We start from the raw sequence: 72,089 nt of genomic DNA, 5'->3' as shown, positions 1-72,089 counted from the left end.
ACAGAGCCCGGTCAAATCTGGGATCCATCAGATGTTATCCTGAGCCAATTACCTAACTTTCTCCAGGGCTCCAATGTCATTTTTTTACATAGACTCAAAATACCCATAACCTCATAGGATTTTTAAAAAGCTTAAGTAACATATAAAACACTTAGCATGGCATTCGATACTTAAGTAATAGGTATTAGAGGTAATAGATAATATATCCTTCATCAATCCTCTCACAAATATTTATCAAGGACCTAATATGGTTTGGATGCTGTGTTAGGTGTACTAAAGTAACCAAGATGCCTATAGCTGCTCATGATCTACTGTTAAGCTAGAAGATCTCTTGCCACTCTCTAATTCTATGCCTGAGCAGGCATTGCTAATTGATTGTTTTTTTTTTTATTATTGTAAACAAATGGGATACATGTTGTTTCTCTGTACATGGAGTAAAGGCATACCATTTGTGTAATCATAAATTTACATAGGGCAATGTTGTTTGATTAATTCTGTTATTTTTTTCCCTCCTCCCCACCCCTCCCACCCCTCTTTTCCCTCTATACAGTCCTTCCTTCCTCCATTCTTGCCCCCCTTCCTTAACCCCAACCCGAAACCTACCCCTAACCCTAATGCTGACCCCTCCCATCCCCCATTATATGTCATCATCCGCTTATCAGCGAGATGCTAATTGATTGTTGTATCATTTCATACCGAGCTCATTCTGCAACTTTAACCTGTTTCTCCACACAACAGTTCAGGCAGCAGTACATTGCTGATGGAGTGAGCTTATGTCACTAAATTCTTCACTTGCCCTAGTTTAATGAGAGAGGCCCCCAAAAGGACAGTTACTTTTGGTGTATGGTCAGTGTCACAGCAGAGAAAAACAGAGGTTCCCAGGAACTGTATGCTTCATTCCCTGGAGAGGACTTGATGTGTAAAAGCTTCCAGAAGGAACTGAATCTGGCAGGACAAGTAGGTGTTCACTGGATTAAAAGGATGAATGGCAGTCGGGGAGAAGGACAGTCCAGGTGGGAAAACAGCACATGTATGCGAGACCTGGAGTCAAGAGGAAGCAGGCAATGTTTGGGGAACTGTAAGAAGGACACAGTATAGAGAGGGGTGCTGGCGAGCACTGAGTAAGGGAAGGCCAGACTTGGGGTCCTTCCTGGCTGTGCTGAATTCAGGAGACCATCACCATGCCCCTGGGAGCAGGCAGAAAGTGTCCCTGCTGTGCAGCACCTGGGCAGAAAGCTGAACGGCTGTGGATTAACCTGAAGAAAAGAGGCCAATAGGCAAGAAACGTTCCTCCTCTGTGTGAAAACGCCTGAATCCAGTGAAAAGATTTGAGGGATAATGGAGGCATTTCTCTATTTCAGATGGTAGTAATCCAGGTCCCTCAGGATCAAGCACAGAACCTGATTAGTGCTGGGCCAAAGCAGCCCAGAGCACCCCGTTCCCATCACGAACTGACTGCAGGGTACACTCTAATGGGATTGTTTGTTTAAAAAAAAAAAATGTCATCCCGGCTTTAAAAGAATGTCCTCCCATGGAGTCTAGGTTCTGCTGCTATTGTGAGGGGTTGGGGCCCCAGAACGATATTTAAGGCCACACTCTTGGGGGTGATTGGCTTTGAATTTTGGCTGCAGAACTTTCTCGTTAATAAGCTTCAAAGTGGAGGGCAAATAAAGAAAATGAAAGTGGATCAGGGGGAGTATCCCACCAGCAGGAGCAGGGTGAGATGCACAAGGAGCCTCGGAGAGCCAGTCTGTGTTCAAATTGGTCCACACCTGCAACCGGAGCCAAGTCCCGTCCCCTCTTTGGTCTCAGTTTCCTCATCTGAAGAATGTAAAAGTGGGAATCATGTTGTCCAAATCTCCTTCTAGTAGTAATACTCCCTGTTCCAGATGGTAGAGACTGGGAAGATAGGATTCATAGAAAATTCCATCAATAAAGTCCCCAGACTGTGCCTGTTCTCATCCGTCAGAGGGTTGTACATGGCCACCATGCTGGTCCAAATGTGCTGCTGTCATCGGAGACAAACTCTTTGGTACAAAAAGGTGAGGCAGGTTCACACTAGAAATGAGCTACATTCCTACAGTTTGTTTTTAGTTCTTGTGTAAAACTCAGAAGGCACTTTCCAGGGAATATTTAATTTGAATATAACTTTCTTGGTCAACTCACAAATACTCTGTTCAGCTCTGATGGAATCAAAATAATATTTGTTTTGTAGGACTGAACTTATAGTAGTATTATTTTTATGGGGTAGCATGAAGTTGAACTCTTTCATAAGTCAACCCAGAATAGCTAGTTTTGATGGGGCTCCTGTGGAGTAGTCCAATTTCTTTGGATTGGTCGAGAATAGTATTGTTATTTGACAGGCTCACTTGGAATGAAGCTATTTTATAGGCGAGCTCAGGAAATCATCCCTCAAATGACATTTTTCACTTTCCTCAGGGTCAGAGGATACTGAGAGCACATTTTCTCCTACAGTTGAATGTGCCCTGGGGGGGAGGTTAGAATTCTCCTGATTGCCCGAAGAAAAGGGAGCCCCCTGCTGGAGGGGAGGGCTGCCTGCCCTGGCAGCCACAGCTATGTCAGCCTTTTTAATTCCAGATCTGTGTTACAGGTATAGTAGAATCAAAGATCTCAGTTTTTTTTTATTTTATGAAAGAATTTCTTTGTATTAAATAACCATTATCTGTCTAGTAGATTTTAATCATTTTAATTGTTATTGAATAAATCAGATTTAATTAACCAGTTCAAAAAAGGAACCCCTCTACTCTCAGATTCATTATGAAAGACTATTTTTCATAAAATAGAAAATCTGGGCTTTTTGTACGTTGGAAAGTGGTAGCAAGAGGAAGTTGACAGAAAGGCCTCTGGTAGGAGAGGAAGGACCAAACCAAATTTATAACTGATCCTCGAGAATGGAAGATGAAGCCATGCATGGTGGAGCACACCTGTAACCCCAGCAACTCGGGAGGCTGAGGCAGGAGGATCAGCAAAAGCCAGCCTCAGCAAAAGTAAGGCATTAAGCAACTCAGTGAGACCCTATCTCTAAATAAAATATAAAATAGGGGTTGGGGATGTGACTCAGTGGTCGAGTGCCCCTGAGTTCAATCCCTAGTACCCCCCCCTCAAATAAAAAAGAATGGAAGATGATACATTATAAAACATACTCACTTGAGGATCTGCAGTGGGCCAACACTATTTATATCTATTATCTCACTTCATCTTCAAAACTGTAATGTAAATATCTCTAATCTCCACTAAACGGGGAGGTGGAAGTTTAGTCAATTAGTGGTGGAGCCACAATTTGAACTCAGTTGTCCAGTTCCTTTATTCTTTCTAATTCCTTAGGGTTAAAAATAGTCATTGTCCTATGGGATGACCCTAGAAGGGCAAGGGTAGAGAGGAATTAAACAGTTAAGCTGTGGATGGAGAGCAGCAACCAGTCCCTGTAAAGTGTGATGCATTCTGAAGAGATGTAGGGGTCTGGAAATACACGTGGGTCTGAGTTTCATTAAAATGCAGGGCACAGCAGAGAGTTCATTTAGTTGAATTTCTCGTTTCCATGAGAGAGTGATGATGACGATAATGTTGGTGCTGTGTGTCTTTGGTATTTTATTTAAATTTTATAGCCACACACCAGCTGGGAAGAAAGGGAGTGTTTATAAAAGCCTCATCCCTGCCTTCCTTAGGTGCTGGGCCAACATACCAGGTTAACATTTCATTTTGTCTGTAGTGGTGGGATTTCCTCTCCTGTGACCTCGTTTTGGAAAATCCATTTGCCCCTGTCCATAATCCCTTGTTTCCTCTACAAGTGCCTTGACCATGCTTATCCCTGAGGTGCGGCTAGTGGCAACATGCTTGGGAGGCATCACTTCTAGTTTGTGAAGGAGCTGGCCTGCAGTTTCTCTCTACTTTTGCATCTGAAAGTCTGGGAGCAAGGGAGGTATGCGGGCGCCAGCTGCAGCACCCGCCGAGCAGATGAGTCTTTCTTGGAAATAGCCCCGGATGATCAATTGCTCATGGGATGCAGAGAGATGCACCTGGGAAATTATCCAATCACTGTGACCACTCTTTGACTTCTGAACACACTGATGCTTGCTTTTCCTACAGTACCATGTCACCAAGGAAGGAGTCACACTCTGAATGAGTTGTGGGCATCACCCAGAGGAGTCTGAGAGTGGGGGCAGGGCAGGGGACACCTGCAGGGAGGACAAGGGAAGTGTCCAGGCACATCTTGCTGGGCAGAGATGGCTCCTGCCTCCTGCTTCACTGCAGTTATAAAAATGTTACCATGAATTATTGTGGAGAACTTAGAAAATACAGAAAGGTGCAAAGGCAAGAAATTCACTGCTAGTCTTTCTAGCAAAAGGAATAGGATTTTAAAAATGTATTTTCTTCTATAAATCCGAAATCTCTCTTTCTCACAGTCTTCCTATTCACCACAGTTAATTCTCTCTTGTTTATGTTCTCCCTCTCTCCCTCCCTTCCTCTCTCCCTCCCTTCCTCTCTCCCTCCCTCTATCTCCAGGATATATGTCTATCTTCCCTGGGATCATATTACATGAACAGGATTATATATAAAATTTTGTAGTTTGGCTTTTCCCCTTAACATTATAACATTCACATTCCCTAGGATATTACATTTTCATCAGAAGTAACATTTTTAATATGCCAGTTATAATATTTAAATATTTTAGAAGAACTATAATTTATCCAGTGAACAAGGCATATTTCTCCTATGACTATACTATATTTTAATTTAACTAATCTGTTACTTAGACTATTTTCAGTTTTTTTTCCAAATAATAAATAACATATTAATGAGCATATTTGAACATAAATCTCAGAATTTCTGATCATTTCCTTAGGGAAGATTCCTATAAGTGGGTTAAAAACTGTGAACTAAACCAAAAAGTCACTCGTGATGTTCATAGCTGACTTGTTTTGCAGGAAGTTTATACCAATGCATCTTTCCACTGGTGGTGACAAAGCTTGTTTATCAGACCCTGGTTTGACACAGATTTTTTTCCTGAGAAACTGAGCATAGAATTTAGACTATGTTAAAGGTAACGGCCATTGGTAATGGCCAGTGGTAATGGCCATTGCTGCCAGAAACACTCAGGAAGTTTCTTGCTCCTCCTGAGCACCTGTGGATCTCTCACACTTGCAGCCAAGTCAGAAGGGGCTCTTGCTGCCAACATGAGCATCCTGTGCTTGGATGGGGCAGTCTCAGGGTAGACTGGCAAACTTCAGGTGAGCCCCAAACTCTGTTCTTGGCTCTGGGCACAGCAGCAGCAAATCTAACTTAGTCCTGGCCCAAAAGAACTTTCAGCCTAATGAAAGGGGTCAGGTTCACTTTGAAGCTCTGAAGCCACCAGGGTCTGCAGAGGAAGTCAAAGGAAGGTTGCAAGGCCCTGCGCTGTCTGTGGAGACGTGAGTGCTCAGAGAAGGGAAATCCACATGGAAAGAGTCTCAGGGTGAGGAGGTCCCTGAAACCCAGGAGGCTCAGAGTGGCAGAGGGGCAGGCACACAGAAGGGGACTGGCAGGTGCTGTCTCCTAGGAGAAGCTACAGGCCTCCTGGTCAAGCTCGGGGTTCGGGAGTCCCACAGACTCGCATTCCGTTCCCAGCTGCGGTTCACTTACTGTCTAATCTTGGGCAAGTCAGGTAATGCTCCTGGACCTTGATTTCCCCCTTTGTAAAAATCAGGAGAAAAATAACTGGAAGAATAATCTGAGGAAAAATAACCAAAAGTAGAGAAATGGAGTGAGAACAACAGAAATTTATTGTCTCATAGTTCCAGAAGCTGGAAGTTCAAAATCAAGATTTTGGCAGGACCACGATTCCTCTGAAAGCTTTAGTGGTGCTCTGTCGTTCCTCTTCAGATCTCTGGTAGTCCCAGGTGTTCCACGGATGTGACAGTATCACGCCAGTCTCTGCCCCTTCCTCTCTCTATCTATCTGTGTCTTCATGTGGCGTTCTTCTCTGTCTTGCCATTAAGGGGCCACTCTACCCTAATATGTCCTCATCTTAACTGATTACATCTGAAATGTTCCTGCTTCCAAATAAGGTCACGTTCTGAGGTACACATATTTTTTTTCGGGGAGGAGAGGCACAATTCAACCCATAACAGGTTAGGAGGATTAAGTTAAAATAAAACTAATACCACAGTGCCGGCTTGAAGTAAATGTCAAAAATTCAAAGCTATCATTATTACTATAACCATGTGGCAAGGACTTTCTCTGTGTTATTATTATATTTTAGGTAGCTTTTCGTCCTCTATTTTTTAGAGAGGAAATTGAAATGCAAAGGGTTCATATGAATGACAGACCGCATAATGGCTTAAGTGCAGAGATTTTGAAGATGAAGAACTGAGATTGGAGTCTCCACATATTATGCTTGTGACCTTGTACCTGCAAGATGGGGATAACCAGACTTAATGCATGGAATTGTCCCATGTTCTCACAAGAATTAAATGAATGATTTGTGTAATGTTCCCAGCATAGTACCTGTCATGTACAGAATACTCAAAACTTGCAGTCATTTTCCAAGTGGCAGAATTTGTAGCAAACTTCAGACAAGTGTGACATCCAATGGCCTTCTCAGAAAGCCCACTATCCCTCCCAAATTGGTAGCTGTTCCCCTGGGCCACTTCTGACCCCCAGAATGTCCATGTGGAGAAATGAGTCAAGAATGAGCAGAGGCAGGGCCTGGGGTGAGGACAGAGTGGTGGAGAAGCTATCTCTCAGAGTGACACCCCGCTTTCTCATGTACTCTGAGTGCTGTAGTGGGGGAAAGGATAGTGGGGTTGAAAGGTTGACCTCCAGCTTCAGAGGATAGTGTACACTGCTTTTTCTGCCCAACACATGGGGAGAGTCCACAATTCCTAGAGCCCAGTTCTACTGGCCTTGCTAATAAAGCCATCTGGTCAACCACAGCTATTTCCCTGTGGTCAGAGCATTGGTTCCAGTCTCTGCACTCCTGTGTACTTTCGTTTCTGTCACTTCACTGCTACTGTTTCCCTCACCTCACCAGGTGTACTCTTGAAAGATCCTGGCAGCCTTCTTCTTTGCAAATTTGTCAGGAGTCAGAAAACTCAGGAGACAAGAAGGAAGAAGATCACTGAAGTTCAAACATCATTTTTCCGAATTGTGCTATGGTTGTTTCTGGCTACTCTGTTTTTTCTACCTGTTTTATGTTTTCTTACAGGACTCCTTTCCATTATTTTTTCCTTTTCGTATTGAATTTTTCCAATTAGGCAGCTCTGGCCAGCTGCATGAAAGCCCCAGGGGAGATCCTCGCTTTGATTCTCTGTCTTCTTAGAAGGAAACAAGAATGCAAAGCAAAGCAGCCCCTGTGCCCTGTCCCTCCCCTCTGCCTCTTCATTACCAGTGGTGGAGGAGGGTTTCCAGATGACCTGCAGACTCTTGGCTTGGCCCTGGCCAGGGGATCAGCCTAGGTCATTCCAGCAGCCCTTACAGTGACTCCTGGGAATTTGTTTCTGGGAAAAATTTCTGTCCCAATGAAGCTCAGGTGGTGAGGGGGAGACCTAGAGGAACCAGTAAATCAGTACCATGGGGGCTTCAGAAAGCTGTTGGCAGCCCTGATAATTCACTGGAGGTCTCCGGACCATCCTCAAAATAGGCTCTGGGTGAGTCATAGTGACTTCAGTAGCATCCCTGTGCTGTAAGTTCCCTGGAATCTTATAAGCCTAGATCAGGCTTCTGGTAGGAAACAGATGGCACACTGGAAAGGGTGCCCAAGAGGACCGTCAGAAGATTATTTGCAAAGGGATGGGCATGACTAAGAAAACCAGTAGGAACTAGCCAAAGCAAGAGCTGTTCCTGCTCCTAGACCTGAGAGTCAGGCGAAAGAGCTGTCTTGGGGGAGGGGCTGCCCCATGGCAGCTTTGGCCTTTGGGAGAGGAGGAAGGCAAGCCTGGCAGGGAGTAGGCTGGAGCTAAAGGCCAGCTTCCCCTCCCACTTCTTTTGTCATTGACCCAAAGGGCAAGGGAGCCAAGGTGACCCAGCCTTCTGAGCCACAGAGCAGGATGCAGTATGGACCACAGATCTGTGGAGGAAAAAGAAGAAAATCAGTCACCCCCAAATTCTCCTGTTTTAACAAATCATCATTTGCATCACCAGACTTAACAGCAGCTTTCTAGCATTTCATTCAAGTTTGTCTTCTAGGCCTTTCAGCAAATGGCCCTTAGCAACACAGCCTCTGCTCATCAGTGCCCTCTCAATACTGCACTAAGGGAGAGATGGGACTCCATGTGAACCACACACACCAGAGGCAGTTGGTTCCCTGATGCAGCCTGCTTAACCTTTCCAAGACCTACCTATAAAGTGGGGACAGGATTTGTCCTGTAGAGTGGTCCTGAGAATTCAATAGTTACTGTATGTAAAGTGCTCAGAACTTGCCTATGCTAGATGCAACATAAAAACCTAAGCCATTAATATGACGATGACTCTTAATCTATCACTGTTGATCCTGGAGGAATATAGGACAGGCTTGAAGCCTCCCTGTGTCTACCAAGCAGATTCGTTAACTGCCTTGGGTCCTGCTTTCCTCATCTGTGGTTATACCTCAGTCTCACATGTTGTCAGGAAGATGAAGAGGGTGACGTTGCACACCTTTGGCCACAACAGGTCCTTCAGGGATGTTGCTGCCGTCCTCTGTCAGTGCTGTTTCCCCAAGGCCCTTGTTTCCTGGCTGATTTAGGCAGCACCGTTCATAAATTCAGTGGTACCTGCTGGGAAAATGAAGTGTTGCCCAAAGTTTCAATGGTAAAACCATCATTCACTCAGCAGCCAGGCCTGGGGCTGTCAGCCCACCAAGGTGGGAATCCCAGAAGCTCAGTTGTGGGACTAGCTCACAGAGGAACCAAGAGTAACGGAGGCTTCCAGGTCTGGTCAAGAGCTGTCGTTCACCAGCTCCATACTTGGTGGTGTTGCCAGTCAAGATTCATTTTCCAGGAAACAGAGGACCTGGAAGAGGATAAGTAATATCTGTTGAATTTATTGAAAAGTCCCCCAGGCTCCCAGGAGTGGCCAGGATTGGATGGGAGCCCAGGTCTCAGAGGTGAGAGCTCTGCCTTGGACCTGTATGCTTCTATGGTCCTCATTCTCCCAGCCAGGAGCTACATGACTTAGTGGAACCAATTTGGGTCTACTTCCTGCCATCTTTGGCTTGCTTTGTTCCACATATCTGATAGAACCCCTAGCTGTTGCTAGAATTCTTGTACATAGGTCATAAGTGGAACCAGATTTTACAGGGCAAAGATGGCTCAGTAGAGTCATATTCATGAAATGGACATGCTCATACACAGCAGGTGGGGGTTTAAACTGGAAAAGATATGGGTAGAGTGGGAAAGACTGAGTAATATATGTTAAATTTATTTAAAAGTTCATGCCCAAGGATCTAGTATATTCATTAGTATATCCTTTCAACTTCTTTCAAAGAAACTCTAAGTAAAATCAGCTACGCAGCACTGAAGTTAACTTTCCTTTCTTGCAAATGTCTGTAATGATTTGGTGGCACACTGCTTCTTTTCCAGGTACAACCTGGAAGTAGCTCACTTTTCAGCACAACTGTGGTGACGGGGAGGGGGGGATGGAGTTGCACTTCTGACTGGCCCACTGTACAGTGAATGCCACTGTGCATGGCCCAGGTCCCCTCTTTGGAGCCAATATCTCCATCCCCTGATAGCTAATGATACATAGCTGGATCCTTTTGTGATCATTGCCCAGAGCCACAGGACATTGACCTAGTACTACACCCTATTCCCCAAGGGGTCATTTTGGCCAGCAATTGGTTTATGTATTCGTGAAATATTGTGATCTTCTGCCTCAATTTGGGACAACTCTGAAGGGTCATCTCAGTTCCAGAGGTTCATTTAGGGTCCACTGGAACCTACAGACCTACTCTTCCTCTGCCCAGTGTTGTCTACCCATTTTCTCACACATGCCCCTTCCTGGCACACTCCCCAATAAGTCTGCTCACATAGCTCCATGCCAGAGGGTTGCAGGGAACCCAAACTAAGAGCCCTATGCTGAGTCCTGACCTGAGTCCTGTACTTCAGAAGAGGCGGAGGATGTGGGAACGACAGTCCTGGTCACCTGCAGCAATCCTGCTTCTTGCAGCAGCTCAGAAGGGTGCCCCAGCACACACCCAGAGCTGGCCCTGCAGCATGGTTTGTGCTTGTGAGAACAAAGGCCAGCCAGGGGAACCTTGGTGTGGCTGCGCAGTTGGGCATCTTAGGAAATCTGAGAAAGTTCTAGATTCACTGCATTTTATGTTCTCCAAAAGTTTGTTGAATGTAGAAGTACATTTTTAAAGGTATGCACATTGTGATTACCATTTTATTAAAAAGTGCCAAGTCACACAGGTCTGTGTAGCCACAGAAAATATAGGATTTATAAATTCTTAGCAGAAGATACTGTGGAAGGTGCTCACTGCGTTTGCCTCTAAGGCGCTTGGCTTGTGTGAGTTTGGGGACTAAGAAGGGGTGGTTTAAGGGACTTTAAGCTTTATCTGTAATGTTTTGAAAAGAAATAATGTATTCATGAGTTATTTGTATAGTTAAAAATTATATTGAAAAAGAAAATAGAGAAACACATTCTCACAAGACTAAAATTCAAGTCTTTTTTTTTTTTTTTTTTTTTTTTCACTTATCTGGATTTATTATATCCTTTCTCCCTCTCTCTCTTTTTTGGTACCAGGGGTTGAATCCAGGGATGCTTAACCACTGAGTCACCTCCCCAGCCCTTTTTATATTTTGTTTTGCGACAGGATCTCACTAAGTTGTTTTAAATTACTGAGGCTAGCTTTGAACTCATAATCCTCCTGCCTTAGCCTCCCAATCCTCTGGGATTACAGGCATGTGCCAACACACCCAGCTACTTCCTAAAGACAAATTTAAAAAGTCAGGTTTGCTTTCCAAAGGAAACTTTTTATTCTCACTTCCAGAGGCCTTGAGACCTTGACCAAATCACTCTGCCTCCCTAACCCTCAGTTTCCCCATCTGTGAAAAGACAGTCACACCCCATCCTGTGTGTTGCAAGGTTTAAATGAGGTCAGCCCAGTGAAACTCTAGCCCACTGCTTGGCACTGGTGAGTGGGTGGTAGCCGACTTTGAGAAAGGCTCCTCTACAGCCTGGCAGTCCTTGATGGGGACTGAGCTGGACAAATGGACAGCTGTTATCACTCAGGGAGCACCACCGGCAGCTCAGACCACAGTCAGCTGGGCCCCCAGTCAGCAGCCACAGAGGAAGGGTGGTCTCTGCTGCCTGGACACAGCCGGCATCTGCAAGATGCTGGGGGAGGGGACTGAGGCTGATCGTGGACCATTCCAGGTGTTCTGGGTAGGAGTCTGTTTCTGGGATATGAGCAGCCGCGTGTGTAGCTACTGGGGGTGTTTTGTGTTAAGTCAAAAGATTTGGGTGGTTTTTCTGTCCTCTTCTTTCTCAGAATGAAGAGGACAAAGCTTCCCTTTTCAGTGAAACCCAGCAGACCAGAAAGGCTTTGAAAATCATGAAATGCAAATACAGGCTGCTTTTGAACCGAGTTGAAGGCGGAGCTGTTGAGTTAAATTAACGTGGCCCATAAATACAGAGGTTAAAAAAATGGGAAACCAAGTGTTCACAGGCTTTTGTCCAGAGGAGAAATAATCACAGGACAATGGACTATTTTGTTTGGATTACAGGCTGGCTGATATCACATTAGCTCAAACCTGGCAATATTTATGTTGAGAACTGCTGTTTGGGAGCCCTGTTGTCCCTGTTTATCACTCTGGGGAATCCCTTGAAGCAAAGCAAGCTGGGCAGGGGTTCCTCTGCCCCCTGCTGACTGGCCCGGTTCTGCCCAACACTGCCATAGCTAGCTGTGTTTGACCAGTTATGGATAGGAATGAACAGGGATGAAAGAAGGATGTAGCACAGAGAAAATGGAGACACACAGCCAAAAGTAGACAAAATTCAGCCTCAAAATAATTGTTCTTCAGGAAATGTCTATTAAAATCAGCCTGTCCTACTTTTCTTGAAAGCTATAAAAGCCAACAATATTTGATACATGACAGGAACCAAGAAGCACCTGCCCTTTACCAAGGCACTCGCATTAGCCCCAGTCTCCACCACACTCTTTTGCTCCATGTAGTAAGGTGTCATTTGCCATTAAGAGCATATCATCTTGCACAACTGTTTATCTCAGAGTGTGTACACACACACACACACACACACACACACACATACACATACATACTTTACTGCTATAAGTGCTGCTGGAGCCTCTAGGCTAGTTCTTCAGCAACTGATCTTAAGCAAACATTCCTCCCTCCCTGTACCTTGGGTCCCAGAGTCCCCATGTGGAAAAAGAGGGGGCATACCCACCCCCCATAATATGTCCCAAAGAACATTAGCTCTATGAGCCAGGAATAAAGTCCCATGATTTAATACAGCAGGAAGCACCGTGTTAGAAAAAAATGAAGTCCATCCCTGTATGTAGGACTTTCCAAATTGATGTACATCTGTTTCCCGAAAGAACTCTCCAGGAAAGCCAACTTTCACAATGCACTGGGGTTCTCTTAAATTTCGAAAAGCAAAGAATTATGCTCAAGTTCCTGCCCAGCACAAAGGCTCAGTGCCAGGATAACCCTCCGCGTGCCCAGCTGTCTTGCCCAGCACCAGCAGTCCCAGCTGCTGCCACTTCCAGTGTAGTTTCCTTCTTCCATTTACTCCCCCCATGCCTTTCCTCTCCAAACCCCCTTGGGTGTACCTCCCATCTCTTTGCATTCCAAACAAGAGTCCTTTGGAGGGTCCTTTGCCTCCAAACCAAATCACAAGGAGGTAAAAATACCTAATCTTAGGTTAGAGAGAAATGATTGTTTTGGGTAAGGAATCAAAGCACTTTCCAAGGTGAACCAGGTACTTAGCCCTCCATCAGTGTTGGCTAAGAACAAATTGCACACCCTGTGAGACCTGTCATGTTTATAACCCTTTTATGTCCAACTCTGTTGCTTTCTGTCTCTTGCAATGTTTGTTGTTTGCATTACACCAAAAACTCCTAGAGGGCAGGAAGCTGCATCGATTTTACTTGCATTATTTATTCTATCTTATGCATTCAAACAGCTAATGAAAAAGGATTTATGAAGTGGGGTTCCATGCCTACTTTTGAGTCATATAAGTAGTAAAATATCCACAACGTGGCAGAGCGAAAAGTTGGACATTGCAATCAGACAGAACTGGGTCTCTTTGGTCTATGAGTTCTTAGTCACATTACTTCTGTCTGAGTATCAGTTTTCTCATCTGTAACATGAAGCCCACACTAGGAAATTTGCAGCCTTCCTGAGGATCCCCAGCTGCAGGATAAGACTGCTTTGGTAAAGGCTGAAGTTTACCAGGACCTTTCCTTCAAACCCATCATCTCACTTCATTTTCATGGCATTTCCTTGAGCTAGGTAAGGCCAGGATTGTGACCATCTGCCTTTTTGCAAATAAGGAAACAGAAGTTTGGAGAGACTGGGGGCCTTGCCTGAGGCTTCTCAGCCAAGAATGAAGCCAGGATTTAAATTTTGAGCCTGGGATTCTAATACCCCAGGTGGCCTGCAGCATATCATTGGCTCTCCAGTGACAGTGCTTCACCAAATGTAAACACCTTTCAAGTAAAACTAATTTGCTGCTCTCATGACAAATTCAGCATTTATTGCTATAAGCAAGTATTTTCCTTAGAAAGATGTCCCCGGATCCTCAAAATGTTCAATGAGCTTTTCTAAAGGTAATCAGCTAGGTACATTTTAAAAAAGTTTTATCAGGCAGAAAACTATCAGGGTCAATCAGAGAAAGTGTGTAGGTGAGGGAAAGTTGGGCTTGGGAGTGAGACCTCATTCTTGAAGGCATAGGAGAGCTGGGATTCAAATAGGGGCCATAGGAGGAAAGGGAGAAGGAAAGTTCCACATTGACAAAGTGAAGGGGAGCCCCAGTCACTACAGCTGACAGGGCAGGCAGATCCAGGGTGAGGTGCCTGCAAGAATCACTGATAGAGGGTTTTCATTGTGAGGGGACAGCAGGGGGAAGAGATGGCAAGAGACAATATTCATGTGTTATGGTTTGAATGTGAGGTGTCCCCCAAAAACTCTCATGTTAGACAATGCAAGAAGGTTCAGAGGAGAAATGATTGAGATGTAAGAGTCTTAACCTAATCAGTGAATTAATCCCCAGTGGGATTAATTAAAGTAGTAGGGTGTGGCTGGAGGAGGTGGGAACTGGGACGAGGCTATGGGGTATATATTTTGTATCTGGAGAGTGAAGTCTCTCTCTGCTTCCTAATGATGCAAGCTGCTTTCCTCTGTCATGCTCTTCTGCCATGATGTTCTGCCTCACCTCAGCCCATTGATTGGAGCTGGCCTTCAATGGACTAAGACCTCTGAAACCATGAGCCCTCAAATAAACCTTTCCTCTATAATTGTGCTGGTCAGATCATTTAGTTACAGCAGCAGAAAAGCTACTAAAATATCATGCAATGGTCAGAGTAGGTCAGTTTGAAGTTCACTGAGGAGAACAGCAAGGGCCTAGCAGGTTAGAATGGAAGAAAAAAGAAGGGGTGATAATCACTAATTAATTCATTGATCAAATATTTTAATCCATTAATGAAAGTGTACTGAGCAGTTGCTATGCGTAAGACATGGTACTTGGTTTTGCAAATGCAAAGGTTAAGTACAAGGAGATATTGCCCTAACTCTTGATTACAAGGTGAGAGCCTTGATCTTGCCTTTCACCCTAATGCCTGTGCAGTGAGTGCATGCATACACCTGCCTGTGTGTATGCACATCTGCACACGTACTGTGCACACACACACGGGCTTCTCATTCCTGTCTCTGATTCTTGCTGGCTTCCACAGACATTACCAAGCATTTCTTCCCTGTACCAACGCAAGTCCCCTTCACTTGTCAGGTCAGAAATTCTGATGCAAATATAAAGTCTACTTTAGACATTCCCTGCAATGAAGTAATTAAGAAGGCTTTGCCAGGCATTTGTGGAATTGTTTTTCATTACCCAAGATAGGTGTGCATTTTTAGCATAGTTCCCTGCTAGGGTTGAGTGGTGGTGGTGGGGGGGGGGCATCTCCAGTGCTGCTGGTGATCTGGGCCAAGCCTGCAGAGGTGAGGAGCACATTTTTAACAGGTTACCCCAGCCAGTTGGATAGTGCTGTGTCTGGAGGGTGGTTGTGAGTTGAACCCCAGTTCATTTGGTGGCCCGGTCACTGTGTCGGGTGTAATTACCCAAGCTGAAAGGGAGGTCAGGGAGGATGAACTCTGATGGGAAATTAATAATGATAGTATAAAAACTCCATGAGGGGACTTTGCTGTGACTGTCTCTGGTGACATATTTGCAGTGAGGCCTTCCCTCTCCTTACCTCCCAACAGAATTCAAGTGCCTTTTTGGAGACTGCTTCTGCTAGGTGTTTAAAGAATATGCTACTGCCAGATAAGAGTATTAATAATAGTTAAACTGTCATCAACAGCCATGAATAGTTATTTAGCACTATGTGCCAGCTGCCTGGCCTGGTTCATTATGTATATTCTTTAAATAAACTGTTGTGTTGACCCCCACCACTTGGGAAAGTGAGTCTTACATGTCAGAAGCTTGTTATTTATCCAAAGATAAATATTCTCTAAATGACAGAATTGAAATTTAAGCCCGAGCTCCTGCCTGTGCTGGATTGTTGGTTTTTTTGTGGGTTTTTTTTTTTTTGGAGGGGGCCTGTTTTAAGTCTCACATGGAGAAAAGGCTATAGCTAGGGTGGCTCATGGTCTAGGACAAAGATTGGCAAACTGCTAGCTATTTTCCTTGAAGTTTTACTGGAACACAATCACACCCTTCATTTACATACTGTCTGAGGCTGCTTTTGTGCTACAACAGTAGAACTGAGTAGCTGTGACAGATTCAAAGGCCTGCCAAACCTTAAATACTTTCTAGCTGGCTCTGGGCAGATCCTGATGCAAGGAAACTCAGGGTCAAGCAAAATTAAGCAGGTGTCTCTGCCATATGACTTCTTAAAGGCTTTAACCTGCCAATGTGTTTTGTGGGGGTAACTCAGGGGCCCTTTCTCTGGAGGCATCTTCAAGGTGAGCTTTGGGGAACACTGTCAGAACCTTTGTTCAAGGAGAAAACCGGCTCAGAGAGGAAAAGTGACTAGTCCGAGGGCACACAGCTTGGTATGGCTGACTAGGACTTGATAAGGATTCCAGAAGCATCCCAAGCAGAACTAGGGCCAGTCTGCCCTTTGCCAGCTTTGGCCAGAGGAATAGCTGCAGCCCCAGCAGTTCCTCCCCCTGAGGGGGTAGTCAGCAAGGCTGGCCACAGCAGCCTTGTCTTTATTCTGTTGCCTGTTTACAATGGTGTTCAACAACCCTGTCTTTGTAGGGTCTGTTTGTTCTTCAAGCCCAAGAAGAGAAGGAAAAATCATCCTACTCATAATGGATGTCAGTTTTAATCAGCATCATCTGACATTATGAGAATTGAATTTCTACCTTTCGCTGCATACATTAAATAGGGGGCTTTATCTCTTCCTGCAGAATTGATTTGCCATAATTCTCTCCTTTGGCCCTTGTCATGTAAATCGTGGCTGTCCTCCCCCACTGACTGCAGGAGCCAAGATGAGAGGTGAGGCTGCAGCCTCCCAGAGCAGCTGCTGCTGGGTCACCCTTCCTCTCTGGATCCCTCGTCAGGCTGCTCACCAGGTGACCACACCATCTGCAGACAGAGCCTAGACGAGTGGGCTAGAGAGGGGATGGTGCAGGCAGAGCAGATGGCCTCTGTGGAACCTCAGCCATGGGGATCTGCAGCAGCTGCAGCCCTGAAAAGTGACTATAGGGGGCAGATCATAGGGTCATTTTCAATTCGTGGTCCACTACTGAATCAAATTTCCAGTATTCACAGGACTCCCTACAGGGCCATGGAGAATCTCTAGGTCCTGGCATCTGGACAGGGGTGGAGTTGGTTTCATGTTGATAGACAAGCCAAGGGTCTGGGGTCAGGCCTCTGAACTGTGTCTTGAAGACCAGGCCAAGAGCTGTACTGGAAGGAACAAGTTCTTGGGAGGGCTGCCCCTGACACACAGGCTATATCACAGTGAGACCCCAGGTGTGGATATCAGTGCTACTGCTCTGTAAAAACCCTTACACTTCACTTTTACTTTTTAACAGTTTCTTCCTAAATACCTGAACAATGATTAAGAGGTGAGATTTTAGAAGTAGAAAAACCTGGGTTCAAGTTCAGGTAAATTACTTAACCTGTTTAAAACTTCTACTTTTCCATCTGCAAATGGGGATAACAGTAAATAGCCACATCCAGGAAGTTCTTGGGAAGATCGAATGGGGTCATCCATGGAAAGCATCTAGGGCAGTACCCAGCAAATGGGAAATGGTCAATTGCTTTTGTAATCATCCATAGTGTGTCTCTTAGCATTACTGTGAGAGGTAGAATCTCAGGCAAATATGTAGGAGGTCTGGCTCAAGTGGGAAATTTTTAATGCTTTTCACAGAGAAATATAATAGCCACACACTCGTGATTTTAAATGTATTATCCGTTTACTGAAAGTCAGCTACACTTACATTTATGATAATCTAATTAAATTACATTGGTACAACAGCCCAGGAAGGTAGGTATTTTCTACCTGAAGCCCATCTATATGATCCCTGCCAAGAGAAAGACGTCATCTCCAGGATAATTCCAAGATGAATTTGAAGTTGGGCCCTCTGCTACTCCAAGTGCTGGGTTGAGTCTGTAGTAAGGAGAGTGTGCTGCCAGAGTCCCTGTTCACTCTGCAAGACACCCAACTGCCCCAGACCATAACAAGTGTTCCTTGGGACCCCAGGGTTACTGTTGCCTGTGGAATCATAAGAAGGCAGTTATCCACAGTCAAGCCAAGGCCACGGTGATGCTTGGGCATATGTGTGCATTCACTGGAAATGGAGGTGACGTGTTGCTGCTGATAAATGGGGAAGGTCAGGCCCTTGGAAGTTATTATGAGCCTCTGCCCACGTGGCACTGCCCTTCCCAGCAGCCTTTGCAAGACAGGGCTGTTGGTGTGGACTGAGCGAGGTCCTAAGAGGCTGGGAAGTCAGCTGAGCTGCTCAGGTGGGCAGTGATAAGCAGGCGAATAGGCGTAAGGTCCACTCAGGCAATGCCCGGCACAGCTTAGTGCTGCTTATCACGTGAGGTAAGTGGGTAATCTTTCTAAAGTAGGTGTGATAAACTGCCAGTGCCAGCCTGCTGGGGAGATAGGGGACTCCACAGGCACATGTGCACATGTTTGTGCACACGTATGTACATGCATGTGGTGGATTACTGGGGAGAACTGGGGGGCAGGACAGCAGCTAATATTGCCATCACACCTCTTTGCTCCTAGGCACCATTCCCAGGCCCCACATCCCTATCCTAGAACAAACACCAGCTTCCAGTAATTGAGCCAAACTCACCATTTTCCAGATGTGGTGCCAAGTCAGTTGGCCTGCTCTCTGATGGGCAGGATCCTCAGAACAGCCAGTCACGGGCAGGCGTGTACTTTGGGTATGTTTGGTTTTCAGAAAAAAAGATTGAGGCACACAAAGAAGTGGCAGAGCCAGAATGCAAACCAGGGCCTCTCAGTTCCAAAACTCACCTTTTCACTCAGCAGAGCTTTTGCAGGGTGTCCCTCCCCACAGGTATCACAGAGCATAGTGAGGTGGGCTTCACACACCTTGCTAAAGTACTACCCCTCTGCCTCTTCAATCTTGCTGTGCTGGTGTCTGTCTCCTCCATGTCCTGTATGACCTTGGATTTGTGATTAGTCTTAAAAACACACACACACACACGCAAATGCACAGTGTCTTTGTGCCTCCCCAGGCCCTCAGAGAATGAGTACATTAATTAAAGCCTGACTCTGTCTCTCCTACGCTGTGCTGCGTCCCGCCTGGAGAGGTTGGGAGGTACATCTGGGTCAGTTAGCCTGCAGCATCCTCAGATACCGCTCCAACCATTTCTTATACCCCTCTAATGACAGGGAGGTTACTGACTCCAAGGGAACTGTTTCCTCTATTGCAAAGCTCTGGCTGTTAAAAAGTCATCTTAAGAACCATCATCATCTCCTAGAAACCTAGACCCAGAGGAGCAGTACAGCCTCTGGTGTTCCCATGCCTAGAGGAAGGGACACTTTAGCTCTCGATCTGAGAGCCTGCTGTCTGGCCTCTAAGTCTGTTATCTTACACCTTGGGCAGATTTCTCCCTGTTCCCAGGCTGAATCCCTTCTGAGGAGAGCTCCAGTTTCTAGTCTTTCTTGCCCAGAGGAGCTCCCCATGAGCTTGACCAGTCACTGATCATCAACCCTCCACCACAGGTCCTCTCCAGCCTCACAGTCCATTGGGCAGGGAAATTGCTGCTGGATGGGCAACTGGTGCAAAGGAAGCTTCTCAGAGTTGAGTCTCTGGCAGTGGGCACAGGGCCACTTTCACCTGCCCACCCTCCTGCACTAGCTCCTGCCTCAGTGAGCACATGTCCAGTCAGAACTGGGGAGGACTTCAGGCTCGGTTTGCAGGACAGCAGTGCCCTGAGTCCAGAAGTGCAGTTTCTTGGGTTGCTTGAGTCCTCCCTGTGCACCAGAGGCTTAGCTGCAGACTCAGTTGCTCCAGTCCCACTTGGCCTTCCTCTACCACTTACCACCAGCTACTCCTCTGACCCTCTGGGAGCAAGCATGGTGCAAAGGGCCCGGGCCTGGGGATCTATAGACCCTGGTTCATGGCTTTCCTATAAACTTTCTTTGTGGCATAGGCAATTCACATCCCTGCTTGGGTGACATCTCATCCAGAGGCTATTTGTGAGTGTACAACGGGATATTAAGACCCGAAGATGCCCAGCGCTCTTTCCAGCCCTGATTCTTCATCCCCAGAACCTCCTGATGTAAGCTGTCATCTGGGTTTCAAGTCTAAGTGGGGGAAAAGAGAAGTAGGAAGGAAGGGTCATTTCCTCCCTACTCTCCCTTCTAGCCTGGGACCAGAACACCAGGAAGTTACCAGCTTACTTGCTTTGAGACAATTGAAAGGCCCTTTCATTCCCAAAATCTTCTCTGTCCCTGTTAATGCTGTCATGGGAGTCACTCCTTGGCAGGTAGGGGCTCTCTAGATATCACTGGTGAATTTTAAATATGGCACCTGGGAAGTGAATTCAATAGTCTCATTCCCACCTATTAATGGCCATTAGGTTGAATTTGCTTCCCTTGAAGGAGAGAATGGCACACAGGTAGCATGAATTTTTATATCAGAAATCCTATTAAGGGTTTACAAAAAAGGAAAAGAAAGAGAGCAGGCAGTACTGTGGGCAGACCAGGAAATGAGCCAGTTTTAGGGCACAGAGTGTGGTGTGTATGCTGTGGAGATGATCTGGCACAAACATGGCCCATTTCCCAACTGTGCCAATGATACACACTTGCCATGCAGGGTGCTAGCTGGCTCTGGGGCTGAAGGGAGGAGGCAGGGCAGAAGTGAAAACCACAGCCTCCCCACCACATTCCCCCAACCTGACACCAGCAGAGAATCTTGGCCCTGCCTCTCAGCTCCCCGCTCTGAGTGTGGTGAGATTTGCAGCCTTCAGAGGGGCCCACAGCAGAGGCATCCTCCCAGTGCAGCCCTGCCCAGCAATTGCAAAATAGTCTGGTTTTGATGTTCGCCCGATGCAACCCCAGGGGTGGAAGGATGAGCAGGCAAAGTGGGCAGAATCAGAACAACTGTGGGTGGGGGTGAACTGGCTGCCAAGGAGGGGTTAGATGAGCTAGTTTATACCCCCCAGATGTGTGCATCAAAGCCACTAGCTAAGGGCCTTCCTCGTCATTCTCTCAAGCCTTCAGGCCGTGACCTTTCTGTTCCTTCTGTCTTAAACACCCTCTTCACCTGTCGTCCTGCAAGACTCTGTATCTCTCTGGAGATTCCTATGAGCAAGTGAATGAATAGTCATAATCCTTTGTTCCTAGAACCATCCTCAGTCCATCAAAGTACCTTCTGGGATCCTTGAGTCAGTGCCTATAGCCCAAAGGTGCTCCTGGAGGCCCCACAGGATGGCCAGGGAAAATTGGAACCAATTAGGGGTTCTCTTCCTAGGCTTGAGAGCAGGATTGAGAATGAAGGACCCAACCTACTCTGAGGGCCTCTTGGCTTAAAGACCAAATATAGGCCAGACACTTTCCCTGGATAAGTGGCCTTACCTCTCTGGGCCTCCTTATCTGGAAAGTACCTGTAAGACATTGAGGTTGCTTCCAGCTGCTTTACACCCTGACCCTGGATCTGAAGCAGAGAGAGGGTGCAGTAGGCAAGACTGACTCAATTATTTCAAAATGCAAAACTTGTCACTTGCAGGCTCACCTGGAAGTGATGCTGAAGACTTTCCCATTTAAAATTTAAAATCTTCTGACACATTCTCAATGATCCCTGCCTGCCAGTATTCACCCTCTAGTGCAATTCCCTGCCCTCAGTGACTTGCTTCTAACACACAGAATATAGTAAACGCATTAGTCAGCTATTACTGTGACAAAACACCTGAGACAATTTACGTAAAGGGAGGAAAGGTTTTTTTGATTCATGCTTTTTGAGGTTTCAGTCCGTGGTCAGTTGGCCAGGTAGTCTTTGGGTCTGTGGCAAGGCAACAGATCATAGTGGGAATGCATGGTAGAGGAAGTCACTCACCTCATGTCAGTCAAGAAACAATGAGAGATTAGAAGGGGTCAATGTCCCAATATCCCTTTAAGATCATGCCACAATGACCTAATTTGCTCCCTAGGCACCACCTCTTAAAAGTTCCATTACCTCCTAATAGTGCCACAGGCTGGTGACCATGCTCTTAACAACATGGGCCTTTGGGGAACCCTAATTCATACTGCAGCAGCTGCAGAGATGTAGCTTCTATATTAGATAGCAAGAGACTGTGACCTCAGTCTTGCTGGTCTCTTTCTCTATCTCCTTCTTGACTTTGGAGAAGCAGGCTGCCATACACAGAGGTTCACGTGGCGAGAACAATGGGCAGTCTCTGCCCCACAGGCGTGAGAAGGAGAGCCCTTGACCCCACAGCCTGCAATGGGTTGACTGCCATGCCAGCGACCCCAGGAGTGAGTCTGGGAGCAGATTATTCCCCAGTTGAGCCTTGGACATACCCCTTTGGATCTTACTTCAGACTCACATGGCACAATATACAAATGGCAAGATCAAGGTTAGGGAAGGATACTGGGGTCACACAGTCTTGGTTTCTTGACCCAGTTCTGCTCTTTCCCAGCTGTGTGCCCTTATAAATCCTCAATCACCTCATTTCAGAAGTGGGGATCATAACACCTATCCCACAGCACTTTCATAAGAATTAGATTTGGAAAGGGGATGTCACTCAGTAGTAGAGAGCACTTGCCTCTACACCCTGGTTCAATCCCCAATACTGCAAAAAAAATAAAATTAAATTAAATTTGAAAATGCATAATAAATAGTTAATGCTCTATTAACCACCTCATATTAACTCTAATAAACAACATTCCATTCTTGCACCATTATTGACATATTATGTACTAATAGCTGCCGTTTACTAAGAGCTTACCATGTGCAAGTTATGGGGCCAAAGTCTTCAAGTGATATTTCAGGTGGCAGTCTGTAGGACTTCGTCTCTGTGGGGTAAAACTGGCAGTTTCCTCCCTTGGGGTCCCTTGGGTCTCTCAGACAGACCATTATTGGTATCTGCTCATAGGAGTCTCAGAGTCAATGCTGCCCCAGACCCAGCATCCAGCATTTCTTCTGCTGCCAAGTTCTGATTCTCCCTGGGCAGAGAAGGTAGTGTCCAGAAGTTTCTTCTCCTTAAGAGTAGAGGTGATGAGGTTGTCTCAGTTCTGTAGTCTCTGGAAGCATAAAGATCTAGGATCCCAGCATCCCTTCCCCAAGGTCCACATCTTAGTTGAAGCCCCACCTGCAAATCATCCAAACCTTGGGACTCAAGGTTGGTGTCTTAAACTCCTTTAGGGGTGGACAGGGAAAGGGGAGGTGTTGGGTCATCTGAAAATTGTGGAACCTTTCAACCTCTGCTGTCCCTTCTAATAATGCATAGCTTTGAAAAGAAAGGAATACTGTGTTATGATACAAAAATGGCAGAGATTCTAGCTTCAGACAAAGTAGTGCTTGACTCTCCATTCACAGGCTGATTTGAACAATTTCTATCACTTCCTGATATCTCAGATCTTCATCCATGAAATGGGGTACCCTAGGCACATCTTCTGAGGCAAAACAGAAACCTGCACATCAGGAGTTAAGTGAGAGGCATGAGGTTGGTGCGCAGAGCAGATTCTCAGCGCTCATTCTGACTCTCAGAGACGACATGAGAACTGTCTTCAGAGTGCTGGGGTAGACAAGATGCCCAATTGATGTTAACTAGTACAATGTTTCTCATGAGCTTAGTATTCTCTCCCCCAAACGATGCCTAACTTCCAAGACCAAGCTTTTTCCACTGGCCCATGAGAGGGACACTGCCCTGGAATACACAGAGAGGCTGGAATATACATTCTTTTTGATTCCACAGTCCCAGAATCTAATATTTAGCTGTGCACATACTCTCATTATTACGTTTTCAGCTTCTCTTATACCTAGATGTGGACATGTTCCTGAGTTTACTAAATTATATATCAGCAGATGTTTTAAAGAAAGGGTATTAAGATTTAGATATGAAGTGTCCCTCACAGGCTCAAGTGTGAGATGATGCAAGAATTTTAGAGGTGTAATCTGATCAGCAGATTAATCCACTGATCTGGATCATCTGGGTGGTAGCTGTAGGCAGGTAGGGTGTGGCTGGAGAAAGCTGGGCACTTGAGGTGTGCCTTTGGGGTCTACATTTTGTCCTCTGTTAGCAGAGCCCTCTCTCTCTGCTTCCTGGTTGCCATATATGCTGAGCTGCTTTCCTCGGCCACGCCCTTCTGCCATGATGTCCTGCCTCAGCTCAGGCCCACAGCAATGGAGTCAGCCACTAGGGAGTGAGACCTCTGAAACTGTGAACCTAAATGAACTTTTCCTCCTTTAAGTTGCTCTTGTCGGGCGTTTTGGTCAGAGTGAGGAAAAGCTAACTTTTAAAACAGAGGGACACACCCTTCCTTGTCACTTCTTCCATGTTGCTGCCTGGCATTTAGACGTGATGGCTGTACTTCTCAAAGCCATGGTAGACTATGAGGATAAAAACCCAAATCCTGGGGAAGGCAGAAGGTAAACTGGGAGGCTTCTAGGTCCCAGGTCATTTCTTATAAGCTCTCTGGTCATACAAACTTCTTTTGAAAAAATAATCCTCTGCCTCACTTAGCCCCCTACTATTTTCATTTTCTCTGTTATATTATGCAAAAGCTAAACCCAGTGTATACAGATAGAAAGGGTCTCCTTTCCACAAGGTTAGAAACCTAATCTCTCACTAATTGATCCAAAGGGGGCAAATGCATAAAGTCATATGGACAAAGATATTCCACATAATTTTCATTATTACAAAATAAATGGATACATGCATTTCTACCAATAGAGAATAGGTTAGATGTAATGTGGCACCTACCAGAACAGTGGGCAAGAGTTCAGAGGTAGAACGTTGGACGAGGATCTAAGTCTCACCTCTGCCCCCTTGCCAACTCTAACACAGGAGCAACTTCTACTTCACCCCTCTGAGCTACCATTTTATCTAAGAAGCAGGTTGCTGGTAATAGTGTAGGTTCCTAATATTGTTATAGGGATAAAATTAAATAATGTATGTAAAGTACCTAGCACAGTATCTAGCTCAGTGTCATCACTGGGTGGTAGCTAGCAAGCCTTCTATTCCCCACCACACTTCCCTCTTTCTTAGCCCTTCCCCTCCCCCATGCTCTTTCTCCTCCAACAGAAAATTACCCTGGAATTAAAGATACCTGCACCACTGTCACCACAGTTAAAAGTGGAAATGATTAAAGGTATTTTAGTAGAAAAAAAAAGCGCCCAGTGTAACATACTGGCATAACATAGCCCCATAAGTGTGCATGTGTCTATTGAAAACCAGCAGCTCTTTCTTCTAAGTGGTGGATTTTCATGACTGAACTTTCTTCTTTAAGCCTCTCTATAATGTCCATGAGCATGAAATATTGTGATAATTTATAATTAAGCATGACCATTTATTTCCCTATTATAAAATAAACCAAGCATCTCTGAGTTATGCCAGTCCCCAGATAGTCCTAGCCCACAGGGAACTGTGAACAGGAAGCCCCTGTGGCTGCTGATGGTGGGTAGGCGCCATGCTGGGTTGGAAGACAGGCCTCCCTTTAGAGCTGCCTGGGACAACTGCTGCATTCTTCATTATTCCCCCTGAGCAATCACTTCCAGCATCTTCTCTGACCTGGAGGGAGAGCCCCTGGACTTCATGAATGCCAATTCTATGTTTTCTATTTTTTTTTTTTTTTTTTTTTGCCTCTTAAAAGATAATTTTTTAAAAGAAAGCAAGACAGCAGACCAGTAGCTGCACATGTTGAGCTAATGTGCTGTGTATTTTGCAAATCCCCTTAGTGACAATTGTTTGATCTCCCCTCTGCCTGGGTCTGCAGCTGTGGTGCTGACTGATGCTGGCCTGGTTTCTGCAGACCAGAGGGAGCTCTGCAGAGCAGTGGCCTTTGTGACACAGGACCCCAGCAGAGATGCAGCTGACCCAAGTGCCTTGGTGTGTGACTGCTAGAGAAGGATCAGCCCTCCTTGGAACAGAAGAAAAGGCAGCTGAGAGGTGGCAGCGGAGGGACTGAATTAGGTCACTGAGAGTGGGCATGTCCCCCACCTGGGTGCTTTGTGTTGCCAAGTGTTGTGCATTTAAATGTCCAGGAACTCAGACAGGATCTGTTGGGTTCTCTGTCTTCTTGGCTTATGGGTGACAACATTTTGTCCCATAGAGTCTTTTTCTTCCCCCCACAAACCTTTCATCTTTGAGCTGATATTTACTAGTTCTTACTATGCACTTACTAAATATGTCTTTGTAAAGCAATGTTGATATGTCACTTAATCCCAATAAAGTTGTCCCTGGTGCTCGCTTCGGGAGCACGTATACTAAAATTGGAACATTACAGAGAAGATTAGCATGGCCCCTGTGCAAGGATGACACGCAAATTTGTGAAGTGTTCCATATTTTTTCAGAATGGGAGAATATCTTTGCCACTCATACTTCAGATAGAGCGCTAATTTCCAGAATCTATAAAGAACTCAAAAAACTCTACACGAAGAATACAAATAATCCAATCAACACATGGGTTAAGGAAATGAACAGACAATGCACAGAAGATCTACAAGCAATCAACAGATATATGAAAAAATGTTCAACATCTCTAGTAATAAGAGAAATGCAAATCAAAACTACCCTAAGATTTCATCTCACCCCAATTAGAATGGCGATTATCAAGAACACAAGCAACAATAGGTGTTGGCGAGGATGTGGGGAAAAAGGTACACTCATACATTGCTGGTGGGGTTGCAAATTAGTGCAGCCACTCTGGAAAGCAGTGTGGAGATTTCTCAGAAAGCTTGGAATGGAACCACCATTTGACCCAGCTATCCCACTCCTTGGTCTATACCCAAAGGACTTAAAATCAGCATACTACAGAGATGCAGCCACATCAATGTTCATTGCTGCTCAATTCACCATAGCCAGATTGTGGAACCAACCTAGATGCCCTTCAGTTGATGAATGGATAAAGAAACTGTGGCATATATATACAATGGAATATTACTCCACCATGAAGAATGATAAAATTATGGCATTTGCAGGCAAATGGATGAAATTGGAGAATATCATGTTAAGTGAGATAAGCCAATCTCAAAAAACTAAAGGGTGAATGATCTCGCTGATAAGCAGATGAGGACATATAATGGGGGGTGGGAGGGGTTAGCGTTAGGGTTAGGGTTAGGTTTAGGGTTAGGGATAAGGAGGGTGGTAAGAATGGAGGAAGGAAGGACTGTATAGAGGGAAAAGAATGGTGGGAGGGGTGGGGGGGAAGGGAAAAAAATAACAGAATGAATCAAACAACATTGCCCTATGTAAATTTATGATTACACAAATGGTATGCCTTGACTCCATGTACAAATAGAGAAATAACATGTATTAGATTTGTTTACAATAATTAAAAAAGATAGAAATCTAAAGCAGATTCTTAAATTCTTAGTTTAATGAATATGATATTTTTAACTGTTAGTTATACCTAATGACTATTATTGACTTTAAGAGTAAATCAAACCTAACATTTAATTCATTTGGAAATAGTTATTGTCTACAAATTTCTCAATATTGTATTACTAAGTTAGCCTAAGACATAATACTTGCCTGTTATATTTGTTCAAGGGGAAGATATACATTAATATATAACCCCATAAGTTATTACTTTCTATTAAAATGTTTTATAGGGGAAAATACAGAGTTAAAAAAAAAGTTGTCCCCATTTTACAGATAAAGACACTGAGGTTCACAGAGATTGTGTTGCTCAGATCTTGAATAGCTGAGCCAGGTATGAACCTAGAGGTCTCTGGCTGCAAAACTGTTCTATATGCAGAAGTTCTCAACCCATTATGTTCCAGAGTCATCCAAAGGGCTTGGTAATTACAGGGATACTTGGTCATCTGCCCCAAGCTCCCTGAATCCTGGAAGGTGGCTCTGATGTGTAGCCTGGTTGAAGACCACAGGACCTAGAATCCTGAGCACTGTCCTGCATGACCTGGCCTATGGGAGCCCAGGAGGCTGGTCTTTGGAGCCCTGCCACCCTCTTTCCAATCCTCTCTCCTCACTTCTGGTTAGCCTCCTGCAGACCCCAGTTGCCCCCCCGGACTATTGTGGTACTAGGGACTCCTGGCCAGGACTGTAGCACCCCATTCTTCCTTTTTCATTCACTGGGCTTGATCTCTGTCTCTCAGAAGTGAATCATGGGAAAGGTCAGGGGCCACCTAACAGGGAAACCCATGCTTACCTAGAGCAGGCAGCCTGTGGAGAACCCATGGGTAACTAATCCTGCAGGATGAAAAGGTGGGAGGGAACCAGGTCACAGTATGAACTCAACTGTCAGCTCAGCCTGTGGCAGGAGTTCCCTTGGGGAAGCTGTTTTCCTTTCCGTGTTTGCTTTTTCCTTATCTCCTATCTGTTGGCGCACTCCTTCATTCAGTTCAGCCAGGGAGCACCAAGCTCTTCCCTAGAATCTGGGCGGCCAGGAGTGCAACAGGCCCAGCCCCTGTTGTTAACAGACCACTGTCCTGTAATGTGTTTCCTGCTGAGAGATGGAAGCAAACCTGGCCATGAGCACAGAGGGACCCTTGGCTGAGCCTGGCAAAGAGAAAACTGCCCGGAGGAGGTGACGTTCAGGTAGACCGACAGCTTATTAAATACATTATGTAACACTTGTAGGTCACAGAATATACAGGGAGTATTTAGATCTGAGCAAGCTGTCATTCACTTATTTTTCATTCATCCATTCATTCAGCAAGCATTAACCAAGCTCCTACTGTGTTTCATAGTCTAGACATAACTCTATCCTGCCTCAAAAAGCTTAAATAAGGGACTGTGGAAGGAGCTCAGGGGTAGGATGCTTGCCTAGCATATGTGAGGCCGGAGGTTTGATCCCCAGCACTGAAATAAAAAGAAAAGAAAACATGTCAAAATGCATGGGTAAGAGAAAGAAGATAAATATAAAATTTTATAAATAAATACAAATGGATATAAAAGACGCAGGCAGATGGGGAGAGAGGACAGTGGCAGCAGGTCCAGGGGAACTAATGTTGGATTGCATTGTCCCGCCTCTCTTCTAACACAGAGGGTGCAGCTGAGGCCACAAGAGAGCAGGAGGCTTCTAGGAATAGAGGAATAGAAAGAGAGCGTCTCTGCACAGACCAGTGGTACCGTGTAAAAATGGCCATAGCATTGGGTGAGGTTCAGAATCACAGAGGGACTGTTTTTTTCCAAATAAAATGTCGAGACGATCTCAAGAATTTTCTGATTAAACAAGTCTCCAAAAGGTAGAAAAATTCATTTTTAGACATGTGACTCGGTATCTTCTGCTGTTTAATAAGTTACCCCAGGACTTCATGGCTTAAAGCAGTAAATATTCACAGGTCACTTTCTGTAGGGCATGAACCCAGAAGCAGTCGGGCCAGGGGTTCTCGTTTGGAGTCCCTCCTGCAGTTGCAATCGAGGTAAGGGCAAAGGCTGCGCTGCACTTCCGCAAAGCCTTGGTCAGGCTGTGCGCTCCACTTCCAAGATGAGACACTCCCGCCTGGCAAGCCAGTGCTGATTGAGAGGAGGGCTCTGCTCCTAGTCAGGTGGTCCTCTCCTAAGAACATGGCAGCAGACTTCCTCAAAGCAACTGATTCAACAGAGAGCAGGACAGAAGTCCCAGTGTTTGCCACCACCCAGCCTCAGACGTCCCACGACACATTGGGTCTGCAGCATCCTACTGCCCTGTTCAGTGTGGGACTGTGCTACACATACTAGCACAGTACTACTAGGTGGCAGGGATCCCTGGGGGCCCTCTTGGACTATTTCTGCTCAGGGTTAGGTTTGCTCCCAATGACAAGGGTATGGTTTTAAGTTCATCAAGAACTGGGGTTAACTCTGTTTTTCCCAGTTGTCCTTGGACATGTTACTTCATCTTTCTGTGCAGCAGATCTCTCTCCTATAAAATGGAGAGCAATAACAGCCTCCTTGCTGGTGGCTCTTAGGATGAAAGGCAGATTGTGCCCATCCCAGTGGGTACCACTCTGAAACATAGAAGTTGAGGGGTTAAATCCTGATAATACCACTTATTGGTTGTTTGATTGAACAGATTTCTTCACCTCTCTGTGCCTGTTTCTGCATCTGTAAAATGGCAATGATAATAGTCTTTGCCTCACAGGGTTGTTATGAAGATTGGATATGTTTGGTTTTTATAAAATGCTCCCTCTGCATTGTGTCTGGCACATTGTAAGTGCTGTATAAATATTTGTGAAATAAAACAAAGTCTTGGTGTATGGTAGGTGAATAATAATGAGTAGTTCTCTCCCCCCTCCATCCAGGCTTTTCCCCCAACACAGAGATTGAAGGTACCAGAACTTTCTAGAAAAACTGGTTCATAGCCCTGGTGAGTGGGAGCCCTTAGAATGTGGGTGTGGGAGCCTCCTGAGTGGTCTAACGTAGTTGCTATCCCATGACTGTTATTCCTCAGACTGCTCAGGATCTCTTGCTATTTATAAATTTTGTCACTTTTCCACAGTTAGAAGGACAGCTGCAGCCCTTGGCCCCAAGATCCAGATGGATCTGAGCTTTCAGGAGTCATTAATCACATGCTAGGAGGGAATGAATTTTGTTAACCAAAGGTGAGCCTGCCACCTGAACTTGTGACCCAAAAGTCACAAGAAAGACAATGCAATTCCCTCTCAGAATGCCTCGCTAAGCCCAGCTCTGTGTACCAAACACCAAACATCAACTGGCAGAAAGTCCTCCCTGGCCATCTTCAGCTTGAGCATCACAATGAGTCAGGAGTTACCAGGTTTGGAACAGTGACCACAAAGAGACGCCTCACTTAGCAGACTCTAAGAGGAACTGTGACTAATGTCCATTGTTGGTGTGTTCTGAACCATAGGCTGTCAGAGTCATTTAGTACCCACAATAATCCTGACCACATTTTACCATGGTCCTAGTCTGGTTCCTGAGTCAGGCTCTGAACACTCTCTATGTCACTCTGATGACTGAGTTTCTCTGGGTCAGTCCCACTTGCCATGTGGCTCCTCTAGAGATGGGGACAACAGATCAGACAGCACCCCTGAGCTTATTACACATGGACCCACCGATATGATTGAATCAGTGTTCTCCTTCCTGCCCCGATTTTCTCTTCTACAAAACCAAGAAATTGATTCCTAAAAGTGAGAGGTCACAGGTTCTAGGATATTGGTGGGCTTAGGTTTGAATCCTTGCTGGTTTTCTTTTTTTTTTTTGGCTTAAACCTCCTGAGTTAACTTCTCTGTGGCTCAGTGTCTCTTCCTACAAACAGAATGATCAAGCCAACACCAGAGAGGTGCAATTAGATCCAAATGAGAGTACATGCACAAAGTGATGCAGTATAGCCACTCGAGGTAGCACATGCCTGTAACCCCAAGTGACTCCAGAGGTTGAGGCAGGAGGATTTCGAGTTCAGAGCCAGCCTCAGTAATTTAGTAAGGTCCTAAAGCAATTCAGCAAGACCCTGTCTCTAAATAAAATATTAAAAAGTGCTGGGGATGTGGCTCACTGATTAAGCACCACTGGGTTCAATCCCTGGTACCAAAAGTGTTGCAATACAGAAGGTATTCAAAAAATATTTAATTCCTGTCCCTGAACACCTCTGAAATATATTGGAGCTTTACTTTTAAACGTTCACAAATTCACTCATTTATGATTCAGCAAACATTTACTTCTACCTGGTCATCCCCATACTTATCCCATTATATTCTTTCATTTCTCTTACTGCCTGTCCATCTGTCTTCCTATTCATCATCCACTCATCCACGAATTCCATCACTCAGATACTTACTGAGCTGCTACTGTCTACTATGTTCCCAAGGTGAAAAGCTCAGGTCCTTGCTCTCAAGAAACAAGGTTCAGCAAATGTGTTGAATATCATATCACAAAAATGTAAAATGCTTTGTTCCACAAGGTTTAATTCACTAGGTCGACAGCTGTGCTATTAAAGTAGCTTTCCCCGAAAGGTTTGCCCTCACTTAGTAACAAGGTGTGATGGTTAAGCCATTAATTTAACCTCTCATCATGTTCAAGTCTGATTTGTTGAAATAAATCCACAGTCAACATCTGTCCATTCATCTCATGCAAGTCACATAGCCGGCTGACCTGCTCACACTCCTTTAGGTCCCCACTTCTTAGAGGGAAGAGCCAGCACCTTAGGCAGGCCCAGCTGCCTTTGCCACCTGGGGAGGGTGATTTATCCAGGAGTGCTAAACTCATCTAATTGGCCTACACAGTGAGCAATTAATGACGTGGAACCTCTTTGAAGGCACTATAAATAAAAGGCCAGGATTCCAAGACTGAAGTGAACCAGAGGCTTCAGTAATGATGATTAATGGTTTCTCCTAGGAGTTTTTGTTGTTGTTGTTGTTGTTTGAAGGAACTAGTTAGCATCTTTCAACTGTGATAACCCCACATCAGGGCAAAGGTGGAGATTGTTTGGAGTTGTTAAGTCAGATACATGCTGACAGGGAGAGCTGGCTACCTTCAGCAGTTCTCCTCTTTTAAGGATGCACATAACCAGGTTGGGCTCAGCTGGATAACCCAGGTTCTTTCCCTATCTCAAGGTACTTAATATCACTACATTGGCAAGGTCCCTTCTGCATGTACAGTAATATAGTCACAGGTTCCAGTGACAAAGGTGTGGACATCTTCATAGGATCACTCTGCTGCCTAACTAAAGGGCTCAGCTACCCTTCTAGCAACTCCTCTAATCAGGATATGGCAGGCAATTGACCCACCTTCCTTCTACTTCTTCCTCTTCTTTTTTTCCTGGACAATGGGTGCAGTAGCCATAGCTCCACAGCTCCACTGGTTGTAAAATCCCAGTGTTTGGCCAAGTAGAAAGAAATGCAGAGCACAGCCCCCAAACAGATTTTAAGACAGTGTTGCATTTGAGTACTTAGAGACCCAGAAATTTTACATTCCTATAAGATCCCTTGTTGTTAGCCTTAGACATGTTTCTTATTAAAATGGTCCAAAGGGTGTGTTCCTACAGCATATATTGCTTACTCATCTCTCTTGGTGTAAAAAGACCAGATCCTGTAGGAGAAATGGATTTATTTTATGGTGGAGTAGCAGCAGCAGAAATTACTTCATGCAAATGAAGCTTGGCAGTGTGACTTCATGAATAAGAAATGAGCCGGAGCCTCCTCTCCCCACAGGCAATATTGCGCACTGGGAAATTAATTGTGGCATTCGTTGGGTGGCCCTGGTTCTCTTTAGGATTTCAGACAGACAAAAAAGATGCCAGCCTTCACCCGGCATTTATATACTTTTTAGCTTTGCTCCATATTATAAGTAAACAATTGGTGGGTTCCAAGTCTCTTGGAGGCTTCTGGGACCTTTTTGAACTTAAGAATTCATGGGGGAAGCCACTTGTGGCACTGGGCCACGCATAATGGGCATGAGTTCAAATCATCTCTGAGCAGAGGAGATCTTTATTTGAATGACAATATGCCCCAGTTGTTAAGTATGTGGTCTCAGGAGCCAAAATATCTGGGTTCAAATCCCTGCTCTTCTCCTCTTTAGTTACATGACCTTGAGCAAATTATTTAATCAGCCTGTGTCAGTTTTCCTATTTATAAATTTAAGTTTATAATAACCCTTACCTTATAGATTTGCTGAAAGAATTAAATGGACTCAAAGTACTTAGAACAGAACTAAAGAACTCTACCGATACCAGGCCGCGAAAGGTGCCAGACAGTATTATGTTAGCAAAAATTAATAGCAAGGGGTTTTTATCGTTGATGGTTATAGGTTCTCATAGCATCATCAAGATGAGGTAAAAAATAGGACTAAGCATGAGGAGTGTTGGGTTCCAGTCCCACCCATTGCCCAGCTGTCTAGGCAAGTCTTTGACCTTACTCTGCCTCCATTTCCTCATCGGTAGGATTGGGTAATGATTGTTCCAATTACCTCTACTACCTAACAAATCATGCCCAAATTTAGTAGCCTAAAACATCCACCCTTTTATTATAATTTACAATGTGGGCGGTCAGGAATTCAGGCCACTCAGCTGAGCCATTCTTCTTTTCCACGTGGCATTGACTAAGGCCACTTGTAGAATTCAACAGCCAATGAGCTAGTGTGAGGGGTGGAGATGGTTTCACTCGCCTGTAAGTTGCCTTGGCTGCAGGGGCAGCCCGAAGGCCGGGGTCCCTGGGGACTATTGACTGGAGCACTTGCGTGTTGCTGCCATGGCATGGTAAGTTTGAAAGCCAGTGATCCCAGAGTCGTTGTTCCAAATACCAGACAACAGAAAACCGCCAGCAGCACAAGGCTGGCTCTGGAAACTGGCACAGTGTCACTTCAGCAAAGTTCCATTGGTCAAAGTAGATTGAAAACCCACCCAAATTCAGGGAGGTGGGCAGAGCCTTTACCTCTGGATTTCAAGAGTGTTGAAATTTTTTCTTTTTACTCTCCAAAATGATCCTAATCTCATGATCAGGATGTGTGGGAGCAACATATTATGCATATATTATGCATGCTAACCTTGTAAACTTGTTAAAGTGAATTTTATAATGTCTTCTCAAATTGAGAGGAAAGTTGTGGAAATACCCAATCTAGCCCTTACCATCACACTTACGTTGTCTCCTCCATTATCAACAGCTGCCACTAGAGTAATACATTTGTTAAAATTGATGCACCTACATTGACACATCATGATCACTGCTTTAGTCAGCTGTTTTGCTACTGCGACCAAAATATCTGACAAGAACAGTTAGAGGAGGAAAGGTTTATTTTGGCTCATGGTTCCAGAAATCTCAGTCCACAGACAGTTGGTTCCATTACTCTGTGCCCAAGTGAGCTACAACATCATGGTGGAAACTTGTGGCAGAGAGAAGCAGCTCAGGACACCACAATCAGGAAGCAGAGAGAGCTCTTCTCACCACAGACAAAATATAGACCCTAAAGGCACAACTGCAGTGACCCACCTCCTCCAGCTACAACCTATCTGCCTATGGTTACCATTCAGTTAATCCTGTCAGTGGAGTCATGCATGGATTAGGTTAAGACCCTCATAACCTCTAAACTCATTTTACCTCTAAACTTTCTTACATGGTCTCATATCTAAATCATAACAACTTCCCAAAGTCTGTATTTTATGTTGGGGTTCCCTCTTGGTATTGTGCATTCTATGGGTGTGAAAACATTAAAATGGCATGTATCCACCATTAGAATATCAGACAAAATGTTCTGCCTATTCATCACCATCACCCCATCCAACTCAGCATCCACTAATCTCTGATGGTTCAGCCTTTTCCAGAATGTCATATAATTCCAATCATATAGTATGTAGCTTTTTCAGATTGGCTTTATTCACTTAGTGATATGCATTTAAAGTTTCCTCCATGTCTTGTCATGGTTTGATGTCGGATTTCTTTTTAGTACTGAAAAACATTTCATTGTCTTAATGTACCATAGTTTACTTATTCATTAACCTACTGAAAAACATTTTGATTACTTCCAAGTTTTGCAGTTATGAATAAAGTTGCTATACACATTCATGTGGACAGTTGCTAGAAATTAAACATTTCTATTTTGCAAAAGATAGTGGTAAAAGAATGAAGATATTCAGATTGGAAAAAAATATTTGAAAGAGACTTTTCCGACAAAGGTCTGTTATCCAAAATACAAAAAGAACTCCTGAAACTCAACAATAAGAAAATAAACCACCCAATTTAAGAATGGACCTAAGATCTTAAACCAACACCTCACCAAAGAATATAAGGCAATAAGCATATGAAGAGATGTTTCACATCATCTCTCATGAGGGCAATGCCAATCAAAATGACAATGAGAAACCACTATACTCACCTGCTATATTGGCCAGAATCAAGAAGACTGATACCACCAAATGCTGACAAGGATATGGAACAACAAGAATTCATTCATTGCTGGTGAATGCAAAATGGCAGCCACTTTGAAATATAGTTTGATGGTTTCTTATAAAATTAAACATGATTTTATCATACAATCCATGTAATGTCTTTTAAAAAGATTTCTTTTAAACTTCCATTGGTGGCATATAAAAGTTTTCAAGGTTTCAATCCTTCTAACTTATAGAAATCTGGACTTCCCTGTCTGTCAAAGATTCCAAACCTGATGGAGGAGGTGAACTAAATTCTTTATTCATGTTAGAGTTAGATAATAATGTAATAGGCTGATTTGTGAGGAAGTGAGTTTCCTTTCATTAAACATATTTGAGTCCAAGTTCAATGACCCTCCTTGAATGTTTTCCATTCCAACATGCAAGATGGAGCTATATTATCTGTGAGCTATGCTTCAGGGACAAGAGTTTATGGATCTTTGATTTCTGGGGAAGAACGCTAGGTATTTTCTCCATCCAAAATGCTGGAAATGGGGACAGTTATGAGTGACTAACAGGGCTCTGACTCAACCAAATGGAGTGTGGAATCAAAACAAAGCCTGCTTTTACAGGTAGTCCCTCCAACTAACATGTAAGACAGGGAAAGGGAACAGCATGAGTCCTCTGCAAGGCATATTATGCACATGGTCTCACACCTGATTCAAAAGATAGTCCAATTCCTCAGATTTCTCAGATAAGAAACGTGAAGCACAGAAAGGTTTAATTACTTGCCTGTGTTCCCTAAATAAAAGTGATGAAGTTCAAGATTCTAACCTGGGTCTGTTGTGCTCCAAATGAAGCCTCTTCCCCCTCCCCTATTTTAGCTCCCCTTGATAGGTTCAAATGGGTTTCCTGGGGTTGCAAATGATAGAAGCACAGAACAGAATTAGGCAACAGGTGACATTCAACAGAAGGCGGACATTCAACAGAAGGATACTGCTTGAGCACAGAAAATGACTAAACCTCAAGGAGGTAGAAGAGTAGTTGAGTTTCAGAGCATAGAAAGTCACATTAGGGGTGTCCTTAGGGCTCTCTCTGTAGCCCTACCTGTTTCCCTGTACATGTTGGTAGAATTCTTATCTCATTCTGAAAATCAGTTTTATCTATGTGGCAGGAAGTATGGACACTGATCACTCCCAAGATTTCTTTCTTAGCACTGTAGATGCTGGGAGTGTGACTTTGGGAGAGATGTGCAAAGAGAAGAGACTCAATCACTTAGTCCCAAATTAAATAATCTCAAAGAAGGGAGGAAGTGATTGGGTTTAGGTTGGGTCCAGTGAATCAATTAACCATGACTTAGGGTGGGGTGGCGTTCCTGAAAGACTAAGGCCACATAGATAGAATGAATGGGAACAAAAAAGGAAGATGGTACTATTCAGCAGAATGTCTTTCTCAGGTAGAGGTCATTCCTACAGGTGTGGCGAGCGGAGAACCACTAATAGCTGATTTCTGCTTCTGAACTTTCTGAAGTTTTCCTATACCCTAGGCTGAGTGGGAAGCTTTTCTTCCTGTAAGTCTCTTAGGACAGAAAATAGAACCTGGCGCAAAAATCTGGGTAGATGTTTCACTGATAGGGCACAAACCCATGGCAGCAAAGCTAAGACACAAGGGGAATAAGGAAAAAGAAGGAGGGGAAGTAATTCTGAGTGGTGTGCTTCCTCAGTGACTACTATTTTACAAACACCCACAGAGGCACGGAGCAGGTCACTGCCCAAGATCTCTCAGCTTAGCATGTGGGACTTGGTTGGATGAGTCACAAGAACAAACTGTCATGAGGTAGACCATGAGAGAGGAAGGGAAGGGAATGCATGCTCCCAGCTCCTGCTCAGTTCCTACTTCCCAGAGAACAAAGTTTTCCTGATGCAGATTTAACTCCTCCTCCTCTTCACTTGAGGCTTGTATCACCTTGTCCTATCAGCAGCCTTTCAGGCCAGCACCTACACCATGCTGGAGAGGGTTTTGTCCAAAACTGGAAGAGGTGAAAGGAGCTAGAAACTCTGGGCATGTGACTTAGAGGGGCCCAAGCTCCCAGGTCTTATAGCTGGTCAGCCCCACATGACAGTCAGGCACAGCAACAGCCTAGGCAGAGTGAGCAGCAGAGGCTTGAAGGTTCTTCCAGTTTGTGTCTGATGTGCCGTGGACCTTCAGCAAGTCACTGAATCTCTCATCATCCACACCTGCAAAATGAGATTGGTCATACCTACCCATCTCCCTTATTAGAAACAATCAGTTCCTATCGAGTGTGTTGCCTGGCTCCTGTCAGGCGTGCAGTCTAGAGCAACCATTGCTTGCAGGGTCAGAGAGGTTCAGTTCTGGAGACATTACCATGGCTGCAAGAACATTAAGTTTGAAATAGTGGAGGTCTTGAACTAGAATTCAGTCTCTTGGTCAGTCTAGGAGGGAAGAGAAAATGGCATATGGGAAGCAAATGTACCAAGTGTCTCCCCATTGCTCAAAAACTATGAAGAATTTCAAGATGGCGCCAGTGAGTACTAAACCAAGCCTTCCACAGCACAGGCCCCAGTATGCTTGATTGATGCCCGCAGGTCCTGCCTTGTCTCAACACAGGGCCTACCCTGCTGCTAGAGTGAAGTACATGGGTCCAGAGTTTGGGTGTTCTTTCAATCCCTACCTATACCCAGCTTACTTGGGTCTTGGGAATATCCAAGGAGGGGGAGAGATTTTTGGAGCTGATTGAAAATTCCTCTACCTGAGCCCCAACTGGTGTCATCAGCAAGTCAAAGTATAATATTACAGTTAAGTACAAATATAGAACATATATGTGTATATAAATGTTTTCTGTTGACACGAATCGAGTAGTTACAGGAGTGTTGCCATGGTGATTGGCAGGGCCAGCTGTTGTTTCATTTTCCCCAAAGAACTGTATGGTAATGATGGTCCCCTGGAGAGTTCTCCTGGGGCAAGGAATGATATTAAAAATCTGCAAATCAATGAACAGGTAGTGCATGCCAACCTCCTCATTTGTCGTAATTAACAGGATTTTCAGGATGTTGCTGAGAAGTGGCTAATTTGGTATGGAAACCTGGAGGGTGGACTGCTTTGGGAGCCTGGGTTTGAATCTTCACTCTGTAACTAAATAGCTGTGTCACTAAATTCCTTAGAGCCTGCTTCCTCATTTAGAAAACGGGTATCATTATACCAAACTTGTGGGAGCATTCATGGTAAAGCATGTGAAATGCTCAGCTCAGTTTCTGCAATATTGCAGATGGGTACCACATGGCTGTGCTGCTGCTGATAGTAATGAAAGCACCATCGTCTCCATCATCAAGCTTACATTTATTGAGGGTTTCCAACTCCGTGTCCTTATGTGTATTTTATGATCTCATTGAATCTTTATAACCTTTATCAGTGAGTACATTGTTATCCTTCTTTTATAAATCAGGACACAGAGAGGTAAAGAGATTTGCCTAAGGTCACACAGCTAGTAAATGGCAATGTCAGGATTCAAACTCAGGTACTCAAACTCCAAAACCCAAACTCTTAATCAGTATACAAAATACCCAAGGGAGGAGGGTCAATAATAACAGGAAGCCTGACTAAGGGACATGCCATCTTCCGAACTTTCAGTTGGTTCAGGAAGATTGGTCCTTGATGAGATAAGGAATACTTTTCTTTTCATAACAAAAGCAGCAGTGGGTTCTTCGACTTGGGAGGAAGGCATTTTACTAAGCACAGCTGGTGGGGCTGTTGCAGAGACCAGCCTTGCTCAGCCTCAGGGGTTCAGAGGTCTCTTCCTAAGCCTGTCCCATTGATTCCTCTTGAGTCTGCAATTCCTACCCTGGTCTGATCCATAGGGTGGGGTCAGGGTGAGGATGCATAGGCTGACTCATTGGCTACTCACTCCAGTGGTCCTTCTTCCCCAGAGCTTTGGGGCTGCTGACTCTTGTCCTCTCCTAAACAAAAACAATTTAGTACAAGCACAAAACCAATCTCTGGGACTTCTCGCTCTCAGGTTCCTCAAATATGGCAGGCACCTCTCTCCCCAGGGCCTTTGCACATGTTGCCCTCTCCCTGGGCTGGTCTCCCCAGCCCTCACTCCCAGTCTGGTGATTCACATTGCTGGGCAAGTCCCTAATCATCCTTCCTATCTGAGCATCAGTGTGCTTTCCTCAGGGAGGCCTTCCCTGGCCACCCCACCCCAGGCTCTGTTAAGCCTCCTGTTATCAACTCCAACTGCCACCTGTCTGCCTTTTGTGTCACTTGTCAGAATTTTAATTAAATGTTTATGAATGAAATGATTTGTTACGATCTGTCTCAATCAATGTTTTATTCACACCGAATCTCCAAATGCCTGTAACAATGCCTGGCTCAATTTGTTGAGTAAATGGACAAATGAATAAGACCTCCAAAGTCCCGTCCCCTACACAGGGGCGGGTACAGTTTGAGCCTCACACAGGGAGCCCTTCACAGTTTTCCCAACATTTGGTAGGTTGATGTGGTCCCCTAAGTGTTTCAGGGGAACAGTAATAAGCAAAATCATTATGTAGCCAGGGAGCGTGGGAAGGGAGGGATCGAGGCAAAATTACTACTTTTCTACAACATTTCAGGGTTGTGTTTCTCACTGAGTCCTCAAAAAATAAGAAATGAAGGGGAATAAATGCTTAATAAATGAGGAAGCACATAAAGAGATAGGACAGATATTAGGACAGGTCTGTTCTTTGTTCTGCTCTTAGTGAAGGAATGAGTGAGACATCCCATAAAGTCTCTTTCAAGTGGGCCACTCTCCTGAGATTCGATCTCCTGCCATCCATTTGCATGTGTGCATGCGTATGCTACTGCACAAAATCATCCTGAACAGGAACTTTGTTGTTAGTGTGAGTTCTGGGGCTTCCAGCACTCAGAGAAGGCACCTGACCTCGGATAATTACATCACCGAGTTTGGGCAGGTGTATCCGTGTCCTGTGTCCCCAGGGGAGGATGGAACGTCTTGCTCAGCTTTTACACCATTCCACGGAAAGGATTATGAAGGGATTAGATGCAAATGCGTTTGAGATTTGGCTGAATCGGGCTGTATTCCCAGCGCTGATGGTTGGGATATTTATTCAACTTAGTATCACTAGATGCTTTTCTTAGGCAAAAGCAGGAGCTGCGACAAATGATAATGCAATCAGCAGACACAGGCGAGATGAGAAGATAATCGGCTGCCCCACCTCCTCCTTGCTGGTTCTTTAGATTTCATCAGTGTTTCCCACCCCCACCCCTGAAAGCCTCAGAATCACTCCCCTAAAACTCTAAGAAGAAAATAGAGTTTTATTTTTATGCACTGGGCAGTCAAGCCCCCGACATTTGCTGGAATTTCTTTAATAGGGTCCCAAACATCCAGCTAGAAAGAAATGTTATGAGCTAGGTCTTGCAGCCAGCAGCCCAGCCTGGAGAATGTGTTTGGAGGTCTTTTCTCATTCCTGGGGTCTTTCTTGCCCTGCATACGCATTTTCCAGGAAGAACTATCAAATAGTTTCGGTTCTTTAACTTTTACCCCGCTAAGTGTTGAGAATTGAACCCAAGGCTTTGCCCATGCTAGGCAAACACTTTACCCCTGAGCTACATGAACTAAGCACTCCATTCTTCAAATTTTGTAGGTGTAAACAGATGTTTAGATGGGGCTATAAAGCCAGAGACTGTTTTGCAAGTTGGAAAAATATTAGAAGGATCTTTGAAATGAAAAACAGGGACCAACACAGGCATACAGGGGAGAAAGTGATAGAAAAATGCCCAGGAGTGGTTGTTGATCTACAAAGGGTACCAGAAGAATCTTTTCAGGAGATAATTGTAACAAATCTATAGCTTGATATTCCGATCACAGTTCTAAGCATATTATGTGCATGAGCTCAGTTACAGAATGAGTTTGGTATTACTTTTATACTTTTTTAAACATGAGGAAACTGAGGCACAGACAGGCAGTAGAGCTGGTCTGAAACCTAGGCAGGAACCTGTGCTCCTCACTGGGGCCTTGTACTCCTATCTGATAACAACCAATAAGAATTATGGCCATGATAATATTAATCACAGTGGTTGCAATTTATTGCTTACCATCTGCCGGGTCCCTGTGTCAGGTAATCCTAACACACATGTCACAAGGTTGTAATCGTTTTTTCCCAAATTGTACAGGTGAGGAATTAGGGGAGAGGAGGTTAATTAGGCTGTCAGAAATAACAAGGAAGAGGTAGCTTTTCACCCAGGACCATCCCTGGTCATGGCACAAGCCTTGTGCGTTTTGGCAGTGCCAGCACGTTTTGTGTGGCCATTTGTCCAGTCGGAGGCTGATCTTTTTTTTTTTTTTTTTTTCACCCAGTAATTCTGGGAGGTAGTCAGCTCCCCTCTGGCTTTTCATGGTGGCATCTCTTGAGTTATGGTTGGCAGTCACGTAACAGGCGCACAAACCAAGGACACCATGGAGGAGAGCTGAGGGTTGGGGGAGGGCTTGGAGTTAGCAGCATAAGAAGCTCAAGGGGGCTGGAGTTTTCTGACATTCAGTCACTCAGAGCTTTGTGCCGACAGTGGGGTCCACACACCCATCTGGCTAGGAGATAGGCTTCATGGATTGATCTTGATCTGCGCCAAAGGAACGCGTCATTGTCATAGAGCCAGGACCTGATGAAACCTGTCTTTACCTCCAGGTCTGTAGGCTTTGTTGGTCTCATGATTAGAGAGAATAACCAGGAGACCCAGGGAAACACCCAGGAAAGATGAGAGAGCATTCAAAGGCGTCAGACCTGCTTTCTCATCCACTGCACCGGTACCTAGTCACGGCAGGCAAAGCCCAGAATGCCCAAACTGGACCCCAGGAAGGCTCACATGAGATGTGCAGAACAGGTCCATCTGAGGGAACAGATGTAGGTCAGCAGCTGCCCAGGGTTGGGGAGCGGTGAGGAGAACAGGGTTGCGTGTGGTGCAGATTTTGGAGGGGGGTGAAAAAATTCTAGAATTCAGAGTAGTGATGGTTTCACAGCTCTGCAAATAACTAAAGACTTTTACGGTATACACTTGAGGTGAATTGTTTGAGAATTATGCATCAGTAAAGCTGCTGTTATTTTTTAAAGAGTGAAGAAGGCCTGTGGGGCTTGGAGTAGGCGGGCCAGCCCGGGAGGAAGGCCAGGTTGAGAAGCGGAGCTGTGTCCTGCGGGCTTTCTGGTCCACCAGAAAAGACTCCGGGAGCAGACGCTGTTTAGCTCTCACCCAGCAATAATCACAGTGTCTCTGCCAGGCTCCTCAGCCTTCTGCTCAGGCCCAGGACCTGGTGCCAGAGGGAAGGGCCAGAGCCAGGGAACCACTGCCTTTATCTCCCAGGTCCTGGTTCCCTGGCGGTGACTCCACTGGACCTCACCTCTTTGGGGACCCTGCAGAACAGTGCAGCCCTCCCCTCCTAAGGCCCTGCCATTCTGGCCAGACACCAGCTTTCCCTTTTGACCCAGGGTACTTTGCACATTAAGCCCAGACTGAAAAACAAAGTCCTGTCCAAAGACTGCTTGCCAAATAGGAGTGGACACGGCCAGTAACAACACATTCTGGGGTCTGTGGCCAGAATTGTGCACACTGCCCTCTGGGGTCCCTGCCTAATGCCTTTTGTACCCTGGCCCAGACTTTGACACTGTGTCGCCTGGACAGACTCCAAAGAAAATAGACAAACTCTGTTTCCCTTTGCATTGGGAAACCACTCTGCTCCCTGAGAAGCTCCCTCCCCAAAAGTTTCTACCAGGACCCCAAGTGCCCTTCCCAAGGGTAGGTGGGGACATCTGGTCAGTGACTGAGAGCTAGGGGCCACTGGGAGGGTGGCAGTTCCCAGGCTCCTCTGAGTGTCTCCAGGGAAAGCAGCCTTTTCTTGCATTAGCTGTCATTGAAATCCATAGCCGGCAGCTTCCTTCCCGTGGAAGCCACTGAGTGGCTGGGGTTCAATTCGAAGCTGGGACTGGGTCTCCAGGAAGGGAGAACCAGGAAGGTAGGAAGAACAGTCAGTGCTGTGAAGGGCCCACCTGCCAAGTGCTCAAATGGCTGGGAGCCAGAGAGGGAGGTTTCATGGAGGGAGGGTAGGAGAGGAGAGAAGGGAAAAAGAAGATTCTCGGCTTGACAGTAGGCTCAAGTCACCAGGTAACTGTTCTGCGTTCACACTTTATTTAGGTTCTTAGAGTGAAAGCTCAATTAATTAGAATGAGGTCGACTGACTGATTTGAATTGCTGGGTAACTCAAGAAATAGGTAGAAGCCACTTTTGTGTTTTGACCTTTGCCATCAAACTAACATTTGGAAATACCTAGGCCTTCTCCTGGCCAGCGCTGGAAAGTGTTTTCCAGTTGTGTGCCTGGCTCGGGACCCCACGTCCCGTGCAGCTCCTTGCAGGAGCTCCACCAGGCTCCAGACAGCTTGACAAGTGCCGTTCCTTTCTGTAGGAACCACACACGGGTTCCACGGCGACAGTGTGGGTGATGCTGTGAGGAAGGGGCAGAAGCCGGGTTGATAAATGAACAGCCCAGAAAGGGCCATATGTGATTCTACTCACATGGAGACCCAGGCTGGGGGCGGGTGGATCAGAGCCATGTGATTCCTGTAGCTACTTTTACAGACCACACGTGACGAGTGTGATAAGCAGGCACTTTTATAGAAAGGGTGCGACTTGGTTCTGCTGCAGTAGCAGCAAAGCTGTCATCATCGCTGACTTGTTTCATGGTATCTCACGTCTCTATCCGTCCCAGTGTTGTTCACAGTTTTTATATTCAGGGTGTGTTATTTTCAACCAAGGTTGAGAATAACCACAGGTGTCAAAGAGTCAGTGGAAAGAGACAGGAGTACAGTCATGGCTGATTGCGTGGAGAAGTGTGGAGCAGGGTCCGGTGCCACCCAGGGAGGCCCTGCTGGTTCTCCCATCATACCCCACAGTGGTGGCACCCTGTGTGGCTTCCATGCTGCTGTCACTGAGCCTCAACAATGGGGTGTCTCCGTGCAGGGGATGCACTGGTGTTCCCGGCTAGGGTGCAGCCTGGGAGCCCCAGCGGTAAGAAAACCATGATCCCTGTCCCCGTGGAGCCCACAGATGGAGCACAGTGACACTTGGCACATTGTTTTTGTTTCTCCAACTCTGATTCTCCCATTATTTTTGTTTCTTTGGTTGGCCAACTGATACCGGTGGAATGGTGTCCCCCAAAAGGATATGTTGATTTCCTAACCTGTGTACTTCAGACACAGGGTCACTGCAGATGTAATTAGCTATGATGAGGTTGCATGGGAGTAGGGTGGCCTTATGAGGAAGAGAGACACAGGGAGGACAGCACACGTGACAAGCAGAGAAGGGGCCATGCAGCTGCAGGTCAAGGAGGACCGAGGACTGCTGGCTGTCACTGAAGCTAGGAAGAGGCGAGGGAAGGGTTTCCCCTGTCTCAGAGGGAGCATGACCCTGCCCTTGAGTTGGTATTGAACTTCTAGACTCCAGAATATATGGCAAGATGATCATATCTGTTGCTTGGAGCCACTCCATCTGTGGTACTGGGCACACCTACCCGACCCTGCCCCACCATTTCAGCCTGGCTGGCATGTTTTCTTTAAAACACACTGAGATTGGCACCAAGCTGCTGGCACAGGCCAGGGGCTCTTCCGCCTCCTCCAGATGCTTTGCCTGACCTGCTCCAGTGTGTCTTGAGCTTGTCCTCTGAGTGTCTGTAGCAGGGAGCTCTCAATTTCCCCATTGTCCAGTGCAGAGTGGCACTGGAGTCCTCAGTGACAGAACAGTTCCATTCACCTTGGGCTCGCTGACATCTTCTCAGCAGACCCTCAGCAGCTCTTTGCTTTTCCCTGGCTTCGTTTCTATAGACATCTGAGGTGAAGTATTTTTCAACTCCCGAGCCTAGTTCTCCCTTTGGGCCACCAGAACCCCTCAGCTGCAGCCCCATTCCACACAGCCTGGAAACTGCCAGAGTGAGCAGAGTCCACTTGCCCTGCAGCTCTGGGACAGTCACTCACCAGCTTTCTCATCATCGATACTAGAAGCTGGGTTTGACACTTAACCCCAGGATGTGCTCCCCCAAACAATTCTGTATTTACTACCTCAGAGGGAATCTCAGAGGACGGGATGCTGGGTAGTAGGCCACCTCCCAGGCCAGTCCTCCTGCTCCATGTTGCCTGGAAAGTTCCTGCCCACAGCAGCTGTCTCTCCTATGAGGAAGAAGCTTAGGATTCATAAGTCAGAGCACAGGACGTGGCCGCAGCCCAGGTTACGAGCTGGGCAGAGGAGGGACTGAGAGGAAGAGGTCTAGGGCCTCGGAGCTGAATTCTCCTCATCCACGCTCTACTTTAAAATGGTGTTAGATGCCTGGGAGCTTGGAAACTCAGATTCTCCTTCCCAACTAACCTTACACTTTGTAAAGTTAAGAAAAAAAACAGTCTTTAGGAGCATAGATTTTGGGGTTTGGATACCTGCTCTGAGCATGACTAGCCATGTGATTCTGGCCAGGTGCTGTTACTGTGAGCTTTGGTCTCTTCCTCTGTGGGGTGGTGGTAGTGATGCTCCTAACCTCAGATGACTAGTACAGAGAACAACTGATAGAATTTATGAAGCACTTAGCACCATGGAGTAAATGGAAGCAGGCATTATTCTGAGCAACTCATCATGCATCTCCAGGCCTCTGTTTCCTCATCTGTAAGATGGGAGTTGCAGGCTGATGCATTCCATGCCTGAGAAGGAACTGTTGCCTCTCCTTGCTCTTCCTCAACAGGCATTGGGTCTGTCTCTCTTTATCTTTTCCATCATTTTATTTTTAACTGCATTTTTTTCCTAATAATGAACATGATTCCATCTTTAAAATATTTTAGAAAATACAAACATAAAAAAAAAGAAATTTCAAATCCCTGCCATTTCAGAACACAGAGGACATTTAAGAACTTAACTTTCCAGTTTCTATGACTCATTTTTCACTTTACAGTTTCACGTGAACGTTTTGCCAGATGCGTATGTTCTTGGCATCATGTGAAGTAGAGGCTGGACAAGCCAGAGGCTGAAAGCCCTGAAAATAATTTCATAACATTTATATCCTTGGTTCCTCATGAAGTTTCCAGTTTCCCCCATGGTACAATCTGGGTGCTTGGACCAAGTGCTTGGGCCAGCAGGGCAGTGCTAGGGGACACGGGCACTCTGTGAAAGAACACCAAGTCAGAGATGTGGCACAAAAGATCACCTGAAGCCCTGGGAGGCAGGTTCAGGTACCAACCCACTTCTGGCTCCCTGTGGTCCAACAGAAAGGCCAGACTCCCAAGCCTCAAGGCCCTGTAGGGGTGCACCCTCTCACTCCACCTACCTGCCTCCTGCTCCTCCCTCCTCCACCCGCCCCCTGCCCATGCTCTCACAGCACCCACCTCTCCAGTCCACCGCCACCTCCACCCACTTGACTCCCCTGGGGTTATTAGTGCTCAGCCGAGAAAGCTCCTCTGAGCAGCCCCCACCCTGGTTAACCCAGTGGCTCTGTTCTGTGGTCACCCTGTCCCTCCAGCCTGCACAGCACTACACCTTAACTCATGGTCTGTCTTACCGTCAGGGCTGTGTCCATCAATGTCCTCAGCTATACACCATCCCCTGCCCTTTGATGGGCTTCTCCTTCACAGCTGTAATTAAATAACAACGTAGGTCATTCATGTATTTTAACAATCCTCCCTCCTGATAAGTGGTAAAGTGGATGAAAGCAGAAGTTACGGCTGACTTGTTTATCCCTGTATTTGTCGTGCAAAGCACAAGTACTGGCTTTGGTTAATGATAATGATGGCAATGGACTGGATGTTTGCATCACCCCAAATCCATCTGTCCAGATCCCGGTGCCCAACGTGATGGTGTTAGGAGGTGGGACCTTCGAGGAGGTGAGGAGGACATAAGAGTGGAGTCCTGGTGAATGGGACATGTGCTCTTAAAAAGGGCCCCACAGAGCTCTCTCACCTTTTCTCACCATGTGAGAATGCAGTGAGAAGAGGCATCTGCTAGCCAGAGGAGGGCCCTCACCAGAACCCCGCCACACCAGCTCCATGATCTGGGACTTGCAGCCTCCAGAACGGAGAATAATAAATGTCCTTTCCACTCCTGGCATTCACAAAGGCTTGCCCCCACAACCTCTGCCTTAGCAGGTGATCCGGCCCCCCACACCCAGGCAGCACCTACTCCTCCCCTCCCATTCAACTGGACTCAGCCCGGGTGTAACCGTTTGCTGACAAGGGGAGGATCAGACCCAGTGGAGAATGTCCCCTTCCAAACAGCTCCTTGGAGGAATGAGACAAGCCGCCTGGACACCAGAGGAGTTGCAATTCCACACACACCACCTGGGCCTCTCAGGGCGCTGGGCTTTCTCTGGGGATGCTAAGGCTGGAGTCTGTAATGTGCTTTTGATAATCCAGCAGCAGCACAAACCTGCTAATTAGGGTTGTGTTTATTTTGTGCTACATAAAGCAGATTTGATTAACCAAGCAGGATGGAAGCATTTTGAGGGAATCACTTGTTCTGTCTGGCTGAGACTTTCTTTCCTCTTCTTTTTGGGCTTCAGGGCCTTCAGGGTCCTTTCTTGGCTGGACCAAAGGAAGCAGGGGGTTTCCTGGCAGGATGCCCAGAATTCAGTTCTTCTCCACACTCCTCCAGCCCCTGGCCTCAGGGACCCCTGGAAGGCTAGGCTACTACTAATCCTCTTATGTGTGATGTGCCCATAAACAAACACGCACGGGCATTTACCAGACTATGGCCCAAGAGTTGACACCAGCTCATTTTCAGGCAAGTACAGCTACCTACAGAGGAATTTTAATATGTTGCTGACATCTAGAAAAGTATTAAAGGACATGCCAGAGCAGAAGGGAAGACGCCATGCCAGCTCAGTGGCAAAAGATACCCCATAGCCTGTGGGGCCCACCTGTTTATCTCTGTCCCACCATCAAGCCCCTCCCTGATCCCGTGCCTTACTCAGTTCCAACCACAGAGTGAACTGCCTGCTTTTTTGTGCAGACAGCTCCTTCCTGCCCCAGGGTCTTTGCAAATGCTGTGTCCCCTTCCCTTCCTCCTCCTTCCTCATTCTTTAGGGCCCCACTCTCTACCCTTCCTCTAGAAATTGAGCAAAGGCCTCTCACATGGCACTGAGCTCCTCAGTCACATCAAAGACAGCCAGGATTTCAGGGTGGAGGAAGAGGAAAAGGTGTTTCTCCAATCAAAAGCCCAGGGTTGGGGCTCCAGCTGCCTCTGGGTACCAGGTGCTCTTCTGGTTTATGTCCCAAGCTGATACTCAGAGGAGGCAGAGGTGTAGGCCCCTGGAGAGCAGAGGCCTCTGGTGCTGCCTCTGCCATTTCATTATTCATCTGCTAATTGTGGCAAATGGGGATTTTACAGCTCCCCTGGCCCTCTCCCTGAGCTGTGGCAGTGCCTTGATGAAGCGGATGGAAGACCAGCCATAGAGTCCCTTCAAAGCTCCATACGCCTGGCTGGCTGGCGCATTCAGTGCCTGCAAATGAGTCTGGGTCCTACAACCATATGGTGACAAGACAGGGAGGCATGATGGACTCCAAGCCATGTCCAGCCTCTCCCTGTGTCCTAGCAAAGTCCTCAGGTTGGTCCCTCATACTGAATGGCCAGTGAGCTCAGAAGAGTGACTGTGACCCTCTGAGAGGGGACTGTGAAGACTGAGGGTAGAGACAGAGTCTTTCTGGAGACTGTAGGCCTAGTGGCCTGTTCTGTCCCTGGCCACTGTGAGTGGAAGCAGCAGGAAGCTGAGCTCTGAAAAGGAGGAGCCTGAGTCCACCCACAGCAGGAGCTGGCTGACTGGTGACAGGCCATTTGGTCTCTGAGTCTCAGCTTCCCTGCCTGTGTCCTATGAGAATACTGCTCGCCTCACCAGGTGATGGGGAGGATGAAATGAGATAAATACACAAGAGCTTCCCATAAAGGACAGCTTCCCAGGGCCAGTTCTCAGGGAAGGGGGTCCTCACACCCCATGCTTGGCTTATCTTACATACTAATGGGCCTGTTTGAGGAGCCTTCTTTCCTACCTCCACTCTGCAATAACCAAGAACCATAGCAGTGAACACTTATTAAAGGCCAGGGACTTTAACCCATTATCTCCGCTCTTTGCTGCCACTGTGCGAGTAGGCCTTCTGCTAAGGAAGCCGGGACAGAAAGGATAAGGAACTTGCCCAAGTAAAGTTCAGTAAAGATGCAGACCCAGACCTGTCCCTCCCCTTCGCTTTGGACCAGGGGTCATCTGGATCCTTCTCTCCTCTTTGGCTACCATCATCTGGTCATTTTTATGAAGCACTGTGGCCAGCTCTTCTCTCTCCCACCCCCTGCTTTGAGAGGTAGACTCTGGCGGACCAGCTTAGTCGCTGCATGGCTTAGACAGCCATTTGCCCTCTTTGGGCCACATGTCCCTGTAGGATAAGGCCTACTTCTCAGAGGGGTCACTAGAGGGTGAGGACCTCAAGGATGTGCCGGGGCCTGGATATATGCCAGATCCCTCTCCCCTGCTCAGGGATGCTGTGCAGCTTGGATGCTACCGCACAGCACCCCCTTCTGTAGAGCAGCAAGAGGTGTGGCGCAGGGTACAAAAGAAGCCACAGTAGAACCCTCACAAAGACCTCCCCCTCCCTCCACTGTCTCCACACCCATCACTGGCAAAGGGGACCCACCACCTCATCCTTTTAAATAAAGAGAGAAGTAGTCCAGAGAGCACCTGTTTCTATGGTTACAGGAGTATGGCCTCCAGAGGATTGTGATTTGGTGATAAATGGTTTAGAGGATGCCACCTCACACAGAGGAGGCTCTCAGAGCGAGCAAAAAGGGGCCAGCAGTAGCGGCTCCAACGTCTTGCCTTCCTCACCAGCTGGGTTATGCAGAGTTGCCCTGGCCCTGGAGGAGCCCATGAGCCCTTCTCAGCCTCCTGTGGCATGTGCCTAGCCATTTGACAGTCCCTCTCACCCCTCATGGCCAGCATTTGCAGGCATTGAAATTACCTTCCATCACAGGGGGGTAGTTTCCTAGGCAGAGGGAGATCATGAAATTTCTGAATAAGGGAGTTGCTGTGTAATTTTGTAGAAGAGAAAACACTCTGTCCAAGTTTTTATTGCAACTCTGCTGAAACACTTGTACCACAATTCCCCATCGTTGACAAGATCAAGGTCATGTGCCCGCCTGGCACTCAGCATCCTCCAAGTACATTGACTGGTCCAACCTAACTCTGAGGTTTTGCTTATTGTTGGTACTATGATAACTGTCGATAGAAACAATGATGTCATCCATGCTTGAGGACTCAACGGTGTGAGGCTCTCTCCTAAGTGCTCGACTCTGACTCTCTCTCTCTCAATTTTAATGTCATCCATAGAAAGCCCAGGTTAGGTGTCATTTTCCAGTGAGAAAAGTTATGTCAAGGGAGAGTTGAGTCACTTGTCCCCAGGCTATTAGACTCCAAAGATGACACCTGTGTTGCTCTGAGGACCATCACCCCACACCTAGGTCCCAGGAGCTCCTGTGTGCCTTCCACACACCCTTCCACACACTTGCTTACATTGTCCCCTCTGCCAGGAAGTCCTGGGGAAGCAGATTGGTATAATAAATAGGGCTTGGCTCTAAGGTCAGGCATAATAGCTCTGCATTCTAGCTAAGCCCCTTCCCCTCCTCCAAACTCTGTCAACTCCCTGGCCTCAGTTTCTTCACCTGGAAAATGGGACTAGGCCATGTTCTCATTGATCTGAGGAGTCAACACATGCAAAGTCCCTGGCTGGTGACCCTGCTTTACCTATCCAAGCTGCTTGAGGTCAGAGGCCCATGCTGGCTTCCTCCAAAGTGGTTGGTTGCCATTTCTTCTGAACCACTCTGGGCCACCTCCTGCAGTTCCTTGTGAGCAGGGGCCCCACGTGGACCTAAGGCTATCCCTTGCACATTGCAAGAGCTTGATCAGGGCTTGAGGAACAATTGGTCTTCAGGACTCTAACCCAACTGCACCCCACCTCTCTCTCCAGTATCCCCACTCTGTGTACCCTGCGTCCTTCCCCTTCACTCCCCTGACACCTGAGCCCTACCATACCCGACTCCCTGGGCTCCCCCAGAAGCTGATGTCCTCTCTCACCTCCAGGTGTCCTCTGTCCCTAACACCCTGCTCCATTTCCTTCCCTGTGAACTTTTCTGGCTCTTTAACTAAATGTTAAAGGCTCAGGCCTTCCCCATCCTCTGGGAAGACTTCTGGACACCGAGGACTGGTAGATGCCTTTCGTCCTCGTTCTGTAGCCTGGAGCCCGACCTCTCTCCTGGTGCTTGTCACACTGTGTGTGTCGTATTTATCCACCTGTCCATCTCGTCTGGTAGGCTACGATCCCCTGAGGGCAGGGACCATGTTGTTGCCATCTCTGGAGCCCTGACATTCGACACAGCATCCACCACAAAGTGAGTATCTGTCTGTCTATCTAGATAGACAACTGGAGGAACGAGCACCTGGCTGAGAAATTCTCAGCCTTTGCTACCCCGGCATCTACCATTGTGCTGTGCACTGTCTATGCCCGTGTGGTGATGGCCACCTTTACCTTTGCCTCCTGGAGACCATGCCAGGTTGGAAGGGGACAGGAAATAGTAGTGCAGAGTCGCAGCTAAATCTGCATGTGCATTCGTGCCTCTGATGCAAATCTTGTTCATTAGCACAGCAATTAACAGCAGTGCCTAATGACAGATGGTCCGGCTCCAGGCCTGAACCCCTGGCTCCACAGTGGGCTTGGAGTGGGGCAGACACGTCTGGCACAGTTGATGTTTTCATTGATCTAGCAAGTCCAGCTCCCTGGACTGCTGGCTGCAGAGACCCAGAGCTGATGTCAGCGCTATGGCCCTAGTGGGGGCTGGGCCTAAAAGGGCCAGGTCACGAAACAGGCTCTTAGAAAGGTTGGGGAAGGTATCCCATCTCCACTCTAATCTGGGGCCACCTTTGTTTTTTTAAGATCTGAATTTCATAGTGGGAAGCCCCCAGAACTCCACCTCCAACTTTCTTAAGTTTTCCTCAAGAAGTGGTCTCTGTCCTACTAATTCTATGGAAGCTTCTAGCCTTTCTACTATAATTATTTAAAATTATGGGATCTTGGGCTTTTTGCCTCAGCTAATAGACCTTTAGTATTTAGTGTTTGCAGTTATGTAAGGTTCAAGTTGTATAGACACAATTTTATTGAAGTGAGTTTGGAAATGTTTGTTTTCTTCTTCCTATTAATTCCTGGTTCGAATTGAACTGATTATTATCTTGCGAACGATGTTCATTTCTCCATAAAAGAAATATCAAATTGGCATTCGAATTTTTATCCAGGTCATAATTCAAACCAAAATGCAGTAACCTAAGCCAATGTGGATTCATAGAACTAGAGTCGACCAGAGATAAACTCTGCCATGGTCAGATGGGGAAACCAGGACCCACAGAGGTACATAAATTTGCCCAAGGACCCGGAGCTGAAACCATGTGCTGGTCTCCAGTCTCTCTCCTACACCATGTTTCAGATTATCAGAAATGTCCGGGCTTTGCCACGCGCCCACCCCAAGCCATTCTAGCATAAACTCTTCCAGCCTTGTTAGATATGCTTCTTTCACGGCCTGTCAACAAACTCAGCACGAGTGAAACAGAAGAGAGGGTGCCGGCTGAGAAAACAAAAGCCTGTGGTCTGTTGTTAGTGATGCGGAAACCACACATCTTGTTAAGAGAGGTGCTGACAAGTCCCTGTGCACAGAGAAAACGTTGGTGGACGGTGAGAGGTCCCGGTGGTAGGAGGCAGCCCCGGTGGGGACCCACACACCTTTGCCCTGCAGGAAGGGCTCAGGGACAGGGGGCTGCGGGTAGAGCTGGAGGGAGAATCTCAACCCCAGGAAGCAGTGGCAGCAGAGGTCTGTCCCTGTCTCTTGGGCCAGCTGTCCTCATCCTGCCTTTTCTTATCGAGCAGATGGGTGGAGCTGCCTCCTCACCTTTCTGCCTCACCCACACATAATTCTGGATCTTTAACTGATGACCTGCTGAGATTGCTGTTGGGAGGAACCCCATCCAGAAAAACCAGCCGTAGTCTTGTGGGCAACTGGATATCAGAGGATGTGGGGGGTGCATGGAACAAATGTCTTGGACCTTAACATCACAGGTCTTGGTGACCCACAGGTTGGCCCCACCTCTCCATGCCCCACCTCACTGTCAGGGGATGCAAAGGTGGAGGTGGCCATTATGACCTGGAAGGAAGAAGAGGATTCATTCTCTCAGTGTCACCCTGAGAGTGTCAGCAGGTGGCCCTATTCCCACATTGTCAATAGGGAACACCTGTCCTTTCTTTGTTTTTCAATTACTCCAGGGCCAGCTGAAGGAGAGTTCAGGTATACATTCCTCCCTTAAGAGACAAAAACATGATCTCAGCCATAGATCCCTGTTATTCCTCTTTTAAGACAGTTTTTATTTAAATATAAGGATAACAAGGGAATTTCAGTGGGAAAATCAGAGCTGATTTCTACTTCTAGAACTACTACTCCAGACTGTGGAGCCTTATTCAAAATGGTTTGGGACCAGAAATGTTTGGGATTTCAGATTTTTCAGATTTGGGAATATTTGCCTATATATATTGAGATATTTTAGGGATGGAACCCAGGTCTAAAAATGAAATTCTCTTAGGTTTCATACACACATTATACACAACCTGGAGGTAATGTTAGACAATACTTTAAATAATTTTGTGCATGAAACAAAGTTTCATGGTGTAGAATTTTCTGCTTGTATTGTTATGTCAGTGCTCTGAAAGTTTCAGATTTTGGAGCATTTCAGATTTTAGATTTTGGGTCTCAGGAGGCTCAACCTATATTACCATTACTTCTGTTCCACAGGGATACTATCACCATGACTGTTAATAGTGAATGTTATTTATTATTAGGTGCCAAGTAATGTACTCTGAGCTTCAAATGTGATAATCCCTTCTAATCCTGACATTATCCTTCAGGGCTTGGTTGTATCCATCTTACCAGTGAGGGGACATCCTTTTCCCAAGGCCCCATGGCCAGGCTGGGAGGAGCCAGGATATGGCTGCAGGTGCTCTGCCTTCAGAGCCTGTGTCCATAATCATTATGCACCGAGGGCCAGAGATGGGATCCAGAGTCTCCAGCTGGAAATAAGCACTTGCCTGGGTTGCTGGGCACTTGAGCCTGACTTTATCAACTGGTTTGAAGGACCAGGGGAGAAGGAGAGTGTCAGTCAGGGACTCAGCACAAAACAGGAATCACTCCTGCCAAGGTATGGCTTAGGAACGGGCAGGCAGTCGGGAAGGCTGGGAGCAGCCAGGACTCACCCAAAGCTGAGCCCCAGAGCCCTCTGCTGAGGACCCCGCAGCTGTCCCTAACGAAAGGTTGCCGCCATGGCCTGTACTAATGCTTCCCACTGGCAGTCTTGGCCACAGTCACTGGCATGACTGCCCCCCTGCTCCTGGACACCAGGCAAGCTTTCTGCTGCCTCTGCCACCCTCAGGAACGGCTCCTCCTGGCTCCCAGTACACTGTGGACTTTGGCCAAGTGCAGTTCCATCTTTCTCTCAATGCAGTTTTTCTCCTGCCCCCAAATGAAAACTCAGAAAGGACACCCTGTTGGGTAATGTTTTATATCCCTGAAATTGCCAAAAAGATTCAATTCTGTAACTGCAATTCTGTAACTTCTGTATTCATTCCAGTTCTGCATTTGATTTAGAGATAAAAGTCTTCTCCCCTCTCTTTCCAAGGCCAGCTTCAGGGTCAGCCTTGTCAGGGGTGGGGGTATGTATGATGGGTCTCTTCTGTCTTTCTCTGTTCCTCCTTCGCCCTTGGTTTACTCTGAACTCCAGGCCCGGGACTTGCAGAAGAAATGGATGGGAGAACAGGAGTCTCAGGCCTGGTGTGTGCACTCACAGTGTGGGCCAGACGTGAAAGCAATCGGCACCAGAGTTCCCTCGCACTTCCTCAGAGTCCCCAACGTTGCTGAGGCTGCCTCCTGCAGTTCCTCCCTCTGGACATTGACCTCAGCCCTCAGGTCACCATTAGTTGGAGGCGCTTCGGCTGCCTGAAGTTCAGGTCTAGCTTGCTTCTGAGGACCCACCGCTTTTCTGGACCAGCTCTTTCTCTTGCAGGGAGCCTACATCTGAAAAAAAAAAAAAAAAAAAAAAACTGATTTTGAACCCACAAACCCTGGGAATAAGATAGCAGAACTCTTCTTTGTTTCAATGTGCTCCCTTGGGCCAACATTCCCGTGGCAGTTTCAGATGCCTGGAGATCTTGTCCCTTGACTGCTGCTGGGAGGGAGGACACCTCTCAATCAATCTCACTTTCTCTGCCAATAGCCACACTCCCTTGCTAGAACTTTCTCAGGCCTGTGTCAGGCACCAGCATAGAAACCTCCACTCTCCAGAAGACATCCTTTCCTCCCTGCCTGCAGCGTCTCTTGCGTTTACCCAGACACCAACTGTGAACCTCTGCATCTTGGGTTCCCACCGTACTTAGCAAAGCCTGGGCCGTCTTTTTGTGTGTCTTCAGGTCTTGGCTGAAATGCATTCCAACCAGGTTCCTGGCTCACAGCCCTGGTGGTCCCTCTGATTGGTGGAGCCTGTGGAGCCATCTCCCACCTGAACACCTGTGGCAGGGAATTCTGCAGACTCCTTGTGTCTCCCCTGTGGGGCTGGGATGCTGGGCAGCCAAAGTGCAAGATTGCTCCCTCCCGCCCGCCCCCTGTTCCTTCTGTTTCTCTCTCTCTAGTGCTCTCTCTCTCTCTCTCTCTCTCTCTCTCTCTCTCTCTCTCTCATACACACACACACAGCCTGCAGTTGTTTCTCCTAACGTGGGCCTAGGAGGGGGAAGTTCCCCAGGAGCTCTGTGAAGTGGAGTCACCTTCACTGCTCTGGGGTATGGGCAGCGACAGGCATAAGGAGTAGCAATTTTTGCATCAAGGAAACACAACACATAGGCAAAGTCTCTCCTCCCACTCCAGCAGGGTCTTTCTCATCTGGGAGGGGGCTGGGAAGGGTGCAGGGGGAAGGAGAAACAAGAGTAGCAGAAAAGGAGTTGGTCTTGAGGAAGACCTTTTGCATCACCCACTGTCAGTCAGCCCAAGCAGACTCAGGCAGCTTGTCTCTCAGGACCCCGTCCTCCCCTTCCCCCTCCCCTGCAATTGTAATGGTAAGGAGTATTTGGCAGTTTGGGGACACTGTAATGGGAGCAATGTCTTTCCTTTCTTTCTTTCCCATCCTTTTTGGAAACAGCAGGTGACTCTATTTCTTAGGTGGGAACCCATCATCCCGCTCCCAGATCAAGGAGAGGTGTAGGCAGGTGAGCAGAGCAGTTGGGAGACATTTGCCAAGCCCCTTCCCCAAACCCAGAATGGCACTGTTTCCTTCACCCTGTAGGTTGCTACCTAGAAAAGCCTTAAAACAATGGTTCCCAGGTCTTTGGATGTCACTGACCAATAAAAAATTTTTAAGAAAGGGAAGAAACTTATTTTGTTAAGACAGGACATTGAAGAAAAAAGAGACCTACAAAATGAACATCTCCATCTCCGACTTCACACCACTATTTCAGAAAAGAAAGAACTTTTTTTGTTTTTTTATGTTACAGGGGCTTGAACCTGGGACACTTAACCACTAAGCCACATCCCCGGTCCTGTTTATTTTTATTTTTTAAATTTCAAGGCAGGGTCCTGCTAAATTGCTGAGGCTGGCCTTGAGCTTGCGATCCTCCTGCCTCAGCCTCCTGAGCTGCTGGGATTACAGGTGTGTACTACCACTGTACCCAACTAAGAAAGGACAGTTTAACACAGGCATACACATCCCATATAGGAAGGAACCTAATCTCAGAATAAACGATAGTCCTATAAACCAGATGCATTTAGATTTTTGTGTAAAAACTCCCAGCAGTGTTTTGTTTTTCATATTCTGTTGGCAGTCTGTGAAAATCTGGCCATCACCTGTTCCTTGCACTAGAGCCTGGAAACTGGAGTCGAAGCTACTGAATAGGTCACAAGTTAAGATGCTTGCTCAAATATGCAAACAGCCACCTCACTTTACCTTTACTGATTTCAACATTTAACGCACATACCTCGATTGCTTCATTCTTGCTGGGCACGAGGCTTGGGGTCGGGGCCATAGCCTGCTCCCTGATCTCAAGCAAGTATATACTGGAGTGGGGGATGTGAAAATGTCACTATCCTAAGTGGGGGAGTGGGGGATGTGAAAATGTCACTATCCTAAGGTGGCATCCGAGAGCCCTGCCCATCTCCAGTCATCATGTAACATGTCACATTTCTTTTCTTTGGAGCCCTGACATCAGTGAAAATAACTTGGTCCAGGTCTTCACATCCTTGCTTGGGCTTGTCTCCTTGGACTAGAAGGTAAGTTTGAGGTGGGCAGGAACATCTTCTGCCTCAGTCACGCTGCAACTCTAGCAGCAAAGAGCAGGGGCTCCCAGAGTGGTTGATGTGGCGTGGGCTCCTGGAGCCGGGAGGGGGAGCAGGACCGGATGCATCTGGCCTCTCACATAGTAACCTCGGCAAATCTCTCAGTGATCCCCTGGGGAGATGGAAACCTGCTCTGCACAGGTATTCTGACTTCTGTATTAATGGAGTTCCAATCAGAAAGATGGAACGGAACGCAGTGTTTCTTTACAGAGAAAGAGAAAAAAAGTCTGCTTTCTACCATTGCCCTCCTTTTGTAGCATCATGGAGATTGCTAGAAGGTCATGGGGGATGTTTAGAAAAGAAAAATCAGCTGCTCTCCCTCTCCCCTCCCCCCAGTGGAAGCCATTGGCCCAGCAAAGCATGCTGATGGCAGCAGGAGGGCCACAAGTCCCCTGCCCAGGTCACCATTGTTTGTCAGGCTGGAAGTAGCAGAGGAGATCCTCCTTCTGCAGAACCAGAACCCGGCATTAGTATTCCGGTCAGCCCAGCAGGGAGGCAGGTGTGGGTGCAGTGTAATGGTTTCTCAGGAGGTGACTGTAGTTACAGGAGAGCAGTTGCCAGCTCCTTTCACTGTGTGTAGCCACAGGAAGGCAGGCTGAGGCAAAGCTCAAAGCAGCGCCCCAGGCATCGGGAGCTGGGGACTGAGTTGGTGATAATGCAAGTTAACATTTGCTTAGAATCCACTGTGTGATATGTGCTTTACATGCATATTGCTTGTGCTAGAAGTGCTCCCAACAGTCACATGTAATAGTGCATTGTTTCCTCTTTGCACATGAGAACATGGAAGCTCAGAGGGGTTAAGTGGTGTGCCCAAGTTCACACTGCTCAGATATGGCATAGCAAGGACTTGAATCCAAGCCCATCCACCCCCGTGCACTGGTATCTCTGTTTCACCTCCCACTAAAGTGTACTCTGGTTTTGTAACAAGCTCCAGAGTCCCATGGCTAAATTTAGAAGGTGGGGTAACAACAGTAATAATAGTAGCAAATGACAACAACCAAGTACCTGCTGTGTGTCAGGCACAGTGCAGGCACTTCACGCCCATCAGCTCATTTACTCCTTGCTACAGCCCTGGAAGAGGACTGTTATTATTATCCCCATTGCACAGATGAGAAACAGACTCTTCCAACTCACACAACCATGAAGTAGTAGATGAAGAATTTGAACTCAGGTTTGTTTGATTGCCCTTGAAAGCATCATCCTGGGAGGAATAATACATTCAGGAAATATTTGCTGAGCACCTATTATATGCCTAACATAGTGACTTTTCTAGAAGGAAGGAATTAAGCACTAAACAGAAGAAACAAAATCCTTGCCATGGTGGAAGAACTGAATGACAAATATGGAAATAAATATATATGATTTCAGCAAATTTTAAGTTATTTTTAAAATAGCTTCACAAGGCAGCGAATGAGTGGCAGGGATCTGGGACCATCAGGAAAGACGGTTTTAACCACAGGCTCTCCCTGGCTGCTGCCTGAGCCAGGACTGTAAGTGCACAGAGAATTAGGGAGCCAGGGAGGATGTGGTCCAAGTGAGGTAGGTAAGAGGTGAAATGCTTGGGTCAGAACAATGGGAGCAGGTTGGTGGGAGGTAGTTGGATTCAAAAAGAGGGAGCCAGAGAGACTTGTTGACAGATTGGATACAGATGGTGAAAGAAAGAAAGGGGTCAAAGGTGACTCTAAGATTTTGAACTGAACAACTGGAGCAATGGAATTGTCAGTTGCAGAGGTAGGGAAGACTGGCGGATTGGGAATCCAACTGGGAGATCCAGGAATCCAAACTCATTCGCATTTGAGATGTCCATTACTCATCCCAGGGGAGTTGTTGAAGAATGTGTTGAGACTTATGAGTCTAGAATTCAAGGGGATGTTCTAGGGCTAAATGTGTCTAGTATTTCATTAAATCTAAGGTGTTGCTGATTGTAAGACCACCATTATTTTATTTACTATCAGTTAATCTAGGATCCATCCCACTTCAGAGATATTAAGATGTGGGAGGAAAAAAAATGTGTCTTAGAATCAATGGGAGTCTAAGGTTTGGGAGTTTCCAGTGTGGACGGTATTAAGGATGCAGGAGTTGATGAAATTACAAAGACAGTGATAAAGGACATAGAGAGAGCTAGCTGAGAGACAGGGACGGAGTTCTAAGTCTGCACACATTCAGGCCTGGACACTCCTGGCCCAGTCCAGCCCACTGCAGCTCAAGCTCTTATCTAGAAGCAGGGCTGTTCCAGTACTCAGAGGGGCTGCAGTCAGGAGGTGGGGCTCATGGGCAGCTGGCCGGCACCGTAACACTGGGTGCTTGGTGACATCTGGAGAGGTCAAACTTTTGGGCTTGCCTGGGTTCATGCCTGGCCTGAGTTTCTCCTCAGCGATGTGTACATATGATGTCTGCTCTATCTGTCAGGAAACCCAGTGTTGTAGTCAGTTTTTTTGCTGCTGTGACTAAAAGATCTGACCATAACCTGACATAAAGGAAGAAAAGTTTATTTGAGGGCTCCTAGTTTCAGAAGTCTTAGCCCATAGAAGGCCAGCTCCATTCCTAGGGGCTTGAGGTGAGGCTGAACATCATGGCGGAGTGTGTGGCAGAGGGAGCAGGTCACATGAGATGAGGAAGCAGACAGAGACTCCACTTGCCAGATGCGAATATACATCCCAAAGCCCACCTCCTCCAGGCACACCCACCACCTCCGTTATCACTGTTAACCCCTATCAGGGGATTAATTCACTGATCGGGTTAAGACTCTCACAACCCAATCATTTCTCCTCTGAGCCTTCTTGCATTGTCTCATACATGAGCTTTTGGGGAACACCTCACATCCAGACCATAATACCCAGAATATGGCCGTCTACTCATTTCGCCAGACCTCAGCGTCTGCATCTGTTTAATGAAGAGGTTGGACAGGTAGGACTATGATCCCTCTCCTGGTTCAGCCATGCCCATGACAGAAACACCAGCCGCAGTGTGTGACCCACAGAGTCGACTACTGGGTGATTCTAGAGTCATTACTTGCAAACACCCATAGTAGGTAGGACCATTTGTATTCCCATTTCACAGACAAGGCACCCAGGCCCAGAAGAGGGCAGACCACTCAAGGTAAGGGGCCTGGCTACCTTCTACCAGGCCCCTGGCCTCCCTGCTGAGATGGCTGTTTAACTTTTGAGTTGAATTTAGAAGCATCATGGCCAGGGCCCAAGAGCACCCCCTTCTCATAATATGGGACAACTTCAGGGGTTGCCCCACATAAACAGGAAGTATAATTTGTCTTGGGGAACTCTTATACTTTTATGGGAATGGGGTGTGACCAGAAAGGTCATCAGAGGTGGAGAAAACTGACATTGACACATAGAGGTGACTCATATTTGATCCCGTGGACTCCAGTTCAGTGCTTTCCTTGACCATGTCATTTGCAAGGCAAGAGCCAGTGTCCATACCCTGCCATGCTGACGGGGTTCCCTTGGTCAGGGAAGGATTGGCACAGGCCGCCTGGCCTTTTCTGTTTTTGTGAGAAGGTTTCCTGAGAAGCTGGTAGAAGGGAAAAGTGGGTTTCAGAAAGTTTGAGTGATGGGGAAAAGCTACCTTTTGGCCAAGGCCTGTTATGGAGCTGCAGAGTCAGTTACCTTTAGCCTTTCAATGAGGAATTATATCATAGACCAGAATTTCTTAACTTCAGCATGACTGGCATTTGGGACCAGATAAATCTCTGTGGTGGGTGACTGTCCTCTATGGGGGATGGTTAGCAGCATCCTGGCCTCAGCCCATGGAAGATGGAACCAGCTCTGAATTTCAGACAGCCCTCATGTGAGCAAGGGTATCTGGTCCCTTGTATCAGATGATATCATTTAATTAATATGGTCATATCTGAGCATTCACTGAAGTTTTACTTTGGGAGCAACCTCCTCTCCACTATTAAGACAACCAAAAATATCTGTAGTCATTGCTAGATGCTCCCTGAGGGCCCTAATTGCCCCCCACCCCAGTTCCCCAGGGATGAGCATTAGTGTAAACAGTTCCCTCACCTCCTCAGATCATCAGCTGGCCACCCCCAGGCATGTCCTGGATGTCAGAGTTTGTTCCTGAGAATTCTCCACCATGTGGCACCTGACTTCAAGACTGGGTGAAAGTTGGAGTCCACTGGACCCAGGTTCTCCCTGGCCTGTCAGGGTTTCCCTCCAGTAGCCTCATGCTAAACCTTCTCAGAGACACGCGTTTACTCTCACCCGATTCCTTCCCTTCTGGGCATCATTATCCTCAGATGTACCAAGTGTCTCCCTACCCCAGGACATTTACACTTGCTGGACCCTCACCAGTGTGGTTTCTTCTCATAATTCAGGACTCTATTCACATAGCACAAACTTATGGGCCTTCCTCACTGACCTTTCCGCCTCTTACTGCCTCTCCCCACTTGGGTACCTTCAGAGCATTCACCACCTTCTGCTCTCATCCTCATTTATTGGCTAGCTTCTTGCTTGTCTACCCAACTTCACTGTATGATCCCAAAAGGGAACCAATCCAGTCCAACCCTTGATGGATCCACAGTGCACAGCGAGTCACGGGTCAGACAACTTTGGTGAGCGTGCATTAAGCACCTGCTCTGTGAGAGACTGAGAATGCCCGGGCAAAGAGCTCAGTCCCCACATCCTGGGAGCTCGGGCCCTGGTTGAGGGATAGCAAGGAAGGAGGCAGGAGAGAGAAGGCAGCAGGGTGAGGAAAGATCTCAGTATTTGGTTGTCGGGGAGGGAGAGGTGGTTGGAGGAAAAGAGGAGCACAAGGCATCTGAAGAGGCCTCGAGAGGATACAGGGTCACGGAGGGCTCCGAGGCGTGGGAAAGGAGAGCTGCAGGGTTCCCCGTGCGATGTCTGAAGCAGCAGGAGATGAGGGTGGTGGATAGGAGACCCTGTATCCTGTGGCAGGGACTTGGACCTGATCCTACAGCAAAGAGGGATCTCAGAGGTGGTGCAGACAATGATCAAGATCACAGACTTGCTTCACCTGGTGGGAGAGACTCACCCGCGGCTCTATGTTAGTCCGAGTCTCTCAGTGCCTCCCCTTCTTGAATCCTGGGTTCTGGAGCAACAGGAGATGCAGTCACCCTCTAGTCTACCATATAAAGAACTCAAAAAACTCTACACGAAGAATACAAATAATCCAATCAACAAATGGGCTAAGGAAATGAACAGATACTTCACAGAAGAAGATGTACAAGTAATCAACAGATATATGAAAAAATGTTCAACATCTCTAGTGATAAGAGAAATGCAAATCAAAACTACCCTAAGATTCCATCTCGCCCCAATTAGAATGGCGATTATCAAGAACACAAGCAACAATAGGTGTTGGCGAGGATGTGGGGAAAAAGGAACACTCATACATTGCTGGTGGGGTTGCAAATTAGTGCAGCCACTCTGGGAAGCAGTATGGAGATTCCTCAGAAAGCTTGGAATGGAACCACCATTTGACCCAGCTATCCCACTCCTTGGCCTATACCCAAAGGACTTAAAATCAGCATACTACACAGATGCAGCCACATCAGTGTTCATAGCTGCTCAATTCACCATAGCCAGATTGTGGAACCAACCTAGATGCCCTTCAGTTGATGAATGGATAAAGAAACTGTGGCATATATATACAATGGAATATTACTCCACCATAAAGAATGATAAAATTATGGCATTTGCAGGCAAATGAATGAAATTGGAGAATATCATGCTAAGTGAGATAAGCCAATTTCAAAAAACCAAAGGACGAATGATCTTGCTGATAAGCGGATGATGACATATAATGGGGGGTGGGAGGGATTAGTGTTAGGGTTAGGGTTAGGTTTAGGTTTAGGGTTAAGGAGGGTGGCAAGAATGGAGGAAGGAAGGACTGTATAGAGGGAAAAGAGGGGTGGGAGGGGTGGGGGGAAGGAAAAAAATAACAGAATGAATCAAACAACATTACCCTATGTAAATTTATGATTACACAAATGGTATGCCTTTACTCCATCAACAAACAGAAACAACATGTATCCCATTTGTTTACAATTAAAAAAAGAACAATAAAATAAATCCACAAAAAGTGACCCATCAACAGCTAAGTAAACTAATAAAGACTCTAAACAATTATTAAAAATATGCATTTCATATGTTCAAAAAAAAATCACAGACTCAGACTTTAGCAGTGTACAGGGCTACATGCCTGTAATCCCAGCTACTTGGGAGGCTGAGGTAGGAGGATCGCAGGTTCAAGGCCAGCATTAGCAATTTAGCAAGACCCTGTCTCAAAATAAAATAAAAAAGTCTGGGGACATAGGTCAGTGGTAGAGCATCCCTGGGTTCAATCCCCAGCACCACAAAACCAAAAGCAACCTAAGGACCGTAGGCTTTGAAGTTAGTTTCAGACCTTGGTTCAAGTCCTCATTCTGCCACTTCTACACAACATGACTGACCCAGATATTTCACATCTCTTAACCCCAGTTTTTCTTTTTTTTCATTTTGAAATAGGGTTAACATTCACCTCGTAGGGTTGTTTTGAATACAAATGAATGCTTAGCTGCTCAGTGCCTGGAACATAGTAAATACTCAATAAATCCATGCTGTGATTACTGGTGTGATTAACAAGGAGCCAGTGGAGGTTTTCCAAGCAGAAGTGAGAGGCAATAGGTTTGCTTTTTGGCGAGATCACTCAGCAGCACTGAGGAGAGTGACTTGGCGGTGGCCCCAGGGAAAGCAGGTGAGACGGGAACCAAGAAAAACAGTTAAGAAGCTGCTAGAAGAGAAAGGAAGGCCAGGGAGGGAGCTTGGATCCTAGGACTTGGGGCATCTACTTTGGAAACGTCAGTAGCAGGAGACACAGTTGTACTTTGACCCTCTGAGTAAGGGTACAGTTGGTAGCAGAGGATCCAAACCTGGCAGGCAAGAGCAACCCAGATGAGGACCATCAGGAGCCCAGTCCAGCCAACCTGGGCTCATGCACCAGCTCACAGTCTTGGCTCTCCTGGAAGATGGAGCTGGCTCTGCATTTCAGACAGCACTCATGGTGAGAAGGGGTGGCTTGTCATTTGTATCCAGTGATATACTTTTAATTAAAATGGTAATCATTTGAGCATTCCTTAAAGTTTTACTTTGGGAATTCGCCTTCTTGAAAGCTCTGCTTTAATTAGCATTCTATTTATCCCTTATTAATAAATTATATCTCAGCAGTTTCATCTGCCTCCTTTGATCACAGGGTCTCATCAGTCCTGAGCCAAACCATTCCCTGTTGACATTTAGGGTGTAGTGGGCCTAACAAGCCCTGATTGGGGGTTGAGAATTGGGTTCTCAGTTAATTCCCAATAACATGGGGATCCATCTTCTTGCTGTCCTGTTGAGCCCCAGATGAGCAAACAGTACCTGAGCTGCCTCCTCCTGAGGTCAAGGGTATGAGGACCTCCTGGGTCAGAGTTTTGATGAAACTCCTAGAATCAAGAAGTCAGGCCTGAGTCTGTGACTGCAGATACACTCAGATCCAGCGCTCTACCTAGGGACACAGATGCAGAGGCACCCATGGGACATTCATGGGCTTCAACCAGGTTCAGGAAGGTTAAGTAACTCATTTGGAGGCACAAAGCCAGGTATTGAAGATTAAGGAATCTATAGAGCATTAACACTTATTTGGCACATGTTATGTACCAAGTACTATGTTTGCTCCATATTAGTCTGCAAGCCTTCTAATGAGGTGCAAGCAGTTTTTCTCTAGTCTCCAGAAAAGAAATACAAGCCTTGGTGAAACGAATCAACCTCCCTAAAGCTACACTGTTAGCAAGAAGCCTGGGACACTCAATTCAAGGTGCAGAGCTCTCTGTTGACGGCACTATGCTAACTGGGTTAGAACCAATCTCTTCCAGCTTGCAGCCCTCTGCCTTTTTATAAGACCATCTGGAGGGTGCATTAGGTCCTTGCTACTTAGAGTGTGATCTGAGGACCAACAACACCAGCTCAATTGGGTGCATGTGGGAAATGAAGAATCTCAGGACCTACCCCAAACAAGTAAATCAGAATCTGCACTTTAACAGAGGCCCAGATGGGCCAATGACCATTAATGTCTGTAAAACAAACTGGAGATGTGACATTTGTTCAGCACATACAACAAACACTTATGAACCTTCTGAGGGTCATAATGACCCTACTGAACAGATGAGGAGAAGTTGAGAAACTTGCCCTAGGCCATGCACCCCATTAGAGGGCAGAACCAGATGTGGTCCTTATCCTTAGCGCTGATCTGGAGTTCTAGAAGCTGAGGTCTAAGATTATGCCATGTTCCCAGATGAATGTCCTTGGACTTCAAGATTCAATAATGGGGATTAGGAGCCATTTTTAGTATTCCCCAAAGCCCAACTGATATATCCTGCTTCATTGTAGTCAGACTGTAGGGATATGACCTTGGGCACAAACATCTTTGCTTTTGGCAGAAATTATAAAAAACCAGCATGGAAACCATAAAGGAGTTCAGATCTATGGTGATCATATATGCCTTTGGTTATAAAAATGGAGACATGAATTAATTACCTTTCAAACATTTGACTTGTTTAGGAGACAATGTCTTTCGAATTGTGAGATCCATGATGGGTAGGAGATTACAAAAATGGTCCATCAGGGTTTAGAACAACTAATTTCTCTTGAAGAAGAAAACCAGTGGAATTGCAAAAGAGTGCTGGTGTGGGTGCTGCCATCTGGAATATTTTATTTAATTCTCAGCAACCCTATAGCAACAACAGCAGGCGATGATGGTGGTGGTGACAGGGGTAACGAACACATTACCCCTCTATGCCAGGTGGTGTTCCAAGGCAACCTTACAATAACCTTCTGAGGATGGCCCATTATTATTGCTCCCATTTTACAGCCCAGGAAACTGGGACTGCGGGACATTTAGTAACTTGCCCAAAGCTTCCTTCCTAATAAGATGATGGAGACTGGACTCAAAGCCCAGGTCTCCTCTTCTCACAACCCTGCACCCCTCCTGCCTCAAGTCTGTTTGCTGTGCAGACGGAGTTGATGGGCAGTTTCACTCTAGTGGTTTGGTGATGGGCTTTGAATGAGCCATCTCAGCAGTCACCAAGTGAACTTTCTCTCTTCCTCCTGCTCTAAATGAATTCTAGGTCTGGTTACTTTACCATTTATATCCATGCTGGCTCTCTTTAGTTCTGGACACAAGCTCAGGTGTGTCCGATCTAGTTTCAGTGCTTTTCAAGTCAGACAGATCTAGGTTCATGTCCTGCCTCTGCCACTTAATTTCTTTTCTTTCTTTTTAATTATTTTTTTTGGGGGGTGCTGGGGATTAAACCCAGGGGTGTTTTCTCATCGAGCCCTTTTTTTTTTTAATTTTGAGACAAGCTCTCACTAAGTTGCTGAGGGCCTCACTTACTTGCTGAGGCCAATCTTGAACTTGCAATCTTCTTGCCTCAGCCTCCTGGGACTTCAGGCATGTGCCACCATGCCCGGCATGACTGCCACTTTCTATGTGACATTAACATTATTTAATCTTCCTAAGCCTCAGTTTCTCTATCTGCATGATGGAAATAGTCATAGCACCTGCCTTCAGGGTTTTGTGAGCACTTAGAGGTGAAATATGTGTGAAGGGATGGCCTGGAGGTCACATGGCGCAGGAAGGTACCTGAGTCCCAGAGGAATTAGCAAGCTGCTCATTTCAAGGTTATAGGGCTGACATAGGAGAGTCCAGAACCTGGATCTGAGTCCCTCACCTCACTGTCCATTCTGCAATACCTGTGCTCTGTAGCACATTTGACGAGAAAATGCCACCCACCCAGAAAGCAGCTCCAATCAGTAGTGTCTCCCAGATTGTTTTTTGGTGGCATTATGTTTAAATATCATTGGCTTTGGAAGGGTTGTAGTGAGGTCCCATAACTCCACCAAGCTGTGCGCCATCTCTAGACTGACCTGGCCTATATGGCCGTCATCCATCACTTAGCTTGACAGTGACCTCTTCTGAGAGGCCTCTCTGACCTGTCAATCTGTAGAAGCTCACTGCGCCTAGTCTGGAACTTTCCTTTTGTTTTGTTTTTTAAAATTAAAACTTCCTTGTTTATGTTTTATACTTTCATGTTATGATCTGTCTACATGTGTGTTTTATTTATTAGTGTATCTTTTTAAGTTTTCATTTTGAAATAATTATAAATTCCTGTACTATTGTAAGAAATCATACAGAGAGGTCCTGGGTAACCTTTCCCCAGTTTCTTTCAGTGGGGATGTCTTGCTAAGCTATAGTGAAATATTACAACCAGGATGTTGACAGCATATGTTTGTTTGTTTATTTTTTATGTTTTCACTAGAATTTAAGGCTTCCAAAATCAGGGATTTTATCTTGTTCAAGACAATATGCCCAATATGTAGAACAATGCCTAGTGCACAGTAAGTGTTTGATAAATGTTTACCAAATCTATGAATAAAAATTCAAAGCAAGAACCCCGTGTGCTTGGTCACCCCTGCCACCTTCCCCCCAATCTGTAAGTGATGACAGGTAGCCTTTCCCTGCAAAGTCATAGGATTCTCTAATCCTGTGTTCTAAGTCTCCTTAAGATCAGTTGGAGCAATGGTCTTCAGATTAGGGGTACGCAAAAATTTTCCAAGAAGTATGTATGCACAAATAGTTTGAAGGGAATCAATTTCCAGAGACTCAGCTTGCTTTTCTCCTCTTTCAAAGTTGATCTGAACAAGGAGATTTACCCAAGAAGGGTTCACATCCCCAATCTTGCTGTTTATGTTTTGCACTGGAGTTTGAAACCAAGGGAAGTGTCAAAGGGATCAATTTAAATATTGGTTTGGAGTAGTAAGCCACCCTTAATGATTAGCGGACATTCATAAACACACAGAGCTTCCAGTCTTGACCTGAATGAGCTCGCTCCTGCTCTAGGCAAAGCTTGGCACTAGAAACATGGTCTTTATTCTTGCATTGGCATGCGCAGAGTCTAGCACAAAGAAAGCAGTCGAAGTAGGGGGTGCTCATCCTTCTCAAGACGTCTGGAATGTTTTTCAGGATTGCCATTTTTTTCAAACCATATTAGGTAAAATCCACAGCTAAAATTTATATATGACTTCTCTCTGATTTGGTATGCTTTAATCCATTAAAGTAATTCAAGCTTAGTTCTTCTTTTGAAACACATTGTATTTATTATACTTAATCCTAATCTTATCTCATTTTATGCAGTGTGTATTATTTTCTACTTCCTGTCAATATAAACTAACCTTACACATACACACACAATGAAAGCTTTTAGATAATCAGTTTAATAACATGCAAAGGAGTCCAAATGTTTTTCAATATTCTCCTTTGAGGGATGGGAGCGAAAAGATTGAAGGCCACGGCGACAACACGTCCATTTGGAACGCTGTTATCTGCTGCCATTTTGATTCAAGATCTAATGTCATGGGCATTTTGAAGGCTTTTCATTGCATCCTGAATCTGATGCAATCAGTCTACTCCCTGAAAAGTTATCAAGAAGCAGCCAGGCTACAAATGCTCAGGGCTGAATAGTTCTCTTGAAAGGGGCCTCACTGTGTTCAGCTGATAATCAAAGGGATGGCCTTGTTGAGACAGGTCTCTGAGGGGAACCCACTGCTGCCCCATCTCTTATTCAAGCTTGGGCTCTGTTTCTCTCCAGATAGGAGCACATAATCCCATCAGTGCCAATGGGAGTTATGTGCCTGCTTTACTGGGGACAATAGGCCAACTGAGAGGGACAATTGTTCCCAGCAACTGAGGGGGTAAACAGGATTGGCTATTCCCAGCCACCATCCACAAAGAGCCGGGCTGAGCCCCCAAAGCTTCTCTTTGTTAGATTGCAGAGCTGGGGACTCAGCCTGCCTTCTTGTCCTGCCCGGTGGCCACCACCCACCTTCAGTATCTCTCAATGTCCCGCCAAGATTGGTTGCAATGGAAGATCTTCCCAAACTCCCTTCCTTGCTTCTCCTAATGACAAGTCCAAGGACCCTTCTCTGTTTCCTTCTTCACAATGAAATCATAGCAATATCAGTAATATGAGTCGCAACTACTTATTGTGCCCTTGTGTCCCAGATGGTAAGCATTTTATATAAATCCATGCATTTAGCTGCAAATTCTTGTGGCACTTCTACAAGGAAACTATGGTCACTCCCAAGAAGTAGGCAAACCAGAGCCTAAAGTAAGTCACATGGCCCGGTAAGTTGCAGAACTAGGACACAATTCCTCTATCCCCAGGGACTGTGAGTCTCCAAAGTGCCCTGCTGCAAGGTATTTGGTGTTTCTCAAAGTGTACTCCCTTTAAGGCACTCTGGGACAATGTTTGGGAAAGGCTGTAGCTGATCCTTTTCCCCTGATCCCTTTCTTGGAAATTCTCGATAAACTTTATCAAAAAGTCTGAGAAGTCCTGCTGTAGAAAAGAAACCTGTTAACATTGCTTAACTCAGTATTTTCCAAGTATTTGTCTTTCTTTTTCTTGCATACAATACATTACACTTTGTTAAATACTAAACTATGCTATAATGGCCTGGGGCAGCCAGCTCGAGGAAGTTAGGAACATGACTGATTCTTGCCCATGCCCCCTGAAGCCCTCAGTGGAGACAGATTCATGCTTTTGACAGATTATTGCTTTTGACTGAGATGATTGATAAAAGTGTCAGAGCCAAATTCTCCTGTAAGACCTTGGTAGCAGCACAACATGCCATCTTCCAGCATCTACTCTACTACCTTATATGCAAAAAATGTAACCTGCTTTCCTGTGGCAGGGGAAAGGACACATTGTTCCAAAAGACAGGAAAGGAGAAGATAGAATGACTGCATTGAGACTACTGCTCTGAGATGGAGCTGAAATGCAGGGGCAAGAGTTTTAATATAGATGCAGGCATTAGGTCATGTGGTCCATCTTTAGGGACTACTGACGGGATGGCAAGGTCCCCATGTGAAGCTGACTCTTCTTGGGGCTCTCTTCAGCAGCAGGCTGAGGCCAGGACTTCTCTACTGCACCTGTGGGCTCCTCCTCCACATAGGAGATGGACACACAGCTGAGGCCTCTGATCTCTTTGTCCCACTAGAGAGAAGGGACAGGACCTCAGGCATCAGGCAGAGCATAAGGCCCAGCCTGATGTGGGACATGCCAAAATGACATGTCATGGGGATTTGTGGGCCTCACTGGAGCTATTTCCTCCAGGGGGTCATTTTATTTAGTTCCAATTGGACCCTGTGATTGGACTCAGCCCTGGGCCACCTGGTGTCCTGGCTCCATATGGCAATGGCTAGGAAGATGCCATTTTTCAATTGAAATATGCTTCTGCCTTACTGAGGATCAGTCTGTAATTGCCTTTGGCTGTGAAGGGACTCTGATGTTTAAAACTGAGCTAGGAGGGGATTTCTCCACTTGTGAGTTGTAGCACTGATGGGTCAGTGTCTTCTCCATTAATTCAAACTGAGAGCACAGAATGGGAAGACAGGCAGGGTCTTAGAGGTCAGCAGAGCCCACCATGAACCTCAGATGGGACTCCTTCCCACCCACTCTCTACAGACACCCATTGCCTGAGCCACCATAGATGGGGAGCTCATTCCCACATGGTGCAGGCCTATCTGCTATTATACAACTCTTGACAAGTTTGGTTCTCTATAGAGCTACTAACAGGTGCTCTTTATGGGACCCTTGCCATCTGCCAAACAGTGTGCTGCTCATTTGACATGCATATGATATTTAATCTTCATAATAACCCTCTAAGGTAGGTACTATTAGTATCCTCACTTCGCAGCTGAATTAAACAAGTCATAGAGAGTTAAGGAATATTTCCATGGCCCCATAGACAGTAAGACATGGAGGAAAAGTTCTCTCCAAGGATAAGCTCTTAAGCACAAACATTCGTTGCATATTTAGATGGAGCCAGGCTCTGTGCTAAGGTGTTCAATAGATACTATCTGATTTCATTGCAACAAGTCCTGAAGTAGTTCTTGTTATGCCCACTTTAGAAAGAAGGACCGCAAATGCCCAGCGGTTGTGATTCAGCCGAGTTTCCTCTAATCAAGGTCTTTTGATTCTAAATACTTACTCTTTTAA

The 72,089-nt window shown here is 46.1% G+C and overlaps 1 long non-coding RNA gene and 1 other non-coding gene across 3 annotated transcripts; one reads left to right on the top strand and one right to left on the bottom strand.

Moving 5' to 3' along the window:
• The first annotated feature begins 26,051 nt into the window (after positions 1-26,051).
• On the top strand, positions 26,052-26,158 carry LOC124960868 (U6 spliceosomal RNA). Its single transcript, XR_007104186.1, has one exon. It is a non-coding gene; the product is annotated as a U6 spliceosomal RNA (small nuclear RNA).
• An 18,720-nt stretch (positions 26,159-44,878) lies between these two features.
• Positions 44,879-52,377, bottom strand: LOC124959804 (uncharacterized). 2 transcript variants are annotated; one of them, XR_007103989.1, is made up of 3 exons: positions 52,159-52,377; positions 47,157-47,229; positions 44,879-46,762 (listed from the first exon to the last, which is right to left on the bottom strand). It is a non-coding gene; the product is annotated as an uncharacterized LOC124959804 (long non-coding RNA). The 2 variants fall into 2 exon arrangements; XR_007103990.1 differs by having other exon boundaries at positions 44,879-46,634.
• Between the last annotated feature and the right edge of the window lie 19,712 nt (positions 52,378-72,089).

The sequence above is a fragment of the Sciurus carolinensis genome, chromosome 11 (genome assembly GCF_902686445.1).
Source record: "Sciurus carolinensis chromosome 11, mSciCar1.2, whole genome shotgun sequence".
NCBI lineage: Eukaryota > Metazoa > Chordata > Mammalia > Rodentia > Sciuridae > Sciurus > Sciurus carolinensis.
This window is presented reverse-complemented; position numbering and strand designations above follow the sequence as displayed.